Source organism: Gossypium raimondii, chromosome 1 (genome assembly GCF_025698545.1).
Source record: "Gossypium raimondii isolate GPD5lz chromosome 1, ASM2569854v1, whole genome shotgun sequence".
In the NCBI taxonomy this organism is placed as follows: Eukaryota; Viridiplantae; Streptophyta; class Magnoliopsida; order Malvales; family Malvaceae; genus Gossypium; species Gossypium raimondii.
This window is the reverse complement of record NC_068565.1, coordinates 46,946,041-47,003,233: the sequence shown is the minus strand read 5'-3', so window position 1 is coordinate 47,003,233 and position 57,193 is coordinate 46,946,041. Positions and strand designations below refer to the sequence as shown.

General features: G+C 31.2%; 5 protein-coding genes and 1 long non-coding RNA gene across 6 annotated transcripts; 4 read left to right on the top strand and 2 right to left on the bottom strand.

Annotated features, from left to right (window-relative positions):
• The first annotated feature begins 3,337 nt into the window (after positions 1-3,337).
• LOC105786140 (probable eukaryotic translation initiation factor 5-1) lies at positions 3,338-6,372 on the top strand. Its single transcript, XM_052634686.1, has 2 exons — positions 3,338-3,527; positions 4,465-6,372. The coding sequence occupies exon 2, from the start codon at positions 4,785-4,787 to the stop codon at positions 6,126-6,128; it is 1,344 nt and encodes a 447-aa protein (XP_052490646.1). The 5' UTR covers positions 3,338-3,527; positions 4,465-4,784; the 3' UTR covers positions 6,129-6,372.
• Positions 6,373-16,111: 9,739 nt separating this feature from the next.
• On the top strand, positions 16,112-19,213 carry LOC105786143 (phosphopantothenate--cysteine ligase 2). The gene is made up of 10 exons (XM_012612456.2): positions 16,112-16,279; positions 16,401-16,531; positions 16,619-16,742; positions 16,831-16,875; positions 16,974-17,059; positions 17,381-17,433; positions 17,568-17,627; positions 18,237-18,338; positions 18,455-18,574; positions 18,712-19,213. The coding sequence occupies exons 2-10, from the start codon at positions 16,411-16,413 to the stop codon at positions 18,949-18,951; spliced, it is 951 nt and encodes a 316-aa protein (XP_012467910.1). The 5' UTR covers positions 16,112-16,279; positions 16,401-16,410; the 3' UTR covers positions 18,952-19,213.
• A 128-nt stretch (positions 19,214-19,341) lies between these two features.
• LOC105786144 (hypothetical protein) lies at positions 19,342-22,700 on the bottom strand. The gene is made up of 5 exons (XM_012612457.2): positions 22,233-22,700; positions 22,001-22,075; positions 20,445-20,584; positions 20,062-20,199; positions 19,342-19,704 (listed from the first exon to the last, which is right to left on the bottom strand). The coding sequence occupies exons 1-5, from the start codon at positions 22,495-22,497 to the stop codon at positions 19,498-19,500; spliced, it is 825 nt and encodes a 274-aa protein (XP_012467911.1). The 5' UTR covers positions 22,498-22,700; the 3' UTR covers positions 19,342-19,497.
• A 6,780-nt stretch (positions 22,701-29,480) lies between these two features.
• LOC105786145 (uncharacterized) lies at positions 29,481-30,609 on the top strand. The gene is made up of 2 exons (XR_001131330.2): positions 29,481-29,693; positions 29,960-30,609. It is a non-coding gene; the product is annotated as an uncharacterized LOC105786145 (long non-coding RNA).
• A 570-nt stretch (positions 30,610-31,179) lies between these two features.
• Positions 31,180-36,148, bottom strand: LOC105786141 (transcription factor TGA3). Its single transcript, XM_012612453.2, has 10 exons — positions 35,922-36,148; positions 34,727-34,779; positions 34,468-34,634; positions 34,306-34,377; positions 33,930-33,989; positions 33,786-33,863; positions 33,544-33,607; positions 32,707-32,978; positions 32,008-32,232; positions 31,180-31,600 (listed from the first exon to the last, which is right to left on the bottom strand). Exons 3-10 carry the CDS (start codon positions 34,618-34,620, stop codon positions 31,460-31,462), a joined length of 1,065 nt encoding a protein of 354 aa, XP_012467907.1. The 5' UTR covers positions 34,621-34,634; positions 34,727-34,779; positions 35,922-36,148; the 3' UTR covers positions 31,180-31,459.
• An 11,868-nt stretch (positions 36,149-48,016) lies between these two features.
• On the top strand, positions 48,017-53,617 carry LOC105786138 (hypothetical protein). Its single transcript, XM_012612447.2, has 7 exons — positions 48,017-48,192; positions 49,043-50,367; positions 51,198-51,253; positions 51,346-51,579; positions 51,688-51,979; positions 52,074-52,270; positions 52,965-53,617. The coding sequence occupies exons 2-7, from the start codon at positions 49,156-49,158 to the stop codon at positions 53,122-53,124; spliced, it is 2,151 nt and encodes a 716-aa protein (XP_012467901.1). The 5' UTR covers positions 48,017-48,192; positions 49,043-49,155; the 3' UTR covers positions 53,125-53,617.
• The last annotated feature ends 3,576 nt before the right edge of the window (positions 53,618-57,193 follow it).

Here is a 57,193-nt window from a genome sequence, read left to right as displayed (position 1 = left end):
AGGCGAACAACAAGTAGCGACTGGGAATGGTTCGCGTCAGTCGGGTTGTGCGGTCCCTCGCTAGCTGCCACCTCCCCCGGGGTTGTTGAAGTGCAACGCCTCGAGTTTGGATCACGGTACGGCTGTTGGTTTTGCGGCGATTATAAGGGACAGTGGGGGTCCTAAGGTGAGATGCTATTCGGGTTCGAGAGAGCTTCTTATGGTCCCTGTTTGGCTGAGGCTTTTGCAATTAGGGAGGCCCTTTTGTGGTTAAAATCTCTCCGGATGGACAACGTAATTGTCGAGTTGGATTGCCAAATGCTGGTGAAGGCTCTTTCTCGTCAGACGACGGATGTTTCAGAATTTGGGAAGTTGGCACCGACAATTGCTGAGTGATCAATTTCAACACGTGTTGGACACTTGGGTTGATAATAAGGATGCTTAATGTTAATTTGTGAATTTTATGTTTAAATCTTGTCAAGAATGAAATTTAGATGCTTTAATGCAGAAAGTAGAAAAGGATTCAATGGAGCATGGACGATAGAAGAGAGACAAAGGCTAATTAAATTTTTGATCTTGTAAAAGCTAAATTAAAAAGAAAATCAAATATTTTGTTTCATGTAATTAGGGTGTATGGTCGACTTAAAAACACACATTGAATACCTGGAAATTGAAAAAAATTTCAATTCATTCTTTCTTTCTTTGCGTGGCATTCTATCAACTTTCATTTACTTTTCAGTAGTTAGGGTTAATTATTTCTCAAGTCCTTCTCCCACCATTTCCATTTAAGTTATTCACATTAACCAATAAAAACATGATTAATTTCATGCTTCACTAAATCTCTCTTTAGCTTTAGGCCAATATTCTTTCTGGTCAAGAATCGTGAGAAATGTATCCGTACTAAAAATCTTTCATAACGATGTTCACTGTATCTCCGGAATATTAGGATTGACAAATTCATCCCTTAAAGTTAACTCTATTTCAACTTAAAAGCGCGCATTGGGTTAGTCGTTTTGGCGTACAGTTGGGAAGACGAGTCAGTCGTGCTATATTCAGATTCGCGTGAACAAATTGGCATATTTTGGCGGGGTCATACTAGTGGGATTTTCATCAAGGAGATGATGATCGAATTTAAATGTCCCGCGCAGTTGAGACCGTTGATCTGAGTTGGGTTCTTCAGTCACAAGACTACCAGGGTCTTGAATTGCAAAAGCGCGTATCGCGATTAGACAATCAATAAGGGTTGGTTTGCAGGACGTACCGAAATCAACTACGAAAGGAAGAATTGGTGGTTAGGACGTTCTTAGTTGTTATAATTAGCTTATTGTTTGGATGAAAAAAACTCATTTTCGAGGATTAATTCAGAAGCCAGAATTCACCGAGCCTAGGACTAAGGCTTTATAATTCTATTTACAAAATTCAAATTCAAATTCATTTTCTAATTTTATTTTATTTTCGGTTTATATTTTTTTATATCTGCTATATCACTTTTTTAATTTCCAGACATTTTCAACTCTCCTAATTTATTTTATTTACTTTTTAGCAAGTTCGTTTCGAGTCGTGGGCATGACTACTGTCACGACAAAAATTTTGTTCATAAGAAAAGGACGAAAGCTGATCGCAATAACCAATCCCTGTGGACTTGACCCTACTTCTTTTTACTACTGTTTAAAATTATTTTATCGTAGGAATTTTTATTTGATAGTTTCGACGCCCATCACTTAATCTGAGGCTCGGGTGGCCTTAACAACTCGGTATTTGTTTGAGATGCAGATTTTTCTATGCTTTCTGTTTTTAAAGATAAAGACTTTAAGGACCCAGTGTATAAGACTAGCCTAGGTCGGGTTAGTTTCTTTACCTTTCAAATGTTTTCAAATTAAATTAATTATGTGAATATTCTTATATAATCAATTAATTTAAATTATATGAATTTTCTTTGAATTCTAATCATTTCAGCCATAAGGTGCGATTTAGTAGGATTTTGGAAGGTTTGCACTACTATTAAAACATCTCTAATATCGCAATACATTTAGAAATACATCACTATTACTTAAGTTGTAGGAAATCATAATCCGAAATAAATTTTTCATGATAATGCAACTATGTAGTCCATCCTTTTATTTGTGATATCTAAATTGAACAAGTCACAGAATAGTAACGTTTGTATAGTCTAATATTTTATTTCTTGAATCTCGAATAGCCTGATATATATAAATGAGTCTTACATTTTATATCGACTCATTTAAGCATGACAATGCATTTCTATTTCAATTCATTTAGGGGCCCAAGATATTGCTCTTATTCTGTAGGAGGGACAAATCTTATCTTTGTCACTAACATCGCACCCTATAGTTTGTTGTATATGCAATAACTACCATCATATTTTAAAAGTCATAGAGTAGTTGGATTTGAGTGTAAATATTTGTAAATATTCTCATAATTACTTCAATTCTCACTCTCTCTTTAAGAATTGGAGAATGTAATCGGGGTGCTTCAATTACACTTAATGCGACGAGACTCACTAATTACAGTGATTACTCGAATATACTGTAGATGTGTAGTTATACGCAATTACACCTAACTCAAATTACTAAGTGACTTTTAAAACTAAATTACATTATATTTGTTATAAAATATTTATACTAAATTACTTAGTATTTATTACACTTGGTCAATGACCAATCAATGATAACAAAGAGCACATGTTTTATGGTAAAGAGAAAATAAACCAATAAATATGAAATGTTAGAGTAATTAGATAAAATTGCATACGAGGCTTATTTTTCTTGTTAATTTTATTATTAATTATATTGTCGAATACTTTCTCTAGCGTATTATATAAAATGATTTAATTTTAAGTTTGTTGCTTTAGATACTTTTTTCTTTATTGTTATTGATAATTTTTATAATAATTATTTTGTTAAGAATTTAAAATCATTTAGTTATGTAATTACAATTTATATCATCAAATACAATATAAAAATTATGATGTAGTTGCACTTTATCAACTAAATAAGTCGAGAGAAATAAAATTTATTGTAAGTAATAAATGGAATTAACGGTAAGAATGTAAATAAAGTAAGTCGGTTCAAAAGTAATTATTTTCAAAAAGGTTATAATATGTCACAGATCTCTATATTTTTCAGAATTTAAAATTTAGTCATTATACTTTTATTTTTAAGAATTTTTCTAATTTATTTTTAGATTTCAAAATTTGTTAATACAGTTAAAATTATTTTAAACTTAAATTTTAAAATCTAAAAATAAAATGACTAAATTCTTAAAAATAAAATAACAAGACTAAGTTCACAATTTACGGAGAGTACAAGTACTTATCACATTTTAACCTTTCCAAAATTCAAAGTTATTGAGTTTGCCCTAGAGTTTTCACATTTTCTCTGCAATTCACCGTATAAAGCTGCGTGCTTTTCTTCATTCTCTCCCATCAAATCCATACATTCTCTTCTCAAATTCCCAATCAAATCCATACATTCTCTTCTCAAATTCCCAATCTTTCTAATAACCCTCCTTTTCCCATCTAATAAAAGGTATGATTCTTCCGTATCCAATTTTATTTCTTTTCTGAATTTGTTTGATTTAATTTGTTATTTTTGTATCCTTTATTTTATTCTCTGATGTCTTTCTCCAATATCTAGGTTTATGTTTTCTGTTGTTGAATCGTTATAGATCTGTTTATATTTTTATATTTTATGAGCTTATATAGGTTTGGATTTGGATTGATGATCTGATTGTAGTTTGGTTCTGGCCTGATGGATTATATTTTGATTATTCATTATCCTTTTGAAGATTTTTCCGTATTTAGATGATTCCAGCAGATATTATATATATATATATATATGTTCTGTTTAGTTTTTCATTATTTAACGCTGAAAGGATTGTTTAGATTATCTAATGCTGAATTTGCAGTACTTAATAGTTCTTTATTTAATCTATCTCATAACGTTACTAAAGGTTTTAGAATTGGGATTTTACTTTTTCAATTTGATCTGTCTAATTTTATTTCTTTAGATTCACCCTGAAATTTAATAGTTTTTTTAAAGCTTTTTGATTGCTATTGCGTATCTAGATTAGTACTGGGATCTGTAGGCTTTAAGAAATGAATATTTATTAATTGTGATGTTTTTGTTGGCATTTGAAATTTTGTATATATCTTCATGTATATGTAACATTCTAAATTGTATTCTTATGTGTCATTGTTCCTGGGATCTGTAGGCTTTAAGAAATGAATATTTATTAATTGTGATGTTTTTGTTGGCATTTGAAATTTTTGTATATATCTTCATGTATATGTAACATTCTAAATTGTATTCTTATGTGTCATTGTTCCTTTACTGTTAACTTTTTATTTGTGTTGATGGTTGCTGTTCGTTGCCAAGTGTTATTTTCCTGATGTGGATGAGTTTTCTGCCGGTTATCGATATACTACTCTTCAACCTTTGCTTGGATTGACTGGTATTATTTCAGGAAGTTGGCAGCTTAATCTGCTGTGTCTTCTGCTTGTCAAAGTGGAGATAGATACGATTGAATCTTCTTTTATGTCTGAACGGGCCTCTCTCTTTTTGTCGTCATTTGGATTGCTCGGAGAGTACTGTCCCAAGTCTAGAAAAAAGAATATAATTTCCTCTTCTGAAATAATCTGCATGCATATTGGGGCTAATAACACACACTGTCTCGGTTGCCATTGTGCAAGGAGGCTGTCTGGTAAAAACTTTTGCATTGCGATTGAAAACACAAGTATTTGATCTGTCCTTTCTGATTAACGCTCACCTACGGTTTTGATCAAGATGGCTTTGCAAAATATTGGTGCTTCAAACAGTGATGATGCCTTTTATAGGTATAAGATGCCCAAAATGATAACTAAGATTGAAGGGAGAGGAAATGGCATCAAGACTAATGTAGTTAATATGGTTGAGATTGCAAAGGCTTTGGCTAGACCTGCTTCTTACACTACAAAGTATTTTGGTTGTGAACTGGGAGCTCAATCCAAGTTTGATGAGAAGACTGGAACTTCACACGTAAATGGGGCCCACGACACTGCCAAGCTTGCAGGGCTTCTTGAGAACTTCATTAAGAAGTATGTTCAATGCTATGGTTGTGGGAACCCTGAAACGGAGATAATTATTACCAAGATGCAGATGATTACCCTGAAATGTGCTGCATGTGGATTTGTTTCCGATGTTGACATGCGAGATAAGCTTACGACATTCATTCTTAAAAACCCACCTGAGGCAAAGAAGTCAACGAAAGACAAGAAAGCGATGAGGAGAGCTGAAAAGGAGAGACTCAAGGAGGGTGAGGCTGCTGATGAAGAGCTGAAGAAGATTAAAAAGGAGTCAAAAAAGAAAGGTTCCTCTACTACTTCAAAGGTTGTTGCTTCCAAGGGTGCAGTAACCAAGAAGAAAAGCAAGCATTCTGATGAGGATCATTCCCCTTCACAAAGCCAGGTTGATGAGAATGAACAGGTAGCCAGCAATGACGACGATGATGTCCAGTGGCAAACAGATACTTCACTGGCGGCTGCTCAACAAAGGATTCAAGAGCAGTTAAGTGCTGTTACTGCAGATATGGTGATGCTATCTACCAATGAAGAGAAGAAAAAGTCAGTGAAGAAGACTCCGGAGCCTGATGTCAAGGTACATGAGAAATGTTTCAATACCCACGAGAAACTTGTTAACGAGATAAAGGAACATCTCAAGAAAGGGTCTTCTCCAACTCAGCTTAAATCCTTCCTAGGTTCACTCTCTGGAACTTCCCAAGAAATCATGGATGCTCTTTTCACAGCACTCTTTGAGGATGTTGGGAAAGGGTTTGCTAAGGAAGTAACTAAAAAGAAGAACTACCTTGCAGCAGGGGCGGCGGCAGCAGCTGCAGCCAATGAAGAGGGATGCCAGATGATGCTTCTACATTCTATGGAGTTATTTTGTGGCAAGGCCAGCCCTGAGGCAGCAAAGGAGGTGGCTTTAGTTATTAAAGTATTGTATGATGATGACATATTGGAAGAAGAGTTCATCATGGAGTGGTACCAGAAAGGTATAGCTGGTAGTAATAAGAGCTCTCAGATATGGAAGAACGTCAAGCCCTTCATCGAGTGGCTCCAGAATGCTGAGTCTGAGACCGAGGAGGAGTGATTCTCTAGCTCTTGGTATGGTTGCATGGCTACTTCTAGGTACAAATATGTTTCTCTCTTGGTCTTGTTTTTTAAATAAAGTACAGTGAGCACGGCCCTACATGCTCTCTGTAATTTGAGTGTCTGGATTTTTCAGCTGCTTATCCTTAAGACATCTTTTCCGTTTGCTTTATATGAGCAAGTTGAATTCAGTTTGCTATTTTATTTTTTTATATATTTTTTGTGCGTTTATTTTGTTTGATCAATCTTCCTTGATGTTGAGAAATTTTAATTATGCTATGTTGATAATTTTATTAATGATTTGTGAAAATTGTATGGATTTGATGGTTAGTTTAAAAAGAAAATCTTAAAAAAAAAAAAGAAAAAAAGAAAAATATCAGATTTACATATAAATTTTGATTTAAAGTGCAATTTGATGCATGATTTTTTATTTTGTATAATTGTAGAATGAGATTTTTTTTAGTTCATATTATAATAAAAATTTAATTTTTATTCAATTATAGGGCAATTTACCATTAAAAGCCACTTTTTTTTTAAATTTACCGAAATGGGCCCGGTATTTTATTATTTATCGGAATGGACTCTTTTCTCCTAAATCGTGTCCACGTCAGCGCGAAGTCAGGGGACGTGTCAGCAAATTGCGTTTACGTAAGCGCGATTTGTTGTCACGTCAGCAAAGCGCGTTGACGTGGATGCGATTTGCTGACACGTCCCTTAACTTCGCGCTGACGTGGACACGATTTCGGTAAATTTAAAATTTTTAAAAAAAAGTGGCTTTTAATGGTAAATTGCCCAGGTTTTTCATTTATAATAATAAATATCAAAGTAAATAAAATATAATAATAAATTTTAATATATTTATAATATAATGGTAAATTTACATTTTAACCCGTTTTATGTATAATCAATGGGCAAAATGTTATTTTATAAAATAAAATTATAAAAATAATTAATTTTAATAACGGAAATAAATAAAATTTCTTAACTATGAAATTTTTGCGAACAAATTACGGAGTTTAATTTTAAATCCAAATTATCCATTTTTATGACGGTCAACGCAAAAATGTTGACTTTAGGTGTGAAGGAGTGTAGAAAATCAGGAATCTGCGGACTGCGGGGGCTATTGTCACTGTAATTAGTTAATGATTCGGTCACTGAGGGTGTGTTTAATAAATTCCGGTACTACTTATTTTATGGTATTTATTATAATATTAATATGCTTCCAAGTAGGAACAAATTTTCTCTTTTTGACTTTTTTTATTTATTTATTTTTTGATTAATTGTTTTTAATTTATGAAAACATTAATAGTGGGACAATAAATGATTACGGAAACTTGAAAAATGCCACATTTCATTGCATGCCCTACGCATGCCATTTTCATTGCATTAAACGCTCTTTTTACTTTTACTCAATTATTTGCTCTCATTATATTTTAAAAAATAAAACTCGATTTATTTTGAAAACTTATCCCAATTTAAGGCGTAAGAAGTGAAAAATAAAAATTAAATATATAAATAAATTGGAATTCTTTTTGGGCAAAATACCCAAAAAAGTCACTCTTTTTTTTAAAATTTATCGAAATCGCGCTTACGTGGGCGCGGTTTGTTGCCACGTCAGCAAAGCGCGCTGATGTGGACGCGATTTAAAGGAAAATGATCTATTTCGGTAAATAATAAAATATCGAGTCCATTTCGATAAATTTAAAAAAATAGTGACTTTTTTTTGGTGTTTTGCCCTCAATTATAGATATTCAAAGTCGTGACTATTTAGGAAAATGGTTCCATTCCCTTTTTTGAGTCAGAAGCTTTTAATGAGTCCACCATTCTTGATTTTTACAAAAGGATAAATTATACAATTAGTTATCCAATTATTAGTGTATTTTTGTTTTGGCTATCTAATTATGAAAATTTTCAATTTAGCTAAGGATTTAAATCATTTTATTTTGTTCATATGTTTTACATCGTTTCTATTTTGGTTACTTTCCTTAAATGCTTCAGCGAAGTGATATATGTGGGCTTTTTCTAATTGGTATAATATCATTTTTAGTACTTAACTTTTACACATTCTATCAATTTAATCCTAATTCTAAGTAATTCAATAAATTTACACATTCTAATTGGCATTGATGATGTCATAATTTTTTATATAAATGTTTTAAAAATTAAAAGAAATTATATAAACTTTTAAAATATAAAAGAAACTATAAATTATAAAAAATGGATGTATCTAAAATTAAAAATATTATAAAAAATCTAAAATTCAAGTTAGAAAAATAGAAAGCCTCTAAAATTTACATTTTTCTAAATAAATTTTAAACAAATTAAATGAAGATAAATTTTACCATAAATTATTACGCGATTGTTCAAGTTGACAAGAATGCAAAAGGTTTATGGAAAGTTTTTCATTATTCTCTTTATTTGTTAATTATTTGTTAGGTTTGATAGGAAAAATTGGATTCCTTTGATGAGAATGCTATGAGCATGATCATGATAAAACCAGAAATTTACAAGCAAGTTTATCAAAATTTCATTATTTGTTTAAATACAAATATAAATATATTTAATTATATGTTTGAGGATTAAATTGGTAGAATTTATAAATGTGGGGGCTAAATCTACCGAATTATCTAGAATTAGGATTAAATCGATAGAATGTATAAGTATTGAAGATTAAATGTGTTATTATAGCAGTTAGAAAAAGATACGTGATTACTCCATCAACTAACCAAAATAGAAATAATCTAAAATATTATTAACTAAATTAAAAATTTTCATAGTTAAATGTCCAAAATAGAAATATACTAATAATTGGGCAACTAACCCTATAGTTTACCCTAAGAATTTAAAGCCGCTAGTACTGATATATTTTCATTTAAAAAATCGTAGCTGTCAATATTAATTGGTGGTACTTTAATTAAATATCTTTAATCTATAACTAAATAAAAAGCTACCCCTACCTTCTAGTTGATAACTAATTTTACTTATTGAATTGATTCTTAATATTACAATATTAAATTATTATGTTTAAAATATAATTTTAAAAAGACACTTATAATATCTACATTATTTTTATTCTTCTATTTATTTAAAATATATTAGATTGATAAATAATTTATGATTTGACAACATTAATTATTTAGGATGACTTTAGAATTTTATTTTAGAATATAGTTTATGTATTTATCATTTTAGGTGAACCAATCAACCATATAATGCTAGAAATTTAATACCAAAAATAGCGTAATTAATTGTAAACATAATTGCATGCATAATTTAGTCTTTTTAATGTTCCATAATTATGAATTAAATTATATTTTAGGTTTAATCATAAATTGGTACCTAAACTATACCCTTTTTACAACTTGGTACGGAACTTTTTGGATAACAAGTGGTACCTAAACTACCAATTTTCTCAAATTGGTACATTCGTTACTCAAATTGTTAAAACTTTTTAAAAGGAATTAACCCACAAATTAGTACTTAAACTATACCATTTTTCTTAAGTTGGTACATAAACTTTTTTCACAAGTGGTACCTAAACTATTTTTATGTTACTCAATTTACACCAAAATGCTATATTCGTTAAAAATTCTAGTCAATAATAAATCAATGAATCGATATAAACCAATTGAACCAAGCTAAAAAATCAATTGAACTGGGTTTTTTTTTAATTTTCAAATATTTTATTTTTATGAATTTTTTAATAACTTATTTGATTAAACTGAACAAATTGATCAATTTGAAAATTGGTGGTTTGACCGGTTCGACCACCGGTCTTGTCCTAGAAATAGAAATTATATATGAGAAAAAATACTTTTGTCTTTTTTGTCATATGTTAGGTTTTTTTTTTAAAAATAGACTTAACAATTTAACTAAACATTGAACTAGCAGAGGTATCAACTTGGAAAAAAACTGTTTAGATACCACTTGTGATAAAAAATGTTTAGTAACTAAAATGGAAAAAAAAAACATAATTTAGGTATAAATTTGTGGGTTAAACCTCTTTAAAAATAGACTTAACGATTTGACTAACGGAAGTACCAACTTGGAAAAAAAAAGTAGTTTATGTACTACTTGTGATAAAAAAAAGTTTAGATACCAAGATGAGAAAATGATATAATTTAAGTACTAATTTGTGTGTATTTTGAGGAAAAACAATCATTAAAATGGAACACTAGACCATTAATCAAGGAGAGCAACTATATCAAAGCCATCATGCTTACCCAATACACCGAAATCTAGCTCCCCTCATTATCATCCATATTAGCTAACCTCTCGACATTAACAATACCAACAATAAAGAAAGAACAAATAGTATAGTCTATGTAGTTCACTCTCAATAAAGCTACTCTTGTCAAAGTGTGTATGACTTTATTAGCATCCCTACGAATACAACAAAAGGAGAATGATTGAAAACCTAAGGCAATATAGACACAATTCTTTAGTAATAAACCTAAGTAAGAAGCATACATATATGACCATAATTGAAACCTTGTCAAAGCTGTTGACTATCAATTTCCATTATGACGCCATCCACGTGCAAAAACCGAAGCTAAGAAAGAACCTCACGAGTAGCCAAAATTTCAGTCTTAAAAAGATCGAGCTTGCTCTTCATGAACCTCGAAATGCACCTCACAAAATCACCCGTGTCATTGTGCACAACAATAGCCCATCCGATCGACTCGATATCAACAAATGAGGCATCGTTGTCGACATTGCATTTGTACCTCCCATAGACGACTTCTGCCAACAATCATCGCCTGCTTGAACCACTAGATGCGAGACCATTGAGTAGTGTGAACCAATTTGTGCTTTAAGCCTATATTTTAATATAATCAATTTATATTTGTAAGTTTATTTTAAGTTACAAATACATACATATTTACAAAATTAACATATATCTTTTTTTAAATATTTTACAAAACTTTTATAAGACACTTGTCAATCCTCTAATCTTGCTTATAAATTCAAAGTCTCCGTTGGCAATATACAAAATAATTTCCCTTAAAAAAATTCAAATAACTATAACCAAAATTATAAGTCACAATGACGCAAATAATTAAAATAAACATCAATTTCGTTGGAATGCTAATTCAATTCTATCATATTTTAGTGATTGAGTTTCAAAGCCCATATAATTTTATATTTATTGAATTTAATTAAAAATTTTAAAAAATTATCGACTGAGTTTTAGATTGATTAGCATGTCATTATTGTCAATGCAAAAGAACTTGAATTCGAGTGGGTTGAAGCATATTATGCTCCTATTTATGGCTTGAAAAGGTACTATGAGTACTCTTAAATATTATATAAAAAAATAAAAATAGAATTATTCAAAATTTTTTTAAAAAAATTCATTTGTGGACCCCGCCATTTCCCACCACCAACCACGCGATGAAAAAAGGGGCCGCCAAATTTTAAGGACTGCACCGGCGGCGGCACACAAAGAAAAAGAAGAAGATAAATGATATATTTTATTGTTTGAAATTTTATGTTCTTGAATATTATAAACTAGTCCCATTTGGTGAATTTTAAAAATTTAAAATTTAATTAAACAATTTTGTTTGAATATTAAACTTATAAATAATTTTGAAATTAACGAGGTGAATGTAATTAGCTTTTCAACTTGAATTTTTTTAAAAATTTTAACGCATTTCAAATATATATATATATATATATATATGATTTGGTAAATGTTGGATCACAATTAGCTAAAACAAATTGATAACGACTCTTATTTTTAATAAAATATCTCGGTTTTATGAATATTGAAATTTTTTAATTTTAAGTGAAAAAATAAAATAAATTTATACAAAATTGAAGAATAAAAAGAGGAAATTACCAATAAAAGCCATTTTTTTTTAAAATTTACTGAAATGGGCCGATTTTTTTATTATTTACTGGAATTGTCCATTTTCTGGGAAATCGCGTCCACGTCAACGCGATGTCAGGGTACATGTCAGGACATCGCGTCCAAGTCAGCAGGTCGCGCTGACGTGGACGCGATGTCCTCCGCGCGTGAACAGTACCCCAACGGTCAAAAATTTGACCGTTGCCCCCCCAACGGTAAAAAAAAAACTATAAATACCCCACCCTTTTTTTTCACAAACAAATCCTATCTAATATTTCCTCTCTAATCCTCTCAATTTCCTTCCAAATTTCCTTCCAAAATTCTCTCAAACCCATATTTAATTTCAATTTCCTCTCAATTTCCTTCCAAAATTCTCTCAAATCCATATTTAATTTCAATTTCCCCTCAATTTCATTTTTAAAATAATTTTATATTTTTTATATTTTTTAAAATAATTTTAAAATTTTTTATATTTTCATCAATGGCCGGATCATTGATTCGTCTTGATAGGAATCACATATCGGTGGAGCAAATGAAAATGGTAAGTATTGTCAAAACTGTTTTTTTGAAAACAAAAAATTTAGTTGTCGACTTAAAAATAATAAAACTGGAGTCGCCACCGATCCTTTATTAAGGTGTGATCGGCTCACCTTAAAATGATTTTGGTCTACGAAATTTGAGAAAATGAGTCCGGGAGTCAGTTACGCACGAGGAAGGATTAGCACCCTCGCAACGCCCAAAATCGGTACCAAATTGATTCTTTAATGCCTTGGTGTCGAAAATTTGAAAAGATTTTAAAAGGAAACTTTTTATTTCATGAATGAATCAAAATAGTAAGACATTCTTATTTCAAAGAAATAAAACACCACACCCAGTGAGTTAGGGCACAATGTTTTTAAATTTTCAAAATACCCGAATATTGCCTTTTGCTTTTGAAAATTCTTATTTCGAGAAGAAAATGTCATGACCAGTAAGTTAGGACCCAACATTTTTGAATTCCCGAGAATAAGCTCTTATTTAAAATTTGCGAATTTATTGCAAAACGAATACTTGGCTTTCTAAATTCATGAAAAAATAATCGCAATCCAGTAAGTTAGGACACGATCTTTCTCAAGAATCACGAATGCCAAATATCTTGAAAATTTATGAAATATCATGATTTTAATACTTTAATGAAACCAAAATATATTTCCCAAAAGGTAAGTTAAAAGTTAATGTATAATATGAAACAAAAACCTAAATTTAAAGCACATATGAATATACATTTACAAAATATACACATGAGTAAAATATACAAGTAAATTTGCAAACATGTGTGCATGTATTTTTCAAAAAAACATATAAGTATACATGTGAGAGAAAAGGAATGAAATATATAAACAAAAACCTTGTAATAATTTATAAAAAAGTATGTACTTATGTACATGAAAATTATGAAAATAAGATTTTAAAAAATATATGTATATGTATATATATTTACAAAAAAATGTATAAGTATATATATAAAATATAAAGTATATAAAAGTTAAAAAATATAAAAAAGCGTATGGATAAAAGATATGCATGTGTACATATAAAATAGAAATATACGAATATATACGTATTTACAGAAAAAATAATTTGAAAACAAAAGTATGTATATATAAAGAACGTTTGTATGTACAAAAATATATATATTCAAAATCTTGTAAAATATATGTCTGTATATTATCTAAAACATGCGTGTATTTGTATAGTAATAATAATAATAATAATAATAATAATAATAATAATAATAATAATAATAATAATAATAATAATAATAATAAATCATAGCACAACATAATAAAATAAAAGGATAAATTGAACTAAAAAGGGGAAAAAAAACTAAATTCGAAGTAAATCTGAAAATAGAACCACATTGAATGCGTGCGCAAGAGTGGAGGACCAAAAGGGAAATTATTCCCTCCCTCCAAAAACGCTGCGCAGCAATGGGCTAAATTGAAAAACAAATAAAAATTGCGGCTCAATTTAAAAAGAAACAAAGCAGGTTTAATTGCAACGCGCCACGAACAGGAGGGACTCAATGCGTAATTTACCCTTTAAAGCCAAACGATCGGATCCTCCCCTTCGGGTCGGGTCACCGCGTGGGTCAAGGCTTGGATAAAACGACGCTGTTTTGAGGTTTCAATAAAACCCAACTTTTCCTTTTAAAAATTTCATAACCCATTTTAAAACAAAAAGAATGCTGCACCCCTCCTCACTTTTTGTTCTCTGCTAGGGTTTTATACTCAAGCCGCCGCGCCGCCGTTCCACCGTGCGCCACAGCTCCAATCGCGATGGAGGTGGCGCCGATCGACGCTTTTGGCCAGAGAGAGGTAAGCTTCCCTTCTTCTTTTCTTTGTTACCTCTTAAAAAAAACAAAAATGCAAAAGAAAAGGGAAAAAAAATAAAACTGCAAGAACCCGATTCACCTTAAGAAAAAAAAATCTTTGTATTTTCTGTTTTTCTTTTGATTTCTTTCTCTATTTCTCTGTATTTTTGTATTTCTTTTTACACTGAATATTCCCCAATTTTACAGATCTTCAATCGGTTTATATAATCGAAATAAAGAAAAAATAAAATCCAAACGAAAATCATTATTTCCTATTATTGTTGCGCTGTTATTTTTTGTTATTTCCTTCTTTCTCGTTGTTGTTTAGTTGATATTTGTTGCTGCAGATGTGTGTGCAACGTGCGCAGGGGAGAGTCATGCTGCGACATTCACGGCGGCGAGAGTGAGGTTGCTGTTGGGATGTGTGGCTAATTGCTTAGGGTTTCTGTTTTGGGGGTTTGGGCTAATTGTTTGGGTAATTAGGCTTAAGTGGGTATTGGGCTGTTAATTGGGCCTGTTTTGAGTGGGCCGGGCAATTTGGGCTTGTACAAGTATTAAATTTAATTTTTAAATATTATTTAAGATTTTTTATTTATGTATTTTTAGATAATTATTAATTTATTATTTGTTATAAAAGTCTGAAGATCGGTTATTGAAATGTAATATTCGGAATATGCATGCTCCTCCATCCACCGATAGAGTGTCTTGCGGGGGATGCGCATTCGACACCGCTACCGAACATGAGCTGTTCCGTATTTTGTAACCCGCTAACCGAGTGTCGGCCAGGGGTCGTGTATAGATCTCGAACACCGGACGAAAGTACATCAATTGGCGACGTAAATTGTACATATAACTCAATATAAGATGCTCAACTAGCAAGATGAGTCTGCACCATTGCCTCCAAGCTACGAGCACCTTTTATGTCGAACGAGTCATATGTCACCGGATCAACACAAGAACAAAATCGATACGTGATTGACAGAACTTTCATTGGCGTCGTTCCGAAGATTTTACGCCTAATTCTTTTACGAAATTCTGTCAAATCTATGTTCTGGTTAAATGACAGTCGCACCGTATTCTCCGACAAAAAAACAACACCATTCTCGGTGTGGCAAACCTCACCATCGTAGTAAATAACAGCACTAATACGTTCACTCATTTTGAAACTCTAACTTTCTTAGCTTCTCTAAATTGTTTCTGCTATGACTTATGCATTCTGAGAACATTTTCTGCCTAATTTATAGCCTCATTAAACTTGTTATCAGTAGCAAAATCGCGTCCACAGTAGCGATTTCTAATTCTTCTCAAATAGCATCCTGGTAGAAGCGATTTTATATTATTTGCTCAGAAACGTCAACTCGAAATAATTTTTTTCGAGACCTAAAAACCTTAAAAAGCCTGAACCCTAAACCCTAAAAGCCAAAAAAACCAAACGTGAAAAAACGTCAAAATTGCGTCCCCCGGAACGCGCTACATGTCAGGACATTGTGCTGATGTGGACGCGATTTCCCGAAAAATGGACAATTCTGGTAAATAATAAAAAAATCGGCCCATTTCGGTAAATTTTGAAAAAAACGGCTTTTTTTGGTAAATTGCCCTAAAAAAGATGCATATATAAATAATAAATGTAGAAATAAGTTTTGATTTAAAATGTGCTTGAAATTTTATTCAAACTTAATGGGTAAAACGGTCATTGCAGGATAAATGTATTTTTTATTTTACAGGGGTAAGTGTCTTTTTCTTTGACTAAATTGTTGAATTTTAAAATTAAATAATTCACAAAAACAATCTTGGTTAGAGGATGAAATTATAAAAACTTCCAAATCAAAGAGATTTACAGGAGTTGGGTGATTCTCCTATTTATACACATCTATCTATCGCCAGTGTTTACTCATTGTATACTCGCCTTTTACTTCTCATTTCTCCAGTTTTTTCCCTTCTTTTTAAGGTAAGTTTCAATCCCAAATGATTGAAACTTTTTTATATTGATTAATATTCTGGATGTTGTTATAAGCTCAATTCAACTAGGGTTCATTTTGCATGAATTTTTTTTTTTTGATTTGTGCTAGGGGAATTGAAATGGATTCTGCAGCTCTTCACGAGGAGATCGATTCGTTCTTCGAGTCAGCTCCTCCTCTCAAAGATTCCGCTAAAATCACTGACAAATTGAATCAGTTCATCCAATTTGATTCTCCTTCTGGTACGGTACCTGTAGCGAATCAATTCTGCGTATGTCTTTCCGTACCGTATATTTGTATGTATATGTATGCCATTTCGTATTTTTCAGGAGAATTCAGAGGGAGGAGGGTTGTGTGCGTGACATCAGGCGGAACTACGGTTCCTCTGGAGCAGCGGTGTGTTCGGTATATTGATAATTTTAGTTCAGGGAATAGAGGAGCGGCTTCTACAGAGTAAGTAATGTGAAGGAATTTTGAGCAGTTTGAGATTTTTTATTGAATGGTGGGCTCCTTTTTAACTGAGTGAAACTATTTTTTGCAGGTATTTTATTAAGGCTGGATATAAGGTTATCTTTTTGTATCGGAGGTGAATTTCATTTTTGTTGATTGTTTATTTCCACGGTCGGTTATTTTTTGTTTGTGTTCAATGGATATTTGTATTGATTCTTCAACTTGTGTGTGTAGGGGAACCTGCCAGCCGTATTGCAGGTCTCTTCCTGAGGATCCTTTGCTGGAATGCTTTGAGCTCGCTGATGATTTCAATTTTCAAGGTTTGTGGATTATCTTTACCCCAAATTATACAGTTTTAGTGGAATCTTTCTCTTTATTTTATAATTTGATATCGGTCATGACTCGAATGCATTAAATTGGCTTTTGATAGGTTATTTTGTATCACATGAGTTATTGAATTACTTCATTAAAGAATTCTAGAAGGGGAGGGGTAATCATAATTTAATAGAAATGTGCTTCTTTGTTTCATGTTGGTTTCTATATATGTTAAGACACTGATCTGCCAATTTTTACCTGCAATATGTGCTAATAATGTGCTGGAATTTCCTACTGAGTTTACTGGGCTATGTCTAATATTTCAGTGCGGCAATCACATTCTGAAGCAGTGAAGGGGGCCATTAGAGATCATCATGCTGTATGGGCTGTCAACATTACTAACTAATCGTTCTTCTAGTTTTATCTTTGATATAGCTTGTGGCTCTTTTAGTTAATGGTTGCAAGCCTTATCAACATTGTTTTAACAGTTGGCGTCATCGCATTTTCTTGCAGGCAGTAGCAGATGGTCTCCTTTTGAAGCTACCCTTTGCAACCATATTTGAGTATCTTCAGGTTGGCTTCAATAAACTTTCATATGACTCCTTGAGGTTCATATTAATGACCCATTGCCAATGTTGATATATTTGTACCTTTGGGAACTCATAATGCGTATTTTGTGGGTGAAGCTTCGAGTGTACAGTAAATATATTTAAAAGTTTGGCCTTTATTATATGCTTTTTCCTGGGGTAGCTATCATTTTGGCTAAAAAAAACTTATACTCAATGGTCTCTCCTCTTTGCTTTTGGCAAAACATAGTGATAGCTTTAGCCATTATTATATGCTTTTTCATGGGTGAGCTACCATTTTGGTTAAAATTGCTTTAACTTAATGGTCTCTTATCTTTGCTTTTGGCAAAGCATAATGATAGCTTTGGCTGAGGCCATGACCTCTCTATGTTGATGAATGCACTGGGAGAGATATTCTGAAGTAAAATTTAGGAGAAAATGTTAGTCACTCTATGTTTTTAGTTTTTCTTCAGATTTGGTAACCATATTTAGTTCTCACTGTCATTAGATAAATAGCTTTTAAGTATGCCCTTTGTTATTACACTGAAAACATCTGAAATTCATCATATACAGCAACCATCTCTTATGACCTGAATGGTTTTTCTTGCAAGTGAAGATGTTAAAGATCATTGCCTCATCAATGAGAACCCTTGGACCTCATGCAATGTTTTATCTTGCTGCTGCTGTCTCTGATTTTTATGTTCCTTGGAAGAGCATGGTATTGGTTCAATATAATGAAATCATCTTCCTTTTCTAGACTGAAATATTATTTTCATTTGAATACTCATTTATAATTTCTCTCTTCTTTGGCAAAAACACTGATTAATTGCACAGGTAGAGCACAAGATTCAGTCAGCATCTGGCCCTTTGGACATGCGACTTATGCAAGTGCCAAAGATGCTCTCAGTGTTAAGGACGGAATGGACTCCCAAGGCTTTCTGCATATCCTTCAAGGTCAGACACAGTGGTGCACTTGCTTTATTGTTTGCTTTGGAAGCTAGAACTTATTGAAAGTTGTTATTCAAATGAATGCTCTTCGTGTCATGTATCATGAATTGATTGGCTCCATTTTATCTGGTTTCGATCAACAGCTTGAGACAGATTCAAAAATTCTCCTAGAGAAGGCCATTATGGCTCTGAAAAAGTACAAAATGCATGCAGTTGTAGCCAATGAGCTTTTGACCCGGAAAGAGGTGGTCACAGTTGTCACAGATAATGGAAATATTTCAGTTCACCGGGATAAGACTTGGGCTGGGTCTGATGTGGAGGATCCACTGATTGAACTCCTTGTGAACCGACACTCAACTTACATAAAAGATCCTAGCACTTGATCTTGTCTCTAGGCAAGCAGGAGATCCCTTGATATATTCAACATATCTTTCATAAACACACGTTACGTTTATCCTTTGAAGGTAATCTAACATAAACACAGTTTTTGTTTACTGTTACAAAGTCTGTAACAAATTGTTTTCATTTCCAACACTGTTACTAAGTCTATAACCGATTATGGCTAATCTCTGTTAGCCAAAGCTTCTGTTTCATTTCCATCTTAAGAAAAACAATGAGTAATAAATGCCATTTAGAATTTTCCTATTTGCGGTGTCAAATTTTAAATGTCCCTTCTCTTTCCAAGTTTTAGTTAGCATTCTAGGACAAAAAAGGGCTAGATTTTGCACCAGCACATGCAGTTGCAGGCATTCACCATAACACATACACCCGCATTGGAATAACAATTTCTTTCTTAAACTTGAAATAAATTTATATACAGTTTCTGTATTTCCTTTGGATTAAGCGCAAAAGTATGCATCTATGTATATGCGGGAGGGATCTAATAAGGAGGTACGTAAAGAAATTAATATGTACAACATAATATATTTCTACTGAGATTCATCATCTGTATCGAGTTCAAGGCCTTCTGCAGCTAAAAGCTGATTTATAACCTTTTTCTTTTCCTCTTCTGCTTTCTTGCGCATTAAATCCCTTTTCTTTAGCACAAGCGTATGCCTCTTAAGTGTACTGTTAAAGTGTTCCATTGATGCCTTTTTCTCTTTTGCCAAGATTCTTCTCTCTTCATCAGGATCTATCTGCAATTTCACCCAAATACATATTTTCAGATATTTAGCAACTACGCTGGAATGAATCACCATCTGTTTGACTGAAACATAAAAGTTAATGCTATGAAGTTGATTGTGTATAGGGTAATGAAAAATAGTAATATTAACAGTCTTTCGGATCTTGAGTCAACTTGGAATTAGTTTCAAGTTCATTCAATTTCTTCAATGCTAAAGCATGTGTGTACTTCAATTTAGATTCTACTGCTGTACACTGGTTATACAACTAAAATTTACCACACATAGGGCGGCAAACCAGGAAATGTTTGTTTAGGAAGTCCACCCTGGTACATTTATATTGTTAGAGAAGTTTCGGAAGTAGTTAGTTACCTTAGAACGGGAAAGACGGCGGACACGGAGATTCAGCTCACGCTGCTGCTGCTCAGCCCAAGCAGAAACAGCCATATCTCCACGCTGATCCCAAGCTTTCCGCTTTTTTATAAGCCACTCCATCCATGCTTGAGATGCCTGGAAAAAGAAAAGGAAATGCGACTCTTAAGAGTGTAGCTGACAAAGAGTAAAATGAGGGGGAACAATCCAATTTGTTCCCAAGCAAATTTGGATCGAGGATATTAGGTCTCTCATTGCACAGCTTCAATCTTCAATTTCAGAGAGGGGGGAAAAAAGGGTGATGACGAATCACTCAGAAAATGCAAATCTAAGTAAACCCAGTTCCCAAGCAAAGTTCGATTCCATAAAATAGCATATCTTACCTTCATTGGATTGACTCGATTATCCATATCGTACTGCCTCCGCCTCTCCCCATCTATGAGCAGTTCATAAGCCGCTTGAATTTTAATGAATCTTGCTTCAGCAGTCTCACCTTCTTCAAGAGTCCCTCTACCATCATAGACTTCAAATTGCAAAATGATCAGTTAGTAAGAATAGATTCCACATTTTTAAGAAATTGCTGAAATGCCAACAAATTTTCAGTACTCGATAAGAACACCTATTATAGCATCCAAATTTAACCCCAACAAAACATCATTACACTCTCCTCTCAACCGTTTCAGATGCTGATTTCTTATATAATACAGTTAAAAGAATTTCACACGGGAAACGTCCTACCAAGAGGGATACCCCAAATAATTGCTAAGGATAAACTCTCCCATTACCACATAATAACCTTGCAATCTAATTTTCTGTTACTGGACAAAGGGCTAATGGTGAAACCATAATGATGAGAAAATACATGAAAAGAATTTACTATAATATTGAAACCATACACATATATATTTTTGCTCGGCCAAAGTAAAATTTTGTTTAAAAAAAAAAAAAAAACTCAAAGGAGGTTACAATGGTAAAAAAAAAAAACAAAAAACACCTCAAACCTTACAAAAATTCTGCGTAACAATCAACAATTGAGCATCCAAAGCAACATTACCTCCAAACATCATTCTAGCAGCTCAAATCCCCAGCTCCCTTAGCTTATACCAATGCCCGAATAACATGGAAATCCATGATAACAACAAAGAATTACCCAAACTTGAACAAAAAAATTTAACCACAAAAACCAGTTAGAAGAGATCACCCCACCCATGAGACAACTCTGTAAGAACTCCTTGAACAATGCATGAAACTAAAGCTTTCATCAAAGTGACTTCAAAAGGCATAATAAAATCAAGAAGAATGACACCAAAGCTAAATGCAAAAGCCTTTTCGGGAATTGTTGGAAGATAAGACAGAAATCATCACAAACAAGCATGAAACAATTGAGATCAATGATTTCATCTCTGCCAAAAAGTCTCCAAAACAGTTCTCCCAGCAAACATGTAAAATCACAAGTCACCTTTCTTACCAACCAAAAACTCCTAATATCTCAAATAGTTCAATTCCACCCGAAAGCCCATTAGCTGAAGCTGCAAGCCATACAAAATTATCTGAAGGCCAAACTCTCTAACTTTTTAGAACATCAGAACTCTTTATTTTTGTTTCTGAGCAAAAGCCACCTTCAAGGGCAATTAAACTCTTACGATATTACCTTAATCCCACTACTTAAAAGTTAAACCCCTGATGTTCCTTGTTGTTCAGCTCATTTTATAACCCTCAACAGTAATCAATAAAACAGAGTTCAGTATAAACCATTTCTATTTTTTAAACTTCTAATCACTTTATTTAAAGACCTACATTTAATTTGCCCAACCTCCAAATAATCCAACGCAAAATTTTCATTCTCAATCACAACACCAATGCCCAAAAGATGGAAGAAAACAAAATCAAGTCAGTAAGAACACATATGTCACTTATGAAACTTTAAAGGGACGCATACCATCAGGATGATAGAATTTGGCCAAACGTCTATATGAAGTCTTTATCTGTTCTTCATCAGCATCCCTTTCTAACTCTGTTGTTTAGAAATCAAAGTTCCAATATAATTACAATTAGCAGACCCAGAAAAAGAAATTGTTAGAAGTATTTTGTTTTCTGGAATATAACCAAACGATAAAAAGAACGGCGCTTTTCTCATCGAGCTAATAGCGGATAAGGGCTAAAACAATTACCAAGAGTTTCATAGGGAGACTTTTGATCGGACCAATTCGATGCCCTAACGGCAGTTCTTCTTTGATTGACCCGAAACCAAGGCTCCTTCCTCCTCAAATCTCTGGACAAATGGAGCCACGGAGAGAAGGAAGATGACCTAAAATCAGGGTTTCGAAAGGAAACTCTAGTTCTGGATCGAGCTTGATGGAGGTAGTGGTGCCTGCTACTACACATCAATGAAGTGAAGACCATGTGTGGTCTACAAACAGCCCTCAAATTGCTCATTTCCTTTTTCTTCTTTTTCAGATGGGTTATGAGCTTGAATTATTAAAATCAAAATTAAAGGAAATGAAAATAAGATATATTAGAAAATTAAAAAAATTAGGGTTTTCTGGACAAGAATTGGGGATTTTGCATGGCAGAGCCGGTAAATTGAAAAGGAAAAAAGAAAGATGACGTGAAGGAAGTGAATAGGTTCTGATAATCAATATTTGAATCTTCACTGTCTTTTTCTTTTTCATTAAAAATTTTTCCTAAAATTATTTTCATTTGTTCACAGACAAATAAATATTTTAATGGTTAAATTTTGTTGGTAGTCCCTGTACTTGTATAATATTTGAGATTTAGTCCATATACTTTAAAAGTTAAAATTTAACCCTCTTACTTTTTTAATTTAAAATCATAATCCAATCTTTGTAGTTTTTATCAAAATTTGTAATTTAACCTATTTATTTTCTATCAATCATATGCCAAATTATATGAAAACATTCTAATAAAAATTCTGAATTGATAAATTTCGACAGAAGATACTTGTAATTTCAATGTCTGGACTAATATTTTTCAATCAAAAAAGTGGGAGGACATAAATTTTAACTTTATAAATAAGGACTAAATATTAAATTTTGTCAAAGTATAGGAACTAACAGCATATTTTAACCTGTTTTAATTCCTTTTACCTGAAAGCTTGTGTACAGCTTCGGTCTATGGCAGTTAATCGTTTTAATACAAGTTTTAACCTCCGCTTTAGACCTGTCCATGGGCAGGGCCGGGTTTGGGCCGAGCCCGGAAAAAATTTTGGCCCGACTCTTAGGGTCGGCTCGAAATATGGGCCTAAAATTTTGCCCAGGCCCGACCCGAGAAAAAATAATGAGCCCGGCCCGGTTTTTAATAAACACAAAAAATATTTTAAAAAAATAAAAAAAAATATTTTTAAAGTATTTTAAAATTAAAAATTAAAAAATATATATTTATTATATTCAGGTCGGGCCGGGCCGGGCTCAGGCCAAAAAAGTTGAGCCCGAGCCCGGCCCATTTTTTAAGCGGGCCTCGTTTTTTTTGCCCAAGCTCATATTTCGGGCTTATATTTTTACCCGAACCCTCCCATATTTCGGGCGGGCAGTCGGGTCGGGCCGGGCGGCCCGGCCCATGGACATGTCTACTCCGCTTCCGCTGGGTTTCTAATTTCCTTCTCAAAATTTTAGTTAATTAAGGATTTCTTTTCGATCAGGCTGGCCCAACTTTAATTCGATATATAATATTATGAGTGAATTTCGATTTTGTGCAATTTTATATATGAAATTTCGATTTAATTTATTTTTCGTAAATATGAACAACATTATCGAATTATCACTGTTGATATGTTGCATGTATAAACAATTATATTAATTCAATATAAAAATAAATACACGTATTTATTTCTCTAAATATGTACTGTTAAATTAAAATCAAAGTTTATATATATATAAATCAAAGTTCATGTATTGATTTGATGTTTATCCTATTTTATTATTAAGCCATTTAATAAATATTCAATAATATTGATTTATTTTATCATAAATTAACACATTATCTCAAAATTAATATATAATTAAATTTAAAATAGGTTTAAAATATCTGATATATATTTAAATTGGAATATAATTTTAAATTTAATTCGATAGTATTTAAAATTAAATAACTTTTATGATTTTGTGGTGAAACAATATTGTATTTAAAATAAAAAGATAATATGAAAAGAATAATCTTATCTCAAAAGTTAATTTTAACTTTCTAATTATATATGAAAATTTTAAGAAATTACATTCGAAGGAAAAATAATTTCCAAAATATACGAATCATTCTCCCACAAATTAAATTCCATAAAAGTAAGGACTAAATTACCAAATAAAAATTTTAATTACTAAAATAGACTGATTTTTGAAAAATTATGGGAATGGGTCAATTTTGACAAATATTAATGTGGAAATAGAACTTATAAAGCAAACCTTTATATAAACCGATGTGAAATATGAGATGTGTATATATAGACAATGTGGGATTACTTTCTTTTTTAACTAACAACGTAAGATTAAATGTTACACTATATTTTATATTTTTTTTTACTTATAGAGTTTAAAATTTTTATTGATAATGTAACAAATGTGTTGACACCATTTTTTTTTTATAAAAATGGGGTCGACTTGGGTTTTGAAAAATGAAAACGGCAGTCGCTACCAATCTTTTTTTGGTGAGGTGTGATCGGGTCACTTCGAAAAATGGTTGTTTTTATAAACCATTTGATTTTTATTAAAATAGCGATTTTGGTCCACAAAATTTAGAAAGATGGGTTCGAAAGTCGGTTACGTACGAGGAAGTATTAGCACCCCCGTAGCGGCCAAAAATTGGTACCTAGTTGATTAATTAGTGTTTTAATGTCGAAGATTGAAAACCTAGCAAGAACTTAAAATGCGATCCTTTTTATTTACTGTGATCTAATTAAAATTAATCGAATTGATTGTAATGCATAAAATGCCTCATTATCTCGAAGAGACTAAATGTCACATTCCGTAAATTAGGACATAACATCTTGTATTTTTGAGAATAAGTTTGTCATTTTTTATTTTTTAAAAACTTTATTTCAATTTTAAAAGGATAATCAGTCATTAGAGTCAGATGAAGAAAATCGGAACCCAGTAAGTTAGGGCTCGATTTTTCAAAGTCCCAAATGCAAAATATTTGTAACAACCCGGTTTTGACCATAATCGGAATAGTGGTTTCGGGACCACAAATCCGAATTAGAAAAATATTTTTATTTATTTATTTCTGTGTTTATTATGTGTGAATTTACTAGTGTGAAAATTTCGTGCTTTAATTTCGCCGTTTGAGTGTCTGATTAAATAAAAGGATTAAATCGCGTAAAATAAAAATGTAGTGGTTAAATATGAAAGTGCCTAATTGTTGTTGTCTTTATAATTTAGAGGTTTTATTATGCAATTAGCCCACTATGTAAGTTAGTGGATGGCAAAGGACTAATGTAACCTTATTATATATGTTTTATATATATATTAGTAAAGGTTAATATAGTAAATTAACAATAAGGTTAATATATGTATAATATAACAAATTAAAATGCCATGTTCTTCATCTTTTGGCCGAATTGGAGAGAAAATAAAAGGGTTTAAAGCTTATTTCATTCGGCACTTTCAAGCTTTGATTAAGGTATGGATTTTGTTCGGTTTTTGATGATTTTTATGTTTTAGAGATCGTTGCTTTGTGTTCTTCAAAACCCATGTTTTAATTTTGTGAATTGTTGATGATTTTGAAATGTGCCATTGATGAATGCTTAGACTTTGTGATAGTTGATGATGAAAAATGAAAGATATGTGATAGATTAATATGTTTTGTATTGGAATTTTTAGTGAAATTGAGTAAATAGGGCTAAATTGTGAAATTAAATTTTTTGGGGACTAAAATGTGAAATAAATGCAATGTGTGGACTTGTATGAGAACCATGAATATTCGGCCCTTGTGTGGTATGGGCAAATTTTGTATAAATTGTGTTTTATGCAATAGGGAGTAAATTGCAAAAAGTGAAAATATTAGGGGCAAAATAGTAATTTGCCAATTTATGTGTTTTTGGATTAAATTGAATGTGTTAATAAATAAATTATCTTATTTTGAATATATTTAGATCAAGAACCAAAGAAATTGGAGTTAGATCGGGGAAAAGCCAAATTAGTCGAATAATCGTCCGACTTCGATTTTCCATCGTCCGAGGTAAGTCTATTAGCTATTTAATTTTTATTAAATTAGTTTATATGTATGAATATCAAATGTATTTATGTTGAGTTAAAATTTAAAAGTATATAAATTGAATGGAAAGTATGAAAATTATGTATATATATATGTGTGTTAGGTTCGAATGAGTATGAATACACAAATATATATACATCAATGCCCTTGTAAATAATTTAGATATGGAACTAAATATATAGGTATGTGATGTATTCGAACATAGGTATGTATATATGTGAATAAAGTTTGAATTTAGTTAATGTTGTTTGTTATATATGTTTACATGATGTTGAATAGATATATAAAGATATATATATGCATGTGTATCAAATATTGGTATAAGTTGGATTGAATAAGCATGTATATATATGAATAAATACTTATATATATTGAGTATAAGTAAGAAATTATATGTATATATATGTGTTAATTTTGAATATGTATATGTATAAGTAAGTATAATCTTTGAGTTTGATTAAGGGTATATATTGTATATACTTTAATAATTTTGAATGAATGTCTCTGTGGGAATTGAAGAATATACATGTATATTTTCGAATAAGTTCGAACATATTTCAAGGTTTAAATGTTAAGTATATTTATATATATGGAAATATCGAATAGGTAATAATATACATATATAGTTATTTCAGTATAAGTGTAAGTATATGAGTTAAAATATAATGTATGAATTGTATATATATATATATATATATATATATTAGTTAATGTATATTTGAGTTTTATAAGTTAAAATAAATTGCATAGATTCTATTTATATCTATATATATATATATATATATTTAGCGAATATATATATATATATGTTGAATTTTATAAGTTGGATGAAATTTAATAGATTACATGTATGTTAGCGAATGTATGTATTGAACTCGATAAGTTGAAATTAATCACATGAATTATATGTATGTAGTTAATGTTTGCTTTGAGTTTTATAAGTTGAAGCTTATAATATAGAAGAAAATATGTATAATATTGAATGCGGTATTGAGTTCTATGAACCGAATTTAATGATATGAACTATAGAGATGTTATTCAAATGTATGTTTGCTACGAAGATTGGAATAATAATTCTATTCTTGCTGAGATACAATTATTGAAAAGATTTATATGAGATATAAAGAATATCTAAATTTTCTTATAAAGAATTTTGTGAAAGACCAATTTCATACCCGTGGTATTCAGGCTCGATGCTTAGCGGATGTAGTGCCAGTGAATTAATTTAGACTTTAAGTCTAGCAGGCTACGTGCCGGTGATCTGAATCAGGTTATAAACCTAGCAGGCTACGTGCCGGTGATCTGAATCAGGCTATAAGCCTAGCAGGCTAAGTGCCGGTGAATATGTTAAATTAAGTGATTATATGCATGTGATATATATATAAATGATTTTGGGTTATATATATAATGAATAAATATATGAATACTTATTTATATGTATTCGATGAGCTTATAAATGTTTGGATCTATGTGTTTAGTGAGTAAGTACATATATTGGTTACTATGAAATTGTTGAATATACATGTATGAAATCGGCACATGTGGATTAGAAGTATAAATGTGCATTTGATTCATGTAGTTGATAAGTAAAAATATAAGCTTTTGACATATGTATTTGGAAGATCATAGATATGCATTCATGAAATGAAAATGATAAGTATATTTGGAATTTGTATAGGCAATTAATGATTGTGTATGTAACTTGATTATAAGCATATAATGATTTTTCATATGTTCGTTTATATGTATTTTAGATATGCTATAAACTTACTAAGCTATAAAAGCTTACTTTGATTGTTCTTGTTCATTTGTTTTATAGATTTTGGAGACGCGTTACGAGCTCGGGATCATCAAGATAGTCATCACACTATCGACTTCTTTTGGTATTTTGTTAAAATTTGAACTCGATCTTATGGCATGTATAGGTTTGAGTATATTTTGGTTAGATTTGGATTGTAAAATATATAAATAGTCATGCGAAAATGGTTTAATTTCTATGTTTGTGATCAGTTTGATTATAAAAATGGTTGTGTTTGTTAGGTAATGCTTCGTAACCCTAATTCGGCGACGAATACGGGTTAGGGGTGTTACAATATTGCCTTCGTATTTTCAAAAATCTTTACTTTGAGATAACAAAGTGCCACATCCAATGAGTTAGGACACAACATTTTTGAATTCCCGAGGATAAGTTTTTATTTAACTTATACTTTGATTTTCTTAAAAATCAGTGGTTCTTTAGGCTCGTTGAGAAAAAAATTGAAACCCAGTAAATTAGGGTACGATTTCCCGAATTTTGAGTTACAAAATTGCTTAATGCAAAATATATCAAAGAAGATTAATGTAACGTGATTTTATAGCAAAATGTAAAACGGATTACAGTGCTAATATATACAATAGAATAATGATAATGACAATACAACAATGAATGACAATAATAATAAAGCTGATGATGGTAATGAATAATCGAAAATTGAATGTATGTACAACAAAATGTAAACATGTAAATAAGTAGACGATGAAATGACGATAATAAACGTAAGAGTTGAAGCAAAATAAACCAAAAATAAAGAAATAACAAGAATGGAAAACAAAAATAAGATAAATACTAAAACTAAAAATAATTAAAACTTCAATAGTGAATCCATAAATAATAAATGAGTAAATATTAGGTAAAAATAGTCTAAAAATAACAATGTATAATAATAAAAATAGTAGTAAGAATGTAAATAATGATATTAGTGATAATAGAAGTAATAATAATAATAATATAACAATGGTAGCAATGTTAACAAAATAACAATAACAATAGTAAAATAATGGTGATACTATGAAAATTAATTGCCTTAATAGCAAATAAAATAATAAAAGACTAATTTGAACTTAAAACAGAAATCTGGGGGGGCAAATTCACAAATAAATAAAAGAAAGGGATCGAATTGAATACGCGGATAACAAAGAGGGGCTAAAGGGGAAAATATCCCCGCCCTCTAAAACGCAGCGTTTTACGTAGGACCCAAATGAAATCAGAACAAAATTACAGGGAAAAATCAAAAATAAAAGAAATCTGACAGAAAGGGCTTAAATTATAGAATGGGAGAAATGTTGAAGGACCCATTTCTAAATACCCCATCCATCCCAAAACACGCAGGTTTGGTGGCAATTGGGTCGGGCCATGAATATCCGGGACGAGACGGCGCCGTTTTTGGAGCCATTGAGATTTGGCTCTAAGGACGTCGTACCCCGTTCATACTATTTTATGGAGGAGAAAAACCCTAGGCCACCATATCCCATTTTCGGTCCTTGAAACCGATTGAGGCTCAGGCCGTATCCCACCGTCCTTAGCCGAGCAGCGCCTCCCTTTCAACTCCGATTTCAACAGAGCAGGTGAGGGCGACGGTGGACTAACGGAGGTAATCCCTCTTCTCTTTCTATTTAGTATTATTCCTATCTAAAAAAAAACGAATCGGAAATAAAAAGAAACCAAAATATCACCTTTTTTTAATTTTTGATTTTTTTTTTGTACTCTTCTGTGTATATTTCTGTCAAAAAAAAGTTTACATATGGTTCGGTCTTTTATAGCTGAGAATAAACGATACCACTGTTTTATTTTCCTCTCGTTACTATTTTTTTTTTTTGTCCTTTCTCTGTCTTTCGTCTTTTCTTGTTTCGTTTGCAGGCCTGGACGAAGTCAACGGAGATGAAATTTTCCGTTTTGGTGCAAAGGGGGCTAGGCCTCGGGCAGTGGACGCGCTGACACCGCACCTGGAGGCAGCGGCGCAGATCACCTTTTTTTAATTTTTGATTTTTTTTTTTTGTACTCTTCTGTGTATATTTCTGTCAAAAAAAAGTTTACATATGGTTCGGTCTTTTATAGCTGAGAATAAACGATACCACTGTTTTATTTTCCTCTCGTTACTATTTTTTTTTTGTCCTTTCTCTGTCTTTCGTCTTTTCTTGTTTCGTTCGCAGGCCTGGACGAAGTCAACGGAGATGAAATTTTCCGTTTTGGTGCAAAGGGGGCTAGGCCTCGGGCAGTGGACGCGCTGACACCGCACCTGGAGGCAGCGGCGCAGAGGGCTGTGGCTAGGGCTTGCTTTCCTCCGAAAATAGTTAGGTGTTGGGCTTAGGGTTTGAATTTGATTTTGGGCTTTGGGACTGGGGTTGGTTTAGTTTGGGCTTATTTTTATTTGGGTTTTTAGGCCCAGGTCAAAATTGACCTGTTACAAAATGTTTATAGTACAAATGAGCACGAATAATACATAATTATGTAATATTTGTTATATTATCATGCATAATTACATTATCAATAAACATTTGTTATACACATATCTCATCTGTAAAATTTTCGTGCTCATATAGTAAAATTTGGTATTGCCAATTTTAGTGTTGATGTATCAAAAAACGCTTTCAGTTAGAAACATTTTACTGATAATATTTTTGAGCTGGAAGCGTTTCATCAAAATCGGTCCATTCCCGTAATTTTTCAAAAAATCAACTTATTTTTGGAATTTAAAAGAAAAAAAGGCTTTATATGGAATTTCACTCAAAAGTAAGTAGCAAAGACCCTTTTTATAGTAGAATTCAAACTTTTCGTTTACGGAGGAAATATGACTAGTTACAACATAATGGTGCTAAATAATTGTTATTTTCAACCTTTTTCTTTAGCGTTTTTAAAAGGAAAAAATAGAGAATGTTACTCTTACCTGGGGTGGCTTCTACTAGTTAATTGTCTAAAGTTATGATTAATTTTTTTCAGAAAATTCATTGTGTTAATTCAACAAGCCTAAATCCTTGTGTATGCAATAAATTTGCAAACCATTGAGTTTTATAATGTGAAATTCTAATATTGCAAAATTTCTTGTCCCACTAACTGAAATAACCAAAAATTGCCGAAAGTAAGATAATCACAGCTTGCTAATATAATTCTCCAGCTTCCAATGAATATAGAAAGTACTATACAGCATCAGTAAATCTAACTTTAATGACCTAAAATTCTTCTTGAGATACAGTATAAGGGTTCATATTTACAAGTTTTATGCCCAAGAAGTTTCTCTGAAAACTATATATATACATACATATATATTGTGGTTCATAAAACAAGACCTCCAAAAATCCAAATGCTTACCAGTTGAGGAACAAACTTCTGGTGAATACAGCCTAGACATATTGATGGTTCTCATGCACGAGCAGCCGAAAGTGAGCTGAGAGCACGTAGACGATGAAAGTACTCCCCCATGGCAAGTAAACCTCGAGCTGCTTGACGGGTTGTCAGGATTCGAGCCATCTGCTGCAGCGTCTGCTGGCGAAGGTGATCAGCCTGTTTTGGGAACAACACATGCAAAATCCAGTAAACAAAGTGCACATCTTAGGATAATATACTAACATACACTTGAGAATTATTCAAACAATTCTGGACAATCTTAGATATGTTATATATTTCTACATAAATTGTCATGAAATAAAGAAACTCCATTCTCCCTCCTCTCCGAGCTGTGAAAGCCGTTAAAGTGGTGTCATTTCATATCGTGAGTCTTTGATTGCTTGTGATCATCATATTCAAGTTCGGCATCAGTTGGTTTTAGGTTAAATGCTTAACAAAAACATCAGTGGCACATCAACAACACCCTCACATTCTCAAGCTTTGATTTTTCATTTAAAAGACTGAACTCAATATTTAAGTTCAAGTGATCAGATACAACTGATGAAAAGCAAAGAATGTCATACCTGGCTTACAAAGTTCTCTAAGGCTTCCAATTTATCTATTGCAGCAACCATCTGAGCTCTGTAGTTTCCTGAACACAAATCAGATGCTACACTCTCGGCCAAACTCTGCTGCAGTTTTTCTACTCCTTGGGAAAGAGCATCTTCAGCTTCCTGAGAAGACTGTCGAAGATTACATACTTCCAAATGCTGTTGATCAGTCAACGGCTCAATTTGTGGCACCACAACCTGAACAAACAGAATTCCAAAATCCATAATTCATGAGTAGAAAGGTAGCTACTATTGGTGCATCAGCCCTACACTATTTGATTATCATGAGAAGTTATTGACCTCAGTCGGTAGCTCATATGGCATCTCCAGGAAAAGACAAAAGAAACTAAAGATTTGAAAATATCCAAATAAAGCTTCAGATCGTTGAGGATAAATGTACTTGTCTTCACTTTACTCTTTTACTCTTTACTAATGCAACAGTTGATATCAAGTGGTGAAATAATATTCACTAGTTTCTGTAGTTGGTTTTTGCAAGCTCATTAGGATCTGTACATGCTTCTCCGAAGAAAATGTTTCCTACATGGAAGATCTCCATGATTCTATGTAGGGTAGATATCTTATGAGAGAATTTGGGATGAATTTATTCATATTAATCGATAACGAATTGGCAGCCTTCCAGAAAAATAAGAGTTATACGAGATTGAGCATTACATTTAAAAGCGCCGACGGGCGGAATCCTCCGATCCAGTGGAAAAAACGCTCGGCTGAAGTTCTCCATATACCCGAGATCAAATAGAAGACATCTGCCTTAGCAGCATCAGCTTTCATGCGGAACAGATTGTAATAGTGGTTCAAGCCACTTTCTACGAGTATACGGAGCTCTATATCAGTAATGTGTGCCTGGACTGCAGTTCTAAGTTCACAAATCAGTCTATTTTGCTCTTCAACCCAGTGTCTGTATTCCATCTCAAATGAAGTAATCCCTGCCAAATTCAAATGAAAAGATTCTAAACAAGAAAGCAAGACGTATGCACTTTACATTTACACGAGAAAAATGTGAAATTCAAAGGGAGGGAAACCTTTGCTCATTGGTTGCTAGTTAATGAAGCATAAGGTAAAACAAGTCTACTTTCTTTGAAAGCTATATAAATTAAATCTTCCATCACTTATGTGCTTCGCATTGTGATTTGTGAGACCTTCGGACATAATTTTCTATTGTTTGAAATAACAACTAGCTTACCGATTCCAATTATGCAATATCATTATTGTGAATGTCAAAATTACAAAAGAATGAAAATTATACAAAATTTATGCTAGTAAACAAGCGAGCATAATAACTTTCATTCATGACTTTAGTGAAGAAAGCCATTGAACTATAATAACCACTTTAATTAAGGAAATATCTCAAAAAAGTGCTAATAAGATGATAAAACTTGCTCATATAAAACAAATATATGGCAGTGAACTAAGATGTCGGGAAGGTTAATATTCTGCGAGTCAATCTATAAAGCAAAAACAATGATAATTGAAGTAGATTAGATCACAAACCTGAGTTTACAGTTCCAGACAATTCAAAATAACCAGCCTCTGATGCACCGGCTATGTGTATACCCTGCGTTAAGGCATTAGCTAATCTGTTACATATGCCACATTTATAAACATGATTAAAAGAGATATTTTTCTTCAAAATAAAAAGAAAAGGAAAAAGAAATGCCTTGTTGATAAACAGAGAAAACATATTTTTTTTGGGGGGGGGGGGGAGAGAGAGAGAGAGAGAGAGTTCACTTCACCTGCTGCCTAGCTCTTTCAAGCTCTTGCTCCAATTGAGCTAGTTTCAAACGACTTGATTCTAGTTGTTGAACATAGGCCTATAAGATAAAATCAGTTTACAAGTACTTGTAGATGTTCAATCAATGAAATAACTGTTCATCTACCTTTTTCCGCATTCGGCTTTTACGAGCAGCTTCACGATTTTGAGCCAAACGTCTCTGTATCTGCACATATTATGCTTCTTTAAATAAAAGATAAATACAGTTGAAACAGGTAGGAGATGCGGGAGTTCTAATATATTTAAAATGTAAAACAGCTACACAGCCGCAGAACAGGAGCCGCACAGATTGGATTTTATAATACTTTCCTGTAAAAAGGGTTCAGGGTTATGTCTGGACTTTGAAGCATGCCTTAAGCACAAATGCTCACAAGTAGGCATTAGCACATATGACAGAAAAAAAAAAAGCTATTATTTCTTAAATGTTATTGAGGGAAGATATGTGTCTTGCAGAGAAAGAGCAAATGCGGCAAATTCATTACCTTATCGGAGGGTTTGTTGGTTTCTTGATCACTAATGGATGGTTCAACTTGCTCACAAGCTATACATTCAGCCTAGGATTTAAATCAGCATAAATTAGTTGTAGCCTGAAACTGAAGAAAATGCTTAACCAACCAAGAAATAAAACTACGATGCAACTTCACCTTGTTCTTTAGCCTGACATCTGCTGGAACAATTGTGGATGATCCAATATTTGGACTATTGTCACCATTGAAGGTGTCTGCCCACCTGCTTATATGGTGGAATTGCTCATATATCGCCATCCTTCTGGTAAGTTCAGTTGATGGAGAGCTCATACTCTATCAAGCAACTGGAACAGAACCAAAAACCAACAAATAGCTTACAAATCTTATGCCGAGGACAGAATCTTAGATTTCAACAATGCTTACATTGCTTCCTTACCTCTATCCATGGATCAATCTCCATGGGTGGAAAACAATGTAGTGATACAAATGCTGAAACGAGAACACAACAAAGATCATCTCAATACTAGCAAAAGTCCCAAGAACTACAGAACATCTAAGCTGTATGTAGGAGGGGTCTAATAATTTTTCTTGTTTGGACCAATTGAGTTATGTTAAGAGTTTCCCTCTCTTTCTAGCGTGCATTACTATTAAGGATGTTGGATGAAGGTTTCTAGTTTTCTCCAAAGGCAATAAAAATGACTAGAAAAAGAAATTACTAACACTTCTAAATGAATATCTATAACTAGCGAACAGGCATGGGGAAACATAGCAAAGTTATAAACAAGATGTCCCCTCTTATCTTTCTTAAACTCAAAACAAAGAAAATACTATTCAACATTTTCAAGCCTAATGAAATTCAATTTCCCTTCACATGAAAATCTAGATGAGAAAAATTGGGTAAAAGTACCAGGGAGGCCCCTGTACTAAGAGTTGATTGAATTTTGCCCCCTTTACTAAAAAAATGAGCAAATTACTCCCTATAGATCAAAGAGCAAACTGATTATTCTGTAAAAAAATCATCCATTTGTACTGTTAAAAGCTAGTGTGAATGACAGAATAACTAAACAGTGACACATAGCGTGCCACATGTAATAGAAATAGATGAAATTTTTAACATAAGGACTAATTTGCTCTTTTATCTAACTTGCAGGGACTACTTTGCTCAATTTTTTGAGTAGAGGGGACAAGATGCAATCTATCTCCTAGTATAGGTGGTACTTTTACCCTCATGATAAACATTAGTTCACTGCACAATGATGTACCAAAATACAAGACAACCAGCTCTACTTTTACATTCAGTTCTTGCTCTTAGTAAGTAACTAGACTCGGCTAATGCTCTTAATTGGCGCCAAAGTTACATGTTACAAATTACAAGCATCCACAAAGTATACCAAACTTCCTCCATGGCCATCATAGATTACACCAACCCAGTAAAGCACAAATTTACTAAACTGATGTGATCAAAGAAGGAAAAATGAAAATTGAATCTCTCAAAAGTTTCAAGTTTCTCGTCAACCCAGAATAGAAAACAACAAAAGTTGAAATTTAGAAACTTAACTAATCTTAATAAATAGAAAATTGAGCCTTTCAAAATTTACATAAAAACTTGAGAGCTGAGAAACTTTACTAACCTTATGGATCAACAAAACTTCAGATAATCAAAGTCCTTCAATTAAAAAAGGAAAGAAAGAAATTGAACACTCAAACACTCTGTTGTTGCTGTAAAAACAGCATTTTCAACCACTCCATGAAAGCAAATAAAAGAAAACAACCCAAAAATTAAAAATAGTTCATAAACAGAAAGAATTTGTAAATATATTTATTTCTAAAAATCTCTAGTCAAACATTAACGTCTGAGTGTTTGTACAGCAGCAAAAAATATAAATAAGGAAAAAGACGATATGCGGATAACTTTTTTTTTTATCCTACGCACCCTACTCTCCCTTAACCTACGCCACTTATTCCCTCAGGCCTCAATTAGTGTCATCATAACTGACGTCATTTCCCGGTGCAAATTATAACGAACATTTGGCCCTTTAAAGGATTTGCTGGTGGTCGTCCGTTGGGGACCCACGCGGTGGAATATGATTGGTTGGGAAGTTTGTAAAGCTAGCAGACAGCCACTCATCTTTTCCATAGCCCTATTCTTTTTATTTCCAATAATAATACATTTCTAGAAACCAAAGGTATTTCTTTTTAACAATATTTTCTCTTAGTATTACAAACAAGTAACACGACACAAATTTTACTATATGCTTCAAAAAATTTATATATAACAAAATTTTTAAGACAAATAAAGTTAATGATTTTAAAGAATCTCATGAACTTCAAGAGTGTTTTTTTTTTGAAGAGATTTGATTGGGTTTTGTCATATTTCTAAGCCTCTCTTAATCATAAAGAGGGATTTTATAAAGAGGAATGAGTTTTGACTATAACTTATTTTTTGCCTGGTTGGGAAAATTGAGTGGATTTGGGTAAAAATATAAACTCAAAAAATAAATTTAGAAAAAAAAAGTAGGCCCGCCTTGGGTAAGCTCTTTTTGGCCCCGAGCTCGACCAAAAAAAAAAGTTACGTTTTAGTGCTATTTTGATGTCGTTTTGTAATTATATTGCTACTATTTTGTTGTTATTATTTGGATATTGTATAACTCTTGTTTTATTGTTAATTTTACTACTATTTTAGATGTATTTGTTTGTTAAGGTACACCTATCTTGATATTATTTAAGTATAAATAAATTTTTTAATTTATTTTCAATTTGTTGGGAAATATTTATTTTAATATTTTTAGTGTATCTGATGTATTATATTTTTTAAATTTGTTCTTATATAAAAAAAATTAATACGGGCGAACCAGGTCAGGCTGAGATTTTAATATTTTTATCCAACCGGATTTAAATAAAATTTTAAGCCAAATTTTTTGATCGAATTAAGTCAAAAACTTAAAAAACGAACTTAAAATTCTATTGAGTCCAGACTTAACCCATAATCACCTCTAATTTTAATGTAGGCGACACCAGAAAAATACAAGTTGGTTATAAAGGTATGGATGGTTGATTAGTATGTGATGGGGGCAACTTGAGGAGAATGTATGAGAATGGGTATAATAATTGACCCTTAGTGGAGAATAAATTATTAAGTGATGTTATACTTGTGGTTAATACTTTAGTAGGCTAAACTTGACGAATTCTCTCTCTCCAAAACCATAACACTAAGTAATCTAGATTTTTAGTATTGAAAAATCACTCTATATATAAATTTGTGCTTCACACATATGTGAAGAGTTTGTACAATTAGGGAGGAAAAATGAAGAATTAGTAACAATTAACACTCTTATTAAAACGCCGACGTTTTGAAAATATTTAGATTTTATATTCGAATTTTTTTAAATAAATATTCAGATTTTCAAATTTATTTTAATTATGTTTTTGTAATAAATGAATAAATAAATAAATAAAAGGAACAGGTCATTTCTTTTCCTTGGGAGGGGGGGTAGGGGCTACCCCATGAACCACATTAACTCTTAAATAATACCGCCAATTTGCATGTATAATCTGCCTATCTCTATCACTCCTTTTCGCTCTCACTTTCAACACACATATACCCACATTATTACGTTGCATTTACGTAGCAAACCATTTTCCTTGCCCAAAATGTATTATTATGATGGTTACTTTTTTTTTTCTTGAACGAGTTTTAATTTGATTAATATGAATATTGTTATCAATGCAGGAGGACGTGGGTTCGAGTGCATTGAAACGCATTATCTTCCTATTTATGGATTGGCGAGAGACTATGAGTAGCTTTAAGCACTATGTCAAAAAAAAATAGATATGATCAGAACCTATAATGAGATTGTTCAAAAATTTTTATTTTTTTTGAAAACACAGCTTCACAATATCTTGAATTTTAAATTTTCAAAAGCATGTGCTCTTTTTGACACAATAGCTAGAATTATTCATAACCCTTCCTCAACTCATAAATGGGAGAATAATACGTTTCAGCGCGCTCGAATTCATGTCCTCCTACATTAGTAACAATACCCACGCCAATCAAAATAAGACTCAATTGATTTTATCTTTATTATTTATTGGTGGATAAATGATTTTTCTAAAAAAAAAAAAAGGAAAACAATGGGGAAATGGCCTATATATGTTAATGCATGCTTTTTTTCCCCTACATGATTGCCACTATATATAAGAGGAGCACTAAATTTTCTTTATAGGAATCTCAACATTATTATAGTTAATTAGATATTATAGGTAGCAACAAATGAAAGCCCCTTTTGAGTCCAAAATGAGTTGCTCATATCATATCTACTTTGGGTTAAGCTAATTAATTAAGATAAGGGAGAGGGAGAGAATCAGTGTGTAAAGTCTAAAGAGGAAAAGACATCCACCATAGAAATTAGGTCACTTTTTCTTTAATGCTTTCAGGTGGGAAATTTTAATTTCTTTCTTTGCTTTGCTTTTAACTTTTAAATTTTATTCTTTGAATTTAGCTCCCTTCCCTACCTCCCATAATCCCATTACTCATGGGATGGAATCCAAGTGGCATTCTTTTATATGAATTCTGCCTTGCCAAACATATATAAAAGATGATTTTAAAGTTTTGGGCCTCCTGTAAAGCAATTTGATGACTGAATCCTTAGTTAACGACCTGAAAAAAAAGATAGCTTTTTTAAGCCATGCAAATGGACAAATAATGGGGTTTTTTTTTATTTAAGAAAATATTATTATTAATAGGCATAATGAATAACAATAATATAACGATTCGTATAAACAATAAATAATTCACTATAAATTAATGCACAATTGTTATGTCTGTAAAGTAATCTAAAGAAAAGGACAAATTGACATTAACTGTAACATTGGAATAATTCATAAACAACCCAGAGATGCATCAACTTGATCGAATCGTCGAAATTTATATTCTAGCATCATCAAATTAACCTGATGATGAACATCAATCAACCAACAAAAGATTGCCAAAAGCCCCAAGAGACCCCACTGTATCAATGATGCAAAAAAAGTTAAGTCTTAGATAGCTTATCATTCTCCTCATCATCTTAAATTTATCATCATCATCATTATGATATATCGTGATAAAGCTCTTTGAGAACAATTCTTAATAGATTTGGTGCGCGCCTTTATTTTGGAAAATTTCACATATAAGTCAAAACATAACTAAAAATTAAAAGTAAAAATAAAATTATCTCTACTTTTAAAGAAAATAGAGCGGGCAAAACAAAAACTACGAAAAATATATACATATAAATATACTTATTTTATTTTTATTTTGTCTGAGGCACTTTGGTAAGGATTGAACTACATGTACGGTGGATAGTATAAATTTGAACATAGTTTATCCCAATTTAGAGCGAAACCTAATTGTAAATTTTTTAGTTTTTATAAAAAAAATATAGATTTCTTCTCCAAGCATTCGAATAGTTCAAATCTTAGAGTTATCGTTATTGGAAAGACTTTACTCAAATTCCGCTCTCAACCTGAATAAGATTAATTTCAAACCGTAAAACGAATAAATATATCTATAATTACATCAATAAAAAAACTTAAGATTCAAACCCTTCCCATAGATTCCCTTTTTAAAAAAATCTTTCTAAATTCAAAACTAATTATAGGCGAATATTTGGTGTTGAGAATCAATCGGATAACAAAAAAAACGGTGATTTCAATTAACATGTGGGCCCTCCAAATGTTTTACTTTAGTTTCACCTCAGACAAAAATTAAACTTGATTTTTAACTTTTGAAATTGAAATCAAAATCTTATAGAATAAAAATCAAAATATTTGAAACCAATAATTGTGATTTGGTTTGAGGGTTTTAGTAAATTTGGGGTTTATAATATATACATATATAACATTGTTTCGGAAAAAACTTATATTGTAATTCTTGATTTCTTTTTCAAACAACAATCATGATACATGCTTTGGATTCATTTATATATTTATAAAGTGCATTGAATAATTAAATTAATGTCATAATCATTCAAATTAGTTGTTAAAAGAAAAGCTAATACATAAATCATTCTTATACCTAATGTTTTGTTCTGTCATTTCTTTTAATTAGTTATAACCGAGTCATTGCAATATGCCATATAATCAATTAAATTCATAAATATCACATGTATATAATTAACAACTTGCGAATAATTATTTATTTTATAAATAAAATATTATAAATTTTCATACACAATTTTTCTAAAATTAGAATTAGCTTATAATTATAATTATGATATTTTATTTATAAAATAAATAATTATTTATTTATGAAATATTATTAAATTTATTTACACAATTTAATAATAAAAGTTACAAAAAATTACACTTTTATAACTTTTTTTATGAAATATTTTTTGTATGAATATATCTAATTTTAATAATAACAGTTGGATTAAATGAATTGGTCTATTGTTAGAGATTGTGTGACCTGAATCTCGTCACTTGTTGAAGAAATAAATACAGTGGCACAATAAGGGGACTGTGGGGGCGAAAGGCCGAGGGCCGTAGGCCATACAACACAAGTTGAATCCATATAGAACTATTATTTTTCTATTTGACTTTGATTAGAACACGATTTTTCAACCCTTAAATAGATGTAGTTGAAACTCCTATTACATCATTCGTTTTTCAAGATTAGTGAATTTTCTCCCCCTTTGCCTGTGATTTTTCTCCCGAAAGGGTTTCCACGTAAAATATGAGTATTCTTTTTCTTTTCTTATTGCTTTGTAATTGTTTTACCACCATTATCGACGTTTATTATAACATCTATATACATTGAAACGATCAAGCTATTATTTTATAAGAACTGTTCCTTCATTTAGTCTTATTTAAATAAAACGAGTTCCATGTAAAAAGAAAAAAAAACTGAACTTGAATCAATTATGCGATTTGAATAATAACATTAATCTAAAACTAAATTAAATAATATAAAATTTAAACCGAACTGAACACATTAACTCGAATCATTTACTTATATTCAATTTAAAAAGTATTTCTTTTGTGGATGCATAGGATGGGCAAAAGACAAAAACAAATTGATGTAACTTTTGTTCATTAATATAAATGATTAGATCAAAAGATAGGATAATGCTTTCCACTGCCACTGAAACGTCTTCTTTTTGTTGCCCTTTTCCTTTTTAACCAAATTTTAGAACCTTTAGAAAAAAAAAAAAGCAATCTCATCACCTCAATAATTCAATCCAATCCTTATTTTTCATACAATAATATTTATGCCTAGAATTGCGTTATGGAAATGAGATCTTTGGGTATGAAATGGGAATATTTTAATAATTCAATTTCACATCAATAATTTTATATTAAATTTTATTTTTTTAAAATAAAAATATTGATATAACATTAAATTATTTAAAAATAGATACATGTTTCGTACTATTCTTTTTCTGATTACCAATTGTATTTATACAGGACTCACTTTTCACTAATGCAATTAGTGAAACGTCTTCACAAAGGAAATTCTCTTGGAGTTCAAGGAGCTTGTCATTCGCTCTTTAATTCCTTTAATCGTGGTGCTTCATTGATTAAAGCAATCATATCTAATCATATATGTTACAAAAGAAAAGAAAAGAAAAAGCTAATCATATATGTTATAAAAAATAGAAAAGTATATGGAAATTTTGAGTTTTAAGTTAAATTTTTATTTTAAAATATTTTTAATAATATTTATTTTTAAATATGATTTTATTACTATTATTGAATACGTATGATATATAATATAAATATTTACAAATTAAAATCATTAAAAATAAATAAAATATCCGACATATATAATGATATAGACATTTTAAATTGGTATTATAATTTATATTATGTGACCATTAATTAATACGAAGTCATATTATTAATCAATAAAAAATTTCATTAAAATGGTTAATTACTGAGGTAAACGAAGGGAAGGAGATGATGGTTTGATGAAGGAAAGAACACAGGTTGGGAGGAAGTATTAATTCTCTTGGGGGAGATGGAGATTTGGTGGGTTGTCTAGGTGAGTTTGTGAGCTATTTGCATAGCTCTTTTACAGTAGAGGATAATTTTGGTAATGTCTAAAGATACTTGGCGTGAAAGCTTGATTTGATATATTTAATAGTGACAATGATGTGGTGTCTTAAGATGAGATATGTTACAATGACTAACAATTAACTATTCTGGATTTCCACATGATGCTCGTATAGTCTTAGAGATACATAGTTCGTCAGGCTGAGGTTTGCGAGCTAACTATAGGTGAGGAGGAGCATAGTTCGCCAAGTTGAGATTCGTGAACTAACTATTGATAAGTTGTTAGATGAAGGCTTGCGAATCGAACTCAGGCCACACTTGGAGCGGTGAGCACCCTTAACCGTCAAGTCATCACATGGGTTTCAATATATATATTTTTAATTTTTAATCAACAAACGGGCTGGACTTTATGAGAATAAAACAAATAGATTAAAAACAAAAGCAGTATAAGGCCCAAAACAAACAGGCCTGCAAGCAAAATTAGATAAAACACCCCGAAAAGACGTTACCAGCGACATTTAAATGGAATCCCATTTTATTGAATATTTTCATTTATTATTTATTTTATAAAATAATATTTGGTATATTGTTAATAGAGTTTTTAGACTCCACAAGTAGAGTTAGGGAGATTGACAAGTGCCTTATATGAGTATAGTAAAATAATAATAAAAAATATTTTAAAAAGAGAAACATATGACAATTTTTAAGATTGCTTGTGAAATAAAAAATACACTTTTATTACCTATTAATATATTAAATGGGAATAAAATTATATTAGGATCATCCTAAAAACATAGTTTTTAGGCACTAATAAAATAGTGACACGTCATTAAATTTTAAAGATAGTAAAGTATTATTATATACTCATCTATATCTAATATCTTCTCCAACTTAATTTAACTTGAATTAAATTACTTAAAATAATTAATTTTTAAATTATAAACAAACATCTTTTATTCTTTTACAAATTTTAATTATTCTGTTTTTTCATAAGTTAATATTTTTATTTTATGCAACCAAATTTTTTAAAAAGATAGTAATTTTTGTACAATTTTTTTCATGCCATTGACATATGATTTTGGTAATTATTTTATCTTGAACCCCGAACCTTGAGGTTCAGGGTTTCAATTTGAGATTTAAGATTCATAGTTTCTATTTGAGATTTAGGGTCAGTTCTTCATTGCTTTTGAAAAGTACTGTGGAAAAGTGCTTTTGAAAAGTTTGATTTAAAATTTGAGTGTTTAGCATTGCTGTCAAAAAGTACTTTTGAGAAATAAAATGTCCATTTTAAACGTGTTATTATCAAGTAACAAATATGCATTTAAATAATATTTAAATTAGTTAATATTATTATATTTTAGTAAGAATATAAAAAAATTATTATAACTTTTTGTTAATATTTTAATATATGAAATATAAATTTTAAATATTTTAAGCAATAAATATTAATTATTTATAAAATTTAATTAGAATATATAAACTATATTTTAATTATTTAAATATAACCATTAAATATTTGTAATTAGTATTTTAATTTTTTTTATTTTTAATTAATGATTTTAACACATTTGTACTTAAGCACCAAGAAAAAAAAGGAAAATATTATGTTATTGGAGGGTTGAAAAAGTAATTAAGCACCAAAAGTACTTTTGGGAGAGGAAAAGCTGAAATTTTTAGCTTCTCCTTTTCAGAAGTGCTTTTGAAAAGCACGTCTGAAAAGCTAAAAATTTCAGTCAAAAACAGCTTGTTCTTCACAGCTTTTCTTCCAAAAGTGCTTTTGGAGTCAGAAGTGCTTTTTTTAAGCAATGAAGAACTGGCCCTTAAGGTTCAAGGTTTGGGCGTTAGGTTTGGGGTTCAAGGTTTAAAGTTTAAATTTATATTTAGGGTTACAATTTATGAGTTTAAGATTCAGGGTTCGAGTTTAGGGTACAAGGATTCAAGATTATAGTTTGGGGTTCTAAATCTTTGAGTAAGGAATCAAGATTCTATATTCAAGTTTCAGGGTAAAAGAATTTCTCAAAATTATTTCTCAAAATTATTTGTCAATGACATGAAAAAAATTGTTAAAATATTATTAAATAATTGAAAATGGGCCATGAATAATATGGTGGAAAGGGTCCATAAAATAATTTATCAATTAATAAGTGTATAATAATAATTTCATAACTTTAAAATTTGATGATGTGGCAAAAAAATTTTGGTGCCTAAAACCCTTAGTTTTTAGGATCATTCTAATGTAAGTTATTTCCCTATTAGATATCATGTTTGTATTAAAACCTTAACTCTTCTTCTCAACAAGTTCTGAAGTTTCCAGAGCAAATGAACAACAGTGCCAACAATACTAGGAGTAACACTGCCAAAATACCGAAATTATAAAAGAGTAGAGGGCAAGTCAAACCCCCTTCCCTCCAAACCCAACATGATGAAGCTGCTTTTTCTCTAAATGCCCAAGGTTAAGCTCATAATTCCCACTCAAAATCTTTGACCACAACAACATACATGTCACGATGAGATAGAGGTGTTAAGAAGAAACATTCAAGCTTTAAGGCCCGAAGATAAAGAAATGGACTAGGCCTTTTGTTCTAATACCCCCCTTTGCCTGTGATTGGAAGTGCTGATTTGCCACAAAGGAGACATTCATGCAACTGTGCATTTAATGTAGTATCACTACGACAACAACTAACCGATTACTATGCCTACTATCATTAAGCTTAAATCAAGTCAGTTTTGTTGTTGGGAGGAATATGACTAATAATATCATTATAGCTTAAGAGATTATCTATACCACGAGGATGAAGATAGAGTAAACGATTTAACTATGAGAATTATTTTAATGTAAACACTAACTTTGTGTTTGTCTTTTATATAGGAAGAGTGATTAACTTTAGGTAACAGCCAAATAAGACGACGATTATCGTTTTATAATTGATATTAGTATGGTTCATAATCTAAGTTTTGGGTTAATTATTTATTTATGTCAAATTATAGAGTAAACTTTTGAAGGCTAAAATATGATTTAAGTCGTATATTAAAAATTTAGTCCCTATTTTTACTTTTAAGGATTTAGTTCCTCTATTTTTTGCTTTAAAATTTTAAATCTAGTTGTTATGATTATTAAAATTATTCTATTAAACTTACTAGTGCATATTTTTAAATAAAAGAAAATATTAATGTGGAATTTTTTTCTTAAAACACATATTCAAACTTGTCATGATTTTTTTTTTCTTAGAATAGTGTTCTTAAAATTGACGTTAGCTTTGATATTGTTAACAATATTAACTATTTACTAATGATATTATAAAAATAGAGGACTAAATTATGACAAAAAATAAAATATATAGATTAAGATCGCAATGATGGTGGTGGGGCAAGCTTCACAAAGAATAATTTCGGTGACGAGAACGATCAAGAGCTTTTCTTTGTCGTATTCGGCCAAATCTGATTTTGGATTTGGGATCTTGCTAAACACTGACCCAACCCATAATTTCATTTGTTGGCATTTGGTTGTCCCTTTGAAGGAATCGCTTCCTTTGTTCCCGAAAATCATGGGTTCAATCGATTGTATAGTTTGTTTGGATGTTCTCCTTGTTTTGCTTTTAATTTTGTTTTATGCAACTTAGTAATTGAGTTAGTGTTGTTTAGCTTAATTGACGATCCTTTTGTTTATATCATCATATCCCATGAAGATATTGACAAATTCGAGTCATTTTGGTCCTTGAATCATTTGAATGTTGTTTTGGAGGATTTTCTCCTCATTGGTTTGGTTGTTGGTACTGATAATTTGACCCTAAATTGTCTCCAATCCCATTTCAATATGATTTTTTCAGAGTTAATAGCTTTGGGCAACAGAAAAAGACAATCAAATCCCAACTGTGGTGGCTCATCTATTGGGGGGGATTGAAAAAGAAAAAGAATAGATAGGGTGGTGGTTTGGAGGTCAACGATGGTGACGCCAAATATGGTTATGGAAGAGGTGGTGATGGCGAGATTGTTGGTATGAAGAAGAAGAAGTATAAACATATTGGACCATTTATGCAAAAAGTAAAAATATTGGGCCATTTTTAAAAACACAAAAAAGGCAAGAGAAAAAAAATAGTCACTCAACTTTGCCTCGTCCAACGTGACAAGTTAATTGGCCATGTCATCTGTCCCATTAGGCTTGTAATGGAAAATTTTAATGGATGACTGATTTGTCACTTTTCGATAACGTTAATAACTAATTTGTTAACTTTTTAAAGTTAAGTGACTATTTTGTCATTGAGGTCAAAGTTGAGTGACTATTGGTATAATTTACTTTTTTATTAAACATATGTATTACAATATTTAAATATAAAATAAAGAGTAATTAGTAGTTGATTGAGTCTTAGTTCGATTAACATCGACATTGTTGTTAGTACAAGAGGACGTGGTTTTGAGTGTGGCGCTAAAATATATTATCCTCTTATTTATTTAAGGGTTGGGGAGGGGCTATGAATAGTTTCTTCTAGTTATTGTATTAAAAAAAGTAAAAAAGAGAGAAATTTAATTTTAAAATTAGATAAATGAATAAAATAATACATTTTAAAATAAACAAAAAAATCTTTTCTTTTTTCAAAACAAATCATGAGAATGACTAAAATTATCAATTAAAATTAATTTATAGTTAAAATATTCCTACCAAATGTAAGAAATTATTAAATAATTCATTTTCAATTATTTAATTTAAATTACTACTTCAATAATAACATTATTTTTCAAATTTAATCATAAAATATAAACAATGTAGTAAAAACAATTACAGTATTTTATTATTTTTGAGATAGTGAAATTAAAAAAAGTAATTGAACCGTCATCCAAGTCAATTTATCAACCTTACAAAAGTTTTCATTTTATAAATAATAAAATTATACGTTAATATATAGTAAAATTATGCTAAAAAGTTTTTTTAATTCCTTAAAATAATAAAATAATAAATGATAAAATTATAGACTTAAAATGATTAATTGAATCGGTGTCATAAGTCAAACCATACTAACTCAATTAAAAATAGAGTAAAACATCATTATATTTAAAAACTAATAAATAGCATTATTAAAGTATTTTAAATTTTTTAAATTTTAAATAGAAAATATTTAAGAAAAATCATAAATCCACAAATTATGAAATTTGAACTTAAGACATATAGATTCAACTAGAACTTCATTTATCTTTTTTATGCAAGAATATCATGAAAACACTTGTACTAGGAACTGTATTGTATTTTATACCTTTAACTAGAGAAAATGGGTACAATAGTCTATATATGTTAGATTAAAGAATAAATTGGTTCTTCTATAAAATTACATCTATTTCTAGGGTTAAAATTGATCTCTATATGTCAAGATAAGATAAATGTGGCATATCATGTGTCACTTTCTGGTTATTTTATCAACTACGCTAGTTTTTACTAATACAAATGGATAAAATTAAAAAAAAGGGACCAATTTACTCTTTGATCTACTGTACAAGACTAATTTGTTCATTTTTTAAGTAGAGTGGCAAAATGTAATCTAACTCTTAGTATATGGGCCTCTATGGCAATTTTACCTAAATCTTTTTATATATATTCTTCGATTTATTACGTGCGTGTGTGATAATTTTATAATAAAAATATAAAAGGAAAAGTGAAAAAAATGGATTTCCCGCTTCTTCCGCTACCCGCTTGACTAAAAAAAAAAAAAACTGTCCCTCACCTCCTTTCCAACAATTTCCTACCCTTTCATTTCATTTCAATGCAATCCCCCAACGGAAATTCGTAACTCATAATCAATTTCCATTTGAATTGTGCAACTCTTTTCAGACCTTTTCTTGTTCCATTCTCAACTCTTTCCCGTCACTCTCTCCGGATCTGTAAGCTCTCTCTCTCACTTTCGTTTTTCATTGTTTCCAATACGATTAACTTGCGAAACCTAGTTTCTTTTCATCAATTCGTAATTTTCTAGGGTTTTTTGATTTTTCTTTTTCATTTTCTGGACAGCTAAGTAGTCTGATAACGAAATGAAAACGTATCAAGCGTTAAGCGCTTAAGGTTTATTCTTCTTGTTATATGATTTTCAATTATCTCAACTGAAATGAAATAGTTTTGCCTTTCATTTAATTCATTTTTCACATGGCATGCATTTGTCTGCTAGTTTTTTTTTTTTTTTTTGTTCTTTTCCCTTTTCCCTTTAGCCTTTATGTTTTTTAGTATTGTAGTATTATATAGGCATGTTCTCGCTTTACTTGCACCATATCGTGTTAAAGATGAGCTACTCGTTCGACTATGGTCGATAATTAAAGCTTCGTGGCTTGACTTTCTTGCTAGATTGCGACTAATGCTCAAGAGATCATTTCTCTATCATGAGTATTTTGTAATTAAGATTTGATTAAATATGTCTGCTTATATTGAATGATACAAAAAATTTAGTCTGTCTAGGAAATTCAATCAATAGGAACTATGGACGCGAATTTCAGATGTTGGTTTTTGTAGCATGTTCTTGATAGACTATACCAGTTTTACCATTTTCTGTTTTTTCCAACTTTTTGAATTGCTAAAATGTGAAATCGGGAGAACTTATTGTTTGTCAAGCAGTTTTGGTATAGTTATCTAATTTCAAATCTGACAGTGTATGGGATCTTATTATTGAACTTTTATCCCCAATGGACTGATGGAGTTGGTCTTCTGTTGAATTTGGCTAAGTCATGTGCAAAATCCCTGCAGGAACCTGCAATGAAATCCTTGATTCTTGTGTCTAACAAGTACTAGAAGCGGTTAAAAGTTTAAGGGCCTTGCTTCAGCAAGTTGGATGACAAAATTTATGTGCTGCTCACATTATGGAAAAGGACAACTCTGGTGGCAAGAATGCAACAGTTTCTCTGATTGATGAAAGACTAGGGGAAATTACTGATGGAATTCAGAAAGTTCAGGGGAAACCTGAGGAGACACGAAGTCTGAATGTCAGTAATTACAATGTTATTAAGTTAGATGAGGTTAATGGACAAGACAGATCAGGTGATGACAGGGATCAGAATGAAGCCTTGGCATCTAGAGCTGTTCAGGACAATTTAGGTGATAAGGAAAAACATGTTAAAAAATGTGACAAGATGGATAAGGATAGGGAATCATATTCTAAAGCACTAGAAGAAATGTATGAGACTGCAAAAGCAGTTCATTTTGATGAGCCAGAACCTGTCTTTGATGGCACAGAGGTTCCTGGGATGGAGACCAAACTAAATTCATCAACTTGTTCCTCGGGTTTTAATCTGGAAGAGGGATATATGTGGCCCGAGAAAGCAGTGGTGCTTAAAAATTTTGTGAAGGAGAAGGGTGCAGTGGCAGTGACCAATGTCTTGCATCACCTTTCTATTAAAAGAGATGATGTTGAAATGGGCACTGTTCGTGTTTATCAGGGTGCCCCAGGTTCTTCTAAAATCGGGGAACAAACTGCAGAAAGATCTGCCTGGAATCCCCTAAACTATATTAAGATGTCATGTACAGCTGATGCAGGATGGAAAGCTGAACAGGGGGAGGATGACACTGAAGGATCACTTATTCCTGTTGTCACAAAAGGAAAAGTTTTGTTATATACAAGGTTAGGATGCCAAGATTGTAGAGAAGTTAGGTGGTTTCTGCGCAACAAAAGACTTAGATATGTTGAGATCAACATTGATTTATATCCCAGTAGAAAATTGGAGCTAGAGAAGTTATCTGGATCTTGTGCTGTTCCTAAGGTCTTCTTTAATGAAGTACTGATTGGAGGCTTGAGCGAACTCAAACACTTAGATATGTCTGGCAAGCTTGCAGAGAAGATTGATTTTTTGATTACTGAAGCACCGTCCACTGAAGCTCCTTTATCACCTCTTTCTGGTGAAGATGATGTTTCTTGTAAAGGGCCTGTTGATGAGCTAGCTCTAATTGTCCAAAAAATGAAAAGATATATTGTTGTTAAGGATAGGTTCTACAAGATGCGCAGGTTCACTAATTGTTTTCTAGGTTCTGAAGCGGTGGATTTCCTATCAGAAGATCAGTACCTGGAAAGGGAAGAGGTTAGTTTGGATTATTATGTTCTCTCAGACCATTATAGTGAATTTCAGGTGATAACTGTTTGCTTCACGGATTTGTCCTCTATTTCTATTATTATTTTTCTCCAGAGAGTGTTAGGACCCAATATTTCCTGAATTAGAGCACTATTTTAGTGGTTTCCTATGGTGAATGCAGAGTAAAGCCAAAGAAACATTTTTTTGCTGCATATTAAAATTTTCATGAAGGATGGTATGAAAATTTTATTTTCTGAAAGTTCCCTTGATGTCTTTTCTTTCCGTCCTTCCTTTCAACTTTCAAGTGGTCAGATGAAAAACTAGATAATGAATAAGTGTGTGCATTATATAGATGGCAATTTTATCTTTACTTTCATGTCTTAAGATAAACAGTCTCAGAAAAATAGTTGTACATATTGCAATAATGGCTCTTCTTGTTTTCCTCGTTCTCTTGTTTATTTGCTGTAAATGAGTGGTTTTGGGAGATTTTATTTATGGGGTTAATATTTGGTACTCTGGCAGTGTACTCTTTTATTCCATAAGCTGCCTTAAAAAATTGCCACGTCTTTTTTCTTAATATTTTACTATATTCCTATAGGACACTTGTTAACCCTCTGATCCTACTTGTGGAGTCCAAAAACTCCACTAATGGTGTACCAAATATTTTCCATTTATTTATTTCGTTTCTCTTAGTTTTTGACTGATCATATCAGACTACTTAAGAGTTTTGAGTTGAGTTTAAAATTCTAGATTTTGTATGCCTGCTCTATTTATACATTCTTGGAAGTGGTTATATCAGCATTATTTCCCCCTCTCTTTTCCTTTTTATCGTGTAACAGGCTGTTGAATTTGGGAGAAAGCTTGCCAGTGAACTGTTCTTTCGACATGTTCTTGAGTGAGTCCAAACCCTCCCAGTTTATTAAAACTTCTATTCAGCAGTTGACAATCCTTCTCATAAATTTTTTTCTTGATGACACTTAATAATAGTGAGAATCTATTGGAGGATAGTAACCACTTGTATCGGTTCTTGGACCATGATCCTGTCGTATCAACTCAGTGTCACAACACTCCAAGGGGTATGATTGAACTGAAGCCAAAGCCCATCACTGAAATTGCATCAAGATTGAGGTTTCTGTTCTGTGCCATTTTAGAAGCCTATGCATCAGAAGATGGAAGACTTGTTGATTATAGAAGTGTTCATGGAAGTGAAGAGTTTGCAAGGTTTGACACCTCTTACTGTATGATATTGCCCACTCTACTGTCTTCAAAATTTTGTTTGATTCTTTTTACTTAATTAAGTTTTTGTTGTTAATGGCTGAATAATTTTAGGTATTTAAGAATAATTCAAGAGCTCCAAAGAGTAGATGTCCAGGACATGCAAAGGGAGGAGAAGCTTGCCTTCTTCATAAACTTGTACAATATGATGGCCATCCATGCAATTTTAGTGTGGGGTCATCCTAATGGTTCATTGGAATGGAGGAAGCTGTTAGGAGACTTCAAGTATGTTGTTGGTGGGTTCACATACTCGCTTTCATCTATTCATAATGGCATTTTAAGGTGCAATCAAAGGCCACCATTCAATCTTTTGAAACCATTTGGTGTCAGAGATAAACGGTTACAGGTGAGACCAAGTTGGTAAAATAACTAAACTAAAGCCTTGAATGTCTCATGTGGAAATTGAATTTAGGTCATTCGGTGTTATATGCTTTTATCAGGTGGCTCTACCATATCCTGAGCCTCTAATTCACTTTGCCCTTGTTTGTGGTACCCGATCTGGGCCTGCTCTTCAATGCTACTCTTCCAGAAATATTGATAAAGAGCTGATGGATGCAGCTCGGGTTTTCATAAGATCTGGTGGACTTACTGTTGATTTGAGTAGCAAGGTTGCATATGCTAGTAAGCTCCTTAAATGGTAAGTTAATTCAAGAGTTTTTGTTGCACAAATTTGTATTTCTTCCCAGAGGCCATTACTGTTCAGTAGGTAAATTTAGATTTTAATAGTTTCTACATGCGGAGATGCACACTCATGGTAACACCCATATGCACAGAGCCACATTAACATACACGTTCATGCAGTCTAATTCATTGGCTAAGGGAGCTTCTAAAAACTGATGCCTTCATTCTGACTTGTATAAGCCTACAGGAGTTCTTAGTTGTAGAGTTATGCAAGTCTTGGTCGCCTAAGGTTAAGAACTCAAGACAACTAGCTAATAGCTATAAAGCAGAGCAGTCATTGGTTTAAAATTGCTGCACTAACAAATATTAATTTTGCAGTTGCCTTTAGTACACTGTACACCCATGCCCATCGGGGAATAACAATAAGATAGATTCTTTATAGGGATGAAAATTAGAACCTCCCTTCATATGATAATAAAATACATGAACTGATAAATTTCACTCAAGAGAAACAGAATACAGGAAAGATGCCATGTTGTTATGAAGTGATATTGTTTTGAATAATTAGTAAAAGTTGGATGATTAAAATACAAACCACTTTATCGGCTAGCAATAAATTTTCTATAGGTATTAAGCTTGAAAAATTTACTGCCTTATAAATTTACTTCTTCTGCGGGTAACAACTTGTGTTATTTGCTGTTAATAAACAGGTTTAGTGTTGATTTTGGGCAGAATGAGATAGAGGTATTGAAACATGCCTCAAATTACTTAGAGCCAACTAACGCAGAAGCTTTCCTGGGGATAATAGCTGATTCTCAATTGAGGATTATATATCAGCCCTATGATTGGGGATTGAACTGTTACAGTTAGAAAAAATTTCCCCTTTTCCATACATCTCATATACTTAATCATAAGGGTTCCCCTTTCGTATAAAATTTTCACCAGGGTTAAAACTTGTAGATTCATTGTTTTAGAAGATATCACACCAGTCAGGCTTCAGTTTTATTTTTTCAACAAAGTAATTGTTTAATCTTCTCTTTTAGATTCATAGTTTGGTTAATCTACATATATTTATTGAAATGTGTTATACAAAAATAATACATGGGGTTGGGATGAAAGTTTGTCTTGTTCTTTTCCCTGATAAGTTTGGGGGAGCCTGTAACTGAATATCATTGTGCCATTGGCTACCTTCGGGAGGTTTAGGGTCTATGACATGTGTCAGTTAGGAACGTGAGTGTTGTGGCCGTTAAGGTTGTTAGGCGGTAAAGTCTGTTACTTGTTTTAAAAACTGTTACTCCAATTACTGCAGGAGGGAAGATGCATTGTAAGATATGCATGAATATAGCACAGGTTTTGATTCAAAGGTTCTTTTTGTTTCTTAAATCAAACATGCCATTATCTGTTATTTTTGGGTACCCAGCAGTTATCTGTAATTGCTTGCAAACACTAAATTCAACATAAATTGCTTCGATGAATTCAACCGTACTACTAATGCTATCTTTGATAGATTTCATTCGTAATTTTTAACCACTAACTTGATTTGTTTGTGGTTAAAAAAAAAAGAATTTATTTTTATTTTCTATTTTAAAAGGTTCTAATTTCAAGTTTGAATTAGTATTAATTATTTTTATTTTATGTATAAATATTAAATAATTTTTCTCATTATTATACTAGTAACCAAAATAACATAAATATTTTTATTAGTAATTAAATATTTAATTTAAAATTATTAATAATTTAAATTATCTTGAAGTTTTTGATTTTTTCTCAACTCTGATTATTAATTATGTATCAAGTTACATTTTAAGGTAGTGATGAGCAGTAGGAGTCATACATCTTAGTAGCACTTGGTGTTTTTTTATATTATGATTTTAATAGAATGTGATTTTAAAAATGTTACTTTATAATTTTTGGTATTTTGGTATAAGAAAATTATATTATCACGTTTGATTCATTAAATATTTTTTAGAAATGTAATAATAATTTACAATTTATCTTTATTAAATAAAATAAAATATTCATGTATTTAATTTTATAATAAATTTTATTCTTAACAATATTTAGATTCAGTATTTAATAATAAAATTTAATTGATAGTTTTAAATTATTTTATAATTTGTAATTTTAATTGAAAATAAAATTGTTTCAAATTTGTCTTGCATATATTTTTTAAATATAATAAGGAAAATATTTGGTACACTTTCAAATGAAGTTTTTAGACTTCACACGTAAGGTTAAGGGTTGATAAGTGTCTATAGAGGTATAGTAGAATATTAAAAAATGAATATTTTTAAAAAGAGACTCATATTAATTTTTTAAGGTTACTTGTGGAATAAAAATATTTACTATAAGTGCACCAAATATTTACCTATATAATAATGCATATATATAAAATAAGTATATATAAATTTGTTTTGAAATAAATCAATGAGCTAAACCAAAACCTTAATTTTTTTCCCTATTGCTTGTAAATATTCATAAAGATTATAATAAAATTGAATTTTCAATTAATATACCGAAAAGAAAAGAGAAAAAGAAAATAAATATAATATGCATATAAAAAGTAAAATTAAGGAAAAAACTAAATAAAACCAAGTAGGGAGGAGACAATAGTTTGTTTGTTTCTTTTTTTTTTTTTGGTTTATTATTAGGCTAATACTTTAAACCAATATAAAATATGGTTAATTGTGTCTTCCTCATCTTTTATTATGAGAATCAGATTACTTGAAAGTAATTTTCAAGAAAAAAGTTAATTTTCAAAAAAATAAAATTTGACATAACAAATATTAATACTTTTGTAACTGATATTTATATCATACCAAATGCTTTTGAATATTTTATTTTCAAAGGAGTGATGTATTATATTTGTACTAGGGTTGCTTATTTGACTTTGTTTTCTCAAAATTCTTGTATTGGTCATATTTCTCTTGTAATCCTCCCAATTCTCGTTAGCTTTCTCGATGTTAGACATGTTACGTTTCTATTAGATTACACTACAATATTATTAGCTTTGATTTTTAAATATTTTTATTTTAAATATAAAATTTAAATTTGCAAATATTACTTTCATCATATTTATCTTTTTCAAGTGTTACAAACTCAAAATAAAATTTCTAAACTACTTATGTATTATACAAATTTTTAGTATTCAAAATACTTTAAAAAGTATTTCTAAGTCAAAATACTACAGTTTCAAAAAAGTCTCGAGACATAGGGTAATATGTCTTGAAACATAAAATACTTTAGGGGAGCAAAGTCTCAAGATAATTTTAGAAAAGTCTCGATTTGTCTCGAGACATAAAATACTGAAGCTAAAGTTTTGCTTCAAGGGTGAAATGTCTCGAGGCAAAACTCTCCAAGTCTTGAGACATATTATGATGTCTCGAGGTAAAAATATGATCGTGAGAGCACTCTCTTACGTCTCGAGACATAGACTTGCAGATTGCATTAAATGCGCGAATTCAATGCTTTCAACGGTTAGAAATTCCCTTCAACGATTCCAAACATCAAAAAATTAATGAGAGGATATAAATATAACCCAAGAATGCTCAAAAGAAGATAGGAAACAGCCTTATCAAGATCAAGAAAAAAAATTAATCATTTCACCTTGTTCTCATTTTCACATGTAAACAACCTTGTTGTTTTGTAATCGTAAGAGTTTTATCATTGCATATCTATCTTTTAGAGGTGCTTATTCATTCTCAATTGTATTTCTCAAAGTTGTGTGAGATTACTTAAGGTTTTTGGTAGAAAATCTTAAGGAAAGTAACTCTATCTTGCCTAATGTTGTAAATGTTAAACCTTATCCTTCAAAAGTTTCAAATTAGTTAATTTGAGAAATTCTTAATGATAATTAGTTAAGATAGTAGAAGTAGGTAATTGAAGTTGAACCACTCTAAATATTTTATGTCAATTTTCTTGAACTCCTTATTTTAATTTTTTAAACACCAATTTAGCCCCTCTTTGTATATTTGTTACAGGACAATGTAACTTCTAAAATGTATTTTGATGAATGCAAAATACTACCACTTGTGCTTTTGTGTTATTGTTATTTCTTATCTTAAGTCTAATTTTGTATTTAATCTCTCTATTTTATGAAAATTGAGAAATTAAATTCTTCTGTTTAATTTTTAAAAGTTAGTTCTCGTATTTTGATAAGTCTAATTTAATCATACGGTTAAACCTTACTATTAAATTATTGACTCGAAAATTAGCATTTCAACGATTTACGTTTATATGTAAAGAATTAGTAAAACTAACCCTTTCATTTGTTTACTAGCCATTCAACAACTCAATTTTCATAAAATATGTGGATAAACAAATTAAAGTCTCAATTTTAATGAAGTATATGAATAAAGTTCATAATCAAACTTGCACCAAATTGCAAACTTTGTTCACTTTGAATTACTTTAACGAACCTGGTTGGTAGAGCATTTTTCTTTTCTTTCTGGTAATTAGCCTACTTTCGGCATATGTTGATTTCATACAGATACACAGTCTACACGTAATTGCAAACAATTTTTTTTATTTATTTTTAGTTAGGAGGATGAAGGATTAAAGTTTTTATAATATAAAAATAAGAAAATGCTGACATATATTTGGTCCAAAATAAAAATAACATGTTATAATAAACGCCGATAAAGGCGGTAGAACGATCACAAAGTAATAAGAAAAGAAAAAAATACAGATTTTATATGGAAACCTTTTTGGGAAAAAATCACGGGTAGAGGAGGAGAAATTCACTAATATTAAAAAATGAATAATACATGAGGAGTTTCGACTACATCTATTCAAGGGTTGAAAATCCTTGTTTTAATCAAAGTCAAATAGAAGAAGAATAATTCTATATAGATTCAACTTGTGTTGTATGGTCTCCTTATTTTGCCACTATATTTTTTTCTTCGATAAGTGATAGGATTCGGGTTAGACAAACTCTAAC

What these genes read in the sequence shown, in the direction of transcription:
- LOC105786140 (XM_052634686.1), top strand. Translation starts at nt 4,785, where the DNA reads ATGGCTTTGCAAAATATTGGTGCTTCAAACAGTGATGATGCCTTTTAT.
- LOC105786143 (XM_012612456.2), top strand. Translation starts at nt 16,411, where the DNA reads ATGGATTCTGCAGCTCTTCACGAGGAGATCGATTCGTTCTTCGAGTCA. An exon ending in ATGTTCCTTGGAAGAGCATG is followed by an intron (nt 18,339 to 18,454) that starts GTATTGGTTCAA and finishes TTAATTGCACAG; the next exon opens with GTAGAGCACAAGATTCAGTC. An exon ending in CTTTCTGCATATCCTTCAAG is followed by an intron (nt 18,575 to 18,711) that starts GTCAGACACAGT and finishes TTCGATCAACAG; the next exon opens with CTTGAGACAGATTCAAAAAT.
- LOC105786144 (XM_012612457.2), bottom strand. Translation starts at nt 22,497, where the DNA reads ATGAGCAATTTGAGGGCTGTTTGTAGACCACACATGGTCTTCACTTCA. An exon ending in GTCTCCCTATGAAACTCTTG is followed by an intron (nt 22,076 to 22,232) that starts GTAATTGTTTTA and finishes TCTAAACAACAG; the next exon opens with AGTTAGAAAGGGATGCTGAT. An exon ending in ATCGAGTCAATCCAATGAAG is followed by an intron (nt 20,200 to 20,444) that starts GTAAGATATGCT and finishes TTCTTTTTCCAG; the next exon opens with GCATCTCAAGCATGGATGGA.
- LOC105786141 (XM_012612453.2), bottom strand. Translation starts at nt 34,620, where the DNA reads ATGAGCTCTCCATCAACTGAACTTACCAGAAGGATGGCGATATATGAG. An exon ending in CCAACAAACCCTCCGATAAG is followed by an intron (nt 33,990 to 34,305) that starts GTAATGAATTTG and finishes TAATATGTGCAG; the next exon opens with ATACAGAGACGTTTGGCTCA. An exon ending in TTGAAAGAGCTAGGCAGCAG is followed by an intron (nt 33,608 to 33,785) that starts GTGAAGTGAACT and finishes GCCTTAACGCAG; the next exon opens with GGTATACACATAGCCGGTGC.
- LOC105786138 (XM_012612447.2), top strand. Translation starts at nt 49,156, where the DNA reads ATGGAAAAGGACAACTCTGGTGGCAAGAATGCAACAGTTTCTCTGATT. An exon ending in TTCTTTCGACATGTTCTTGA is followed by an intron (nt 51,254 to 51,345) that starts GTGAGTCCAAAC and finishes ACTTAATAATAG; the next exon opens with TGAGAATCTATTGGAGGATA. An exon ending in GCTAGTAAGCTCCTTAAATG is followed by an intron (nt 52,271 to 52,964) that starts GTAAGTTAATTC and finishes GTTAATAAACAG; the next exon opens with GTTTAGTGTTGATTTTGGGC.